Raw genomic sequence first — 72,089 nt, 5'->3', positions numbered from 1 at the left:
GGGTATCTTTACTTGCCAGAAATGAAGTTCACACAAAGAAAACTGAACAGTTTTGTAACTCACTAATAATTTGTTCACCCAACCTTTCCAAAATTCAAACAATGCATCTTTCATATAAATCATGTATTGTGTGACATTTTAGTGAAACAACACTATTTTCACAGTTAGTTGTGAAGACTGAGTAGCCTACAATATGGTAGAAGATATTTTTTTCACTCTCCTGTGTGATGAAATGTAAACGCATTATTCACCTTTAAGTTCAGGAGTCAGGGGGTTTGGAGATTGTCTATTTTGCATTAGTAGTAGTCCCATGCGGAGCGCAGAAGAAGCTGGTTCACATTTGTATGCATCTGAAAATATTCAGAAAAACTTAGAAGATAAACAGCATAACTGGTCTAATAATAATAATTTTTTATATCAAAATTACTGTTACAACAACCACTGTAATCATTTACCTTGCATGCTAGCTCTGTCAGCCTTCTAAATATAGTCTCTACTTTATGTATCAGTATGCCCATCTGTCCTGTCTACACTTTGATTTAATCTGTATCATACCTCATAATTAATAATACAAAAACAGTCCGCTTATAAAAATCCTTTAAATGATTTTGAGGGATCAGAGTTCTAACTAGTTAATAGTATTTTTAGCCTCTGAAGAAGATCCTGCTAGGATCGAAATGTCAGGCCAATTTACTGTTACACATTCTATTACACAGGCTCTCTAGTGGATAAACAGTTTGCTAACAGTTTTATTTTATTTTGATTTTAGTTAATAGTATGTCAGAGATCATGAAACGATGGTCATTGAAACCGCAAAGCATCACTGCAAAGTGAAGAGGGAGGGAGCTGGGGGGGGGGGTTTGTGGGTCAATTGGTTTGAGTAAGGCACATGCAACTAGACGTTTTGGATGATACTTTGAGTCAATCTCAAACCAATTAACAAACTTGCTTTGCCCTCAAAGGCTTCTTCCTAATCAAGGGAAGCATAGGCATATAAGGATGGCAGGATCTGGACTCCACCACAATTCCCAAATTAATTGGATATGACTCAAAAATGTTGGGAAATCTTGAATATTTTCAGTAGGTTCTTGAAGGAAGTTATTTGGAAATTAAAGTTGTTAAAGTTATACTTGGCTAATACTGTGCATCAATCTATTTATGCCCTCAAAGCATTTCATACATTACTGATATATCATGCCTTGGAATTTTTGTGACATTTTATTCTATACATGCTCTACTATATCTATACAGTTACTGCATGAGGCAGTCCTTAATTGTAAGTTTTTATATATTTTATATTGAAAATACCAAAGTATATATATTTTTTGAACACCACATCACTTATAAGTGAATTTGGATCAGTCTGAGGTAAATATTGGAGAACTGGCGCTCAAATGATTCATCCCCCTTGACTCTGCCAGCAGGTTGCCCTACCACAGGCCTATGGATCCCACATGACTTAAAGGTTTGCACAATACAGCAATCTGGTTTAAAGCTTGCCACCACCCATCACTGGCAATGCACCAATATGAAATTTGTCCCCCTTCCCCCTCCTGCTTGTTATTTCAATACATTTACATGCAAAATGCATGGTTCATGTAATTCTGATCATCTTGGTGTGTGTGCAAAATTTGGGCAAGATTTTTCAAGAATATGTTCTCCCCCAAAATTAAATTATCACATACAGTATGTATAAAGATAAGTGAACCATTTATGATGCCTGTGGGAGAGCAGTTTGGTATGATTTTTGTACCTTATTTTAGCTTGTAGTCTGTTTTTGTTTCCCGGCCAAGTTATTATCACCCCACTGTGGTATGTTGCACCAATTGGCCGGTTCATTTCATTTGATGTGATCCCTGAAAGCTGCACATGTTGACTTTGCATTTTTTGTCAGTCAGCAGTCAGAGGCTCACTACTTTATCTGGTAGAGGCACAAAATAATTTATTAAGAATATTGCTTTACAGTAGATTTAAGAGAAATTCGAATTTGGGCAGCAGCTATTGCAATTAAGCTTCCTATATGAGGTGGAGGGATTCTGCATCTTGTTGCTGTATGTTTGATAAAGAATTAACCATGTCATGTTAAAATAAAAGCCATTTTCAACATGACATGAGTGACTTTTTGGTAAAAATAATCATTTTTGGGGTCTTGTATACATTGGTTTGGTATAATACTGCATTTTCATGCAAAATTGGCCAGTCATCATGCTAAAACAGGATTAGTTTAAGTTATCAGTAAAGGTATAGGCCTTGCACTGTAGATATGCATTTTTCATGGAATGAAAAAGGACTGACTTTTAGTAAGAATATACCCCTCAAAATTTTCAATACTGACTCTTTACGTGTGGTCTTTGTTTAATCATTTTAATGTAGATTAAACATACTTGTTCCAAACCCCTGAACTTTAATTATATAACTTTTATTTAAATTTTTATTTGTCATATGTCATAGCTGAATGAGGCATGATGCAGTTCTTCTCGAACTTGAATATTGCTAATTCAATCAAGGCTAAAATTATTACCTTCTGGAAGTAAACAATTGAGGATCAGTGTATAAGCAAACATGGTAGATGTCAAAATATTTTCCCATTAAACCTGAAATGACTCTTTTTACCTCGAAAGTTTGGAAAAAAGTCAATACTTTTTTTCTAGCTGGCATTTCTCCCAACAGAACAGAACTTAAATTGTGATTGGAATTGCAATATAGTTTGCGACTGATTTTGTTGGGCCGGTGAGGGGGGCAGCTAGGAAATGTCTCTCTGTCAAAGCCTTCAGGCTGATTTTATAAAGACAACTAAATTAAGACAAATCCAAAAATAACATCTAAAATGTTCAGTTTCCAGTTTAGCTGCCTTTATCGATCGCTTTTAGACGAGCAGTCAATTCCAGTATATCAAATCCCTTATATATATGTTATATGCATGGGCAACAGAATCTTTAGATAACTCATCTCACGGCAGAAGGTCCCAGCTAGCCTTAGTGAAACATTTGTTCATAACCACTGACTCGCGGGCGAAAGAGGATCACATATAACTAACCACAACAGAGAGTGCTGGTAATCGTCACAATTACAAGTTAGTGGGCTAATAATGCCTCTTTACACCCGTCCCCTATCAATCACTCATACCAAAACCGTTGGGAATTTGCATCATGTCCACTTCGCTTTTCATTGTGTACTTTCCAGACCCAGACATTCTTCACTGTGACTGGTCAAGGGAATTATGAGCTTTAAAAATCTGCTCGTCTACTGGATACTCGCTTCACCATACAACGCAACCACAAACCTTTTTTTTTACTAATTATGGACAAAAATTAGATAGATAATACACATGATTCAGTGACTAATGCATGTCCTTAATGGTAAACTGGGGAACACAGAATAGCAAATAATAAGTGGGAGAAATTATGGAGAACATTATAAAAGATGCACATTATTCATGATAACTTTATCTGGGGTGGTCAGTTGCAAAGTTAAGCACCAAGGGATTCCAAGTGAAAAAATGTGTTTATTTCAAGTCATCTAATGGTGCTAATGAACACTTTGGCTTTACTGTACAAGATGTGCTCGACATCATCCATTGTTAGCTCAGCCATGCCAACGTGCTGTAATATTTGCATAGTTCACCAATATGCCAAATTTTGTAGTTTCTGATGAGAAATATATGCCTATGCGAGTAATAAAAATTTCTTTTCTGTTTAAACTTATGGGCCTACAGAGCAGGTCCACTTACTACAGACAATTCCATACACATGGCTTATGGTGGATAACCAGTTTGCTAAAAGCTGTTCTTCTCTTTATATATTAGTCATCTGTTCCAGTAGTTCAAAAGTATGAGATGGCACCTTCCAAACATGTTTCCTTTTCACATTTTTTGTTGTTTAGTCAGAAATTAGGTGCTGAGCTAACAACTAACTCATTTGGAGTCTTTCATTGGAACACAAGTGGATGGGCTATAATGAAGTCATGATTACTTTAAGATTACCCCTACCACTAACATTGCTGTGTAGAGTGATGGACACTAAAAAGCGAGATCATCACAGAGAAAATTCCTATGTAGACAATATGAGCAAGTTCAACGAACGCTTTGCCACTGAAAGCTCCTGTAATGCCTCTTGTTAAAAGTCTCATTATGGTGCTTTCTGAAACTGTTTGGCTGTATGATATCTGTTGATGGAATTGAACCACCTGCTGAATGAATTCTGCATCACCAGAACAGATTATATAATTGCCTAACAAATTTCCAAAAAGAAAGAAATCAATTTGGTCTGTTACTTAAACACTTGCAATTTTAAAACTGAAGTCCAATTTTGGAGTTGAATGTCAAAAACCAAATCATCCCTCAATACAATTACCACACATAGGGAATGAACCTTCGGAGAAACATCAGCAGTACGAATGTACGAATGTACGAATATGATAAATCAATCATGGATGTGGAGTAAATCTCCACTTTTTGGAATATACATTACAGCCCACAGAGTTTGAGAAGACTTCATTAGGGGAAGGATAATCTTGTGCAACCTGTAAAAATGTTTTTTTTTTGCAGACAATGTTATTCATGGCCAATCACAAATATGCAACGAATATTATAACATGTAGGCCTATTGAAGTTCAATGAGATTACACAGTTGGAGACCATTACATTTCAACATCTCAAACAGACCATTGTTTGTATTCAAGTCTACCGGATATTTCTGAAATATCCTGGGGAAATAAGAATAATTAATATCCTCATTTGAACAAACAGACTAGAGAAGAAACATTATACAGCCTAGACCTACCTGCCTGGAAGATCCACACGAATCTTCAACAGGTCCCGCATCATGTTTTTTTTTCCAGCTTATAAGGTCCAGGTGCCTAACGAGCTGTAAACGTTAACATTAAGTGTTAGACCTTTGCCTAATTTAGTACTCATGTACTATGCTTTCTGGTCACTTTGCCCAACAACCATTTAGCCTAACTGCCATTTCGCCCAACTAGCATGGTCATTTCGCCCAACCTTGTTGGTCATTTGGCCCAACCTTGTTGGTCATTTTGACCAACCATTTTTTACTCATATTCAGTCAGAATAATATCCCTTTTTCTATTTCACTAACTGTTCAGTTTGATTTATTTTGGGTTATATTACTTTGTGGTAGGTAAATAAAGTGATGTCCGTTCGTATACATAGTGTTAATCTAATGTTATACAAACAAAGAGGAATCGGTCTCCATACAAACCTATCAAACCTAACCCCGTAAACACTGATCCATCCTACTGACTGTAACCACGTCTTCAAGTTTCCTTAGACGGTGTGAAGACTCGCACATAAAGAATCGTCTAATGCCGGTAATCTGACCTAGTTTCGAAAGAGGTGTAACAGAAGTGTTAGACACCACCATCGATCCCAGAAAATACTGTACACACACAGCTTGCTACCGTCGGTAATTTTGTAGCGGCACGAACAAAACGTCACTTGCAAGCAATGGAAAGTTAACTTTTTCAGATGGCCGCGCGGTTCGTATTCCGAAACGTTAACAATGCCCTAACGTTTCCTTATTAAATTGACCAAACCCATAGAAGTATCCCCGTCCGTTATATTGAAGTATAATATTTAATCAATGTTGGTCGAATAACCAGCAAGGTTGGGAGAAATGACTAAATGGTAAGGTTGGTCGAAATGGCAGTTGGACGAAATGGTTGTTGGGCGAAGTGACCAGCTTCCGCTATTACTAACGTAATTTCTTGTACACCACTGAATCGGGGGTCGGAATAAGTTTACACAAGGGCGCAGACATGTTGTTTATCCAGAAAATACCTGTGATTGGCTGAAACCCTAAAGCTTTTCTGAGATCTATTTTGATTGGTGCTAACATTCTGTGACAACTTCATGTTGATTGCTGCCAAGCACACCTGCTTGAAGTAAGCAGACATTACGAGCGGACAATTAGAGCAGACAATAAGGTAGAATACACCCATTAAAAGCCCCATTGACTAACACAATAAATCACAAAGTAATGTGGTCTCTAAGTCTAGATAAAAGTTTCACTAGCTAAAGGCTAACCATTGACAAGTTGGCCTTTCATGGCACTATCAGTTTTCGGTATCATCACCATGTAGATTTTTTGCTATTCGAGCCGGAAGTTTTCGTCACTTGTAAACAAACCTTTTCACTCAGTGGTAAACAATTTTCCTACGCTGCTCCTGGGTGGCCTAAAGGGGTCTAAAATTCGCTCAATTGACCCAATTTTCTCACCATATGTACTTTCATTCATGTTCTTCAACATGCATGATGCAAGCCACAAAAAAACAAGATCATGATTAATAACAGGTCCTGCTGCTTTTTGGCACTTTTCCTGAAGGAGAACAATCGAGAGTATGGATATAGACTCGTAATAGGAGTATGCCACCTTAAGGAGAAAAGCTAAGACCGCCATCTAATTTCTAGCGGACAACAAGCAACGGTGAAGGTGTGTTGGTACTTATTAAATTGTTTGTAAATAAAATTTATGGTACAATTCATACCACTAATGCAATGTTTATAATTAATAATCTTTGTCATAGGAATAGCAAAGAAGTGCGAAAAATATCACAAGATAGAGAAATGTCCCTTCTGTCACTCTCATCATATTTAATATCGGTGATGTAACTTCTGGCTTCACCAAATTTTGATTACCAAAAAATTCTATTAATGATTGTAAATTAATTTCACTACAGCGTGTACAAACTGCAGTTAGAACTCAGTCACTAGCAAAATGTTTAAAATTAATTATCTTAAGTTCTAGCAATAGTTAGATAGTGCGACATCATGAAATAGAGCAATGTCTCTTCTATCACTCTGTTAATGTTCGATATCAGTGACATAACTTCTATCTTCGCCAAAATTTTGATAAAAAACAATTCTATTCATGATTGTAATAAATTCCACTACAGCGTGTAAAATCTGCCATTAGAACCCAGTCAGTAGCTAAATGTTTAAAATTAATTATCTTTAGTTATAGAAATAATTTCGTAGTACGACACACATCACGGACTGGAGCAATGTGTCATCTATCACTCTGTTCATGTTTGATCATGAGGACAAAACTTCTACAGTATCTTCGCCAAAATTTTGATTGAAAAAATTTATATAATTGATAAATTTTGTAATAAATTTCACTACAGTGTGTACAATCTGCCATTAGAACTCAGTCAGTTGCGAAATGTTTAAAATTAATTATCTTTAGTTATAGAAATAGTTAGGTAGTGCGACACTAAATACAGCAATGTCTTTTCTATTGCCCTATTAATATTTGATATCGGTGACATAACTTCCATCTTCACCAATTTGCAAAATATGATTCTATTTATGATTGCTTTAAATTCTATGACATCGTGTAAAAGGACGTGCAGATGGCATCTTATATACCAATATGCAAATGCACAGCTCAATAACAACAGGTGCAGATTCTATCATGTAGTGCAACGTTTGCACACATCTATGCATATTCAATAACATTCTATCCCCCATTCATTAATAAGTTGGGAGTCTTAGATAGGCTACAATTCAATTGAACTTTCTTAATAATTACAAGGGCTTTGTGTGAGTCGGGAAGTATTTTCAAATCAATACTACACAACTTATAAATTACAAATTATAAATCCAACATCAATCTCTTCTTCACTCTCCGACCAGACCTAGTAACATAAACATCTTCTTGTGGGTCTGGACTTTCTGTTTCTGGTGCCAGAATATTTTCTATTCTGAACTGGGCTCAGAGTTATGAGTTATAATGTTTCATATTTCTCCTCAGGATTCTGCCTGAGTTGGTTAGAAGTTAATACGATCGTGGTTCATGTCTTTCATGGCTTTGCTGTTTTATCATGATAGAATTTCTGTGCATTTTGCCTATCCTGCATACGCTCAAAAATTGAATGACGTTCAACATTCTTATTTTGTACTCTGACAGGAAGAGTATATTTCACTTTATGATTGAGCAGTAGTTCTGCTGGAGACGGTATTTTACTGTCTACAGGCGTTGCTCTAAGACATAATAAGACTAGATAAACATCTGCATTTGTTTGCTTTGCCTTGACCATCCTGTTTTTTATGATTTGAACTTGTCTCTCTATGAAACCATTAGACTGAGGATACCCAGGACTCAAGGTAATATGACTAAAGTTCCATTGTTTTGCAAAATCCTTAAAGCTTTGGCTTGAGTATTGACTTCCACTGTCAGATACTAGCTTTTCAGGTATACCATATTCTGAAAACACACTTTGGCACATATCAATTACTGTATTACTAGTAGATTTGCCTATAGGTATAGAATTGACAATAAAGAATTTGGTCTGTGTGCACACCTTGTGAGTTATAAATTGATCCAAAGAATTTAATACTTGGCTTCTTGATTCCCACTTCTCGTAATTGAACAAATGTCCCTTCTCTCTTGCCACTTTCATGAGCCTTTGGATCATGTTCTTCCTCTGTTTTGCCATACACACCTATGTCATCTGAAATTCCCATAGTACCTGGACATAACTCCAAAATTTGATCCATCTTTCCCTGAAATATGTCATGACTAACAGACAAGCTGAATGGCAGTCTTTTGAAATATATATTGTCCAAGTGGACTATTAAAAGTAGTTAGGAAATTGGATTCTTCGTCCAACATGATAGACCAATACCCATGTCTAGCACCTAATTTGGAGAGTATGATACTGTGTGAAAGCTTATGAGTAAACTTCCTCCAATGTTGGGGTTTTATGGTAAGTACATTTTATTGCAGAGTTTAAGTCTTAGGAGTCTAGGCATACACGCCATTTCCCATTGGCTTTGTTGGGAGTACACTACACTAAAGACCCAATCGGTTGGCTCTGTTACAGAATTCACCTAGTTTCTCCATCTCATCTAATTCTTTCTTTACATCATCTGTTATTTGTATTGGACATCTACAAGCAGCATGAACTACAGGTGGAACATCTGTGTTTATAGCAATATGTTTTTCCTTCTAATTTGCCAATCCCTTCAAATCTATCAGGGTATAATTTTCTTAAGTCATCTGCAGTGTCAATTTTATTGGTATCAACAGACACTCCACAATGCAAAGTAACTAACTCTAATATTAGGGATAGGTTTAATCCCAAAATAGTTAGACCTTTGACATCAGCAACATAAAATTTAGTTTCTATAGTTCTCATTCGAAACTCGCACTTTAAGGTATGAGTACCGAAATGATGTACAGTATGATGCTATCATTGCAATTTGCAAGCCATGACCATGGTTTCATGGCTGATCAGCTATATTCAGGGTGACAACAGCTTGATTATCAGCTAATTTTTGATGACCATTTATACTGTAAATATATGCGGAATCAATATTTTGTGTATTTCCAGGAGGGACTTTGGTATAACCTTTGTGCACATAGTCTACAGAAATAGAGGGTAAATTTAATGCTTCCATATGTATCCCTGTAGCCTCATATGTTCTTGCTACATCTAATGCATCATCTTACTTTAAGGTTTTATCTTTGCCTAACAGAATTTGTTGCACCATCTTGTGTGATGTGCCAATTAATAGCTGTTTAATCAGTCTACTTTCAAGCTCAGTTGTATTAAAGTTACATTTACTACCAGGGATTCGGCAGCAGGTTATGAATTTATCAACATTTTCAGAAGGCATATATATATGTCTGAATTTTTGAAGTTGGAACCTGCTTAGCCGATAATTTGTCTTCGGTTCATCTTTCTCAAACAAAGTGTTTCTCAAACAGAGTGTTTCTCAAACAAATTGAAAATTTCATCACAACTTTCACTTTGTGTGTATGTAAAATTCCATGTATCAAAAGTGTTAATACCCTGCTGGCCCATCCACAATCATAGGCGTACGGGACCATTTCGTTTTGGGGGGGCAGAAATTTGTGTGCCCGAAAGTTCCTGTGACACTATCTAAGCGGAGCGCCACCATCAGTTGGCGCGTAGCGTACAAGAATTTTTTTTGGCAAAATATGCCTCTCAGATTTCCGGAAATGGCACTTCTGAGGCCTTGCAAGTTACATCTAAACATTCTTTATTTTATAATCTCACGTTTAGAAATTTACACTTCCCAAAAAATTTGGTAAATTAGAAGAAGACAAAATGGTAAAATCACTTTGAAGGGGACAAATAGGACAATATATTTTTTAAGCTCCTATTTTATTTATTATTTTTACACAGTACTCAGCTACCTCCAGAAAATATACATTGTAGGCGGGAAAATGTCGCTGTGTCGTGTGAGACTGCAATTTGTCTCACAAAAAAAGGATAAAAATATCAAAGAATATGATAAACCTATACTTTTAGGCTTGTAAGCATTCCTCTCCCCCCCCCATTCATGAAAAAGAAAATGTTTCTTATTTACACTCATGTCGGGGATGTCCAGGTATACAGTTGATTAGTTAGAAAAAATTGTTTACTGCGGTTTTTTCACTTCAGAGACTGCTAATCTCCATGCATGCATGTCACCACTATTGTGAGCGGCGTTCCCTGTTAATATTTTGGGCGATAGTGCAAAAAGTGTGGTAGCCCAGATGAGCTGCGCTTACGGTGGTGTTACACGGAAATATTCGGGCATCATGATGCTAAATAAAGAAAATCATTAGGCCTATATTAATATTAATGATACAAAACAAATAACACAAACCACTCTCCATGGAATTGTCGGGCAAAAATATGAATAAGATTCGGGCAAGCTACTGGATATTTATATATTTTTTTCTCTTCTTAGGCTGCCCGAATTTTTCAGGACTTTTGCCCGAATTTGTTGTCCTCTGGAAAAAATTTTGGGGGGGCAGTCTGCCCCCCCTGCCCCCCCCCCCCCGCCTCGTAGGCCTATGTCCACAATATGTGACCTGTATCTTGCCTCATTTACCAGATTGTGCCATGGGACCATCAAACATTAGACAACAATCCTTTTTGAAATTTTGAAATGATGTCGTTAAGTCACTTGAATTCGAATCAAATGTTGGTGGAGATACAACATACGAGTCCCCCATTTTGGTAACAACGTAATTTGAATACTAACAACTAGTGTAACTTTTGCTATTTTCCCCAGGTTTGATTATACCTATGCTTTTACACCGTAGCTTATATAGGCCCATGTATGACTGTTATCACTAGTAGTAGTATAATAGTACACTAGCACTATACCAAATAGACAATACTACAACTTACAAGCTTAGGCTACTTTGTACGAACTTAGCTTAATGTTACGTAACACTCACCAGGTTTGTTCACCAGGTATGCAACAATGTACTAGTACTGTAGTACATGATTTTTTTTTTACGACAGTCATAACAAATTCGTCTTAGTTTATAAAGGGTATCTGTTAGGAACTCCGTTAGTTCAGGTCACACTCTGCACCAATGTACATTGAGGTTGTAATCCCACAGCCGGTGGACTGGACCAGAAACAGGTCTTGCACCCTGTACAGCACACGACATATGATGAATATCACTACACTTAGTTTCAACGTATGGAAGCTGACCGGTGTGAAGTTAGTTACTTATTCCGCGTTCCTCGTTCGACATTTGTAGTACAGTAGTAGCAGAGCCGTATATACGGCTCTGAGTAGTAGTAGTAGTAGTATGTTGAGTCTGGTCTATCTGGCATGCAACGAGTTTAATGAATCATTTACCTCGATGCTGACATGCTCAGTGATGGCCTCCGCCACGTATCACGATCTTGCGCAGGGTTTATTGCTTCCTCGAAATTGTTAATATTAACGTCTTTAAATTGCGACTTTATTTTTCCAAGCAAGGTAGTCACGAGCCTTCCTACTGGTTAAGCAGTATGTCTCAGTGCTTCTCTTAAAGCAACCTTTGCTGGAGCGTCCTTATGGCAAGCCGTTTTACTTTTTATTCGATATTTGATGATATCATCAAATATTTGGTGATATCAGCAAAAAATTAATGATATCAACAATTAATTGCTGATATCATCAAATGATTTGATGATATCATCAAATAATTGCTGATATCAACAATTATTTGCTGATATCACCAAATAATTGTTGACATCAGCAATTCATTTGCTGATATCAGCAATTCATTTGCTGATATCACCAATTCATTTGTTGATATCACCAAATAATTGCTGATATCAATAAATAATAGCTGATATCAACAAATATTTGATGATATCAGCAAATGAATTGGTGATATCAGCAATTGAATTGTTGATATCAGCAAATCATTTGCTGATATCAACAATTCCAACATATCACTAATTAATTAGTGATATGAGGAACCGAATTGCTGATATCATTAAATGATTTGGTGATATCATTAAATGATTTGCTGATGTCAGCAATTGAATTGGCGATATGTTGGAATTGCTGATATCACCAATTCATTTGCTGATATCAACAATTCATTTGCTGATATCAGTAACGATTGATCGGTACTGAACATTCTATTGATCGGTACCGAACATTCAATTGATCGGTACCGCACATTCGATTGATCAATACCGCACATTCGGTTGATCGGTACCGCACATTCGATTGATCGGTACCGCACATTCGATTGATCGGTAACGAACATTCGATTGATCGGTACCGCACATTCGATTGATCGGTACCGAACATTCGATTGATCAATACCGCACATTCGATTGATCGGTACCGCACATTCGATTCATCGGAACCGCACATTCGATTCATCGGTACGGTACCGAACATTCGATTGTTCGGTACCGCACATTCGATTGATCGGTACCGCACATTCGATTGATCGGTACCGCACATTCGATTGATCGGTACAGCACATTCGATTGATCGGTACCGAACATTCGATTGAACGGTACCGCACAATCGATTGATCGGTACCGAACATTCGATTGATCGGTACCGCACATTCGATTGATCAATACCGCACATTCGTTGATCGGTAACGCACATTCGATTGATCGGTACCGCACATTCGATTGTTCGGTATCGCACATTAGTTGATCCGTACCGCACATTCGATTGATCGGTACCGCACATTCGATTGATCGGTACCGCACATTCGATTGATCGGTACAGCACATTCGATTGATCGGTACCGCACATTCGATTGTTCGGTACCGCACATTCGATTGTTCGGTACCGCACATTCGATTGATCGGTACCGCACATTCGATTGATCGGTACCGCACATTCGATTGATCGGTACCGAACATTCGATTGAACGGTACCGCACAATCGATTGATCGGTACCGCACATTCGATTGATCAATACCGCACATTCGATTGATCGGTACCGCACATTCGATTGATCGGTACCGCACATTCGATCGATCGGTAACGAACATTCGATTGATCGGTACCGCACATTCGATTGATCGGTACCGAACATTCGATTGATCAATACCGCACATTCGATTGATCGGTACCGCACATTCGATTCATCGGAACCGAACATTCGATTGATCGGTAACGCACATTCGATTGATCGGTACAGAACATTCGATTGATCGGTACCGAACATTCGATTGATCGGTACCGAACATTCGATTGATCGGTACCGAACATTCGATTGATCGGTACCGAACATTCGATTGATCGGTACCGCACATTCGATTGATGTGTACCGCATATATGATTGATCGGTACCGCACATTCGATTGATCGGTACCGAACATTCTATTGATCGGTACCGAACATTCTATTGATCGGTACCGAACATTCGATTGATCGGTACCGAACATTCGATTGATCGGTACCGAACATTCGATTGATCAATACCGCACATTCGATTGATCGGTACCGCACATTCGATTGATCGGTACCGAACATTCGATTGAACGGTACCGCACATTCGATTGATCGGTACCGAACATTCGATTGATCGGTACCGCACATTCGATTGATCAATACCGCACATTCGATTGATCGGTAACGCACATTCGATTGATCGGTACCGCACATTCGATTGTTCGGTATCGCACATTAGTTGATCCGTACCGCACATTCGATTGATCGGTACCGCACATTCGATTGATCGGTACCGCACATTCGATTGATCGGTACAGCACATTCGATTGATCGGTACCGCACATTCGATTGCTCGGTACCGCACATTCGATTGTTCGGTACCGCACATTCGATTGATCGGTACCGCACATTCGATTGATCAATAACGCACATTCGATTGATCGGTACCGCACATTCGATTGATCGGTAGCGAACATTCGATTGATCGGTACCGCACATTCGATTGATCGGTACCGCACATTCGATTCATCGGTACGGTACCGAACATTCGATTGTTCGGTACCGCACATTAGTTGATCGGTACCGCACATTCGATTGATCGGTACCGCACATTCGATTGATCGGTACCGCATATTCGATTGTTCGGTACCGCACATTCGATTTTCCGGTACCGCACATTCGATTGATCGGTATCGAACATTCGATTGATCGGTACCGCACATTCTATTGATCGGTACCGCACATTCGATTAATCGGTACCGCACATTCGATTGATCGGTACCGAACATTCGATTGATGTGTACCGCATATATGATTGATTGGTACCGCACATTCGATTGATCGGTACCGAACATTCGATTGATCGGTACCGAACTTTCTATTGATCGGTACCGAACATTCGATTGATCGGTACCGAACATTCGATTGATCGGTACCGAACATTCGATTGATCGGTACCGAACATTCTATTGATCGGTACCGAACATTCGATTGATCGGTACCGAACATTCGATTGATCAGTACCGAACATTCGATTGATCGGTACCGAACATTCGATTAATCAATACCGCACATTCGATTGATCGGTACCGCACATTCGATTGATCGGTACCGCACATTCGATTGATCGGTACCGCACAATCGATTAATCGGTACCGAACATTCGATTGATCGGTACCGAACATTCGATTGATCAATACCGCACATTCGATTAATCGGTAACGAACATTCGATTGATCGGTACCGCACATTCGATTGATCGGTACGGCACATTCGATTGATCGGTACAGAACATTCGATTGATCGGTACCGAACATTCGATTGATCGGTACCGAACATTCGATTGATCGGTACCGAACATTCGATTGATCGGTACCGAACATTCGATTGATCGGTACCGAACATTCGATTGATCGGTACGGCACATTCGATTGATCGGTACAGAACATTCGATTGATCGGTACCGAACATTCGATTGATCGGTACCGAACATTCGATTGATCGGTACCGAACATTCGATTGATCGGTACCGCACATTCGATTGATCGGTACGGCACATTCGATTGATCGGTACAGAACATTCGATTGATCGGTACCGAACATTCGATTGATCGGTACCGAACATTCGATTGATCGGTACCGAACATTCGATTGATCGGTACCGAACATTCGATTGATCGGTACCGAACATTCGATTGATCGGTACCGCACATTCGATTGATGTGTACCGCATATATGATTGATCGGTACCGCACATTCGTTGATCGGTAACGCACATTCGATTGATCGGTACCGCACATTCGATTGTTCGGTATCGCACATTAGTTGATCCGTACCGCACATTCGATTGATCGGTACCGCACATTCGATTGATCGGTACCGCACATTCGATTGATCGGTACAGCACATTCGATTGATCGGTACCGCACATTCGATTGTTCGGTACCGCACATTCGATTGTTCGGTACCGCACATTCGATTGATCGGTACCGCACATTCGATTGATCGGTACCGCACATTCGATTGATCGGTACCGAACATTCGATTGAACGGTACCGCACAATCGATTGATCGGTACCGCACATTCGATTGATCAATACCGCACATTCGATTGATCGGTACCGCACATTCGATTGATCGGTACCGCACATTCGATCGATCGGTAACGAACATTCGATTGATCGGTACCGCACATTCGATTGATCGGTACCGAACATTCGATTGATCAATACCGCACATTCGATTGATCGGTACCGCACATTCGATTCATCGGAACCGAACATTCGATTGATCGGTAACGCACATTCGATTGATCGGTACAGAACATTCGATTGATCGGTACCGAACATTCGATTGATCGGTACCGAACATTCGATTGATCGGTACCGAACATTCGATTGATCGGTACCGAACATTCGATTGATCGGTACCGCACATTCGATTGATGTGTACCGCATATATGATTGATCGGTACCGCACATTCGATTGATCGGTACCGAACATTCTATTGATCGGTACCGAACATTCTATTGATCGGTACCGAACATTCGATTGATCGGTACCGAACATTCGATTGATCGGTACCGAACATTCGATTGATCAATACCGCACATTCGATTGATCGGTACCGCACATTCGATTGATCGGTACCGAACATTCGATTGAACGGTACCGCACATTCGATTGATCGGTACCGAACATTCGATTGATCGGTACCGCACATTCGATTGATCAATACCGCACATTCGATTGATCGGTAACGCACATTCGATTGATCGGTACCGCACATTCGATTGTTCGGTATCGCACATTAGTTGATCCGTACCGCACATTCGATTGATCGGTACCGCACATTCGATTGATCGGTACCGCACATTCGATTGATCGGTACAGCACATTCGATTGATCGGTACCGCACATTCGATTGCTCGGTACCGCACATTCGATTGTTCGGTACCGCACATTCGATTGATCGGTACCGCACATTCGATTGATCAATAACGCACATTCGATTGATCGGTACCGCACATTCGATTGATCGGTAGCGAACATTCGATTGATCGGTACCGCACATTCGATTGATCGGTACCGCACATTCGATTCATCGGTACGGTACCGAACATTCGATTGTTCGGTACCGCACATTAGTTGATCGGTACCGCACATTCGATTGATCGGTACCGCACATTCGATTGATCGGTACCGCATATTCGATTGTTCGGTACCGCACATTCGATTTTCCGGTACCGCACATTCGATTGATCGGTATCGAACATTCGATTGATCGGTACCGCACATTCTATTGATCGGTACCGCACATTCGATTAATCGGTACCGCACATTCGATTGATCGGTACCGAACATTCGATTGATGTGTACCGCATATATGATTGATTGGTACCGCACATTCGATTGATCGGTACCGAACATTCGATTGATCGGTACCGAACTTTCTATTGATCGGTACCGAACATTCGATTGATCGGTACCGAACATTCTATTGATCGGTACCGAACATTCGATTGATCGGTACCGAACATTCGATTGATCAGTACCGAACATTCGATTGATCGGTACCGAACATTCGATTAATCAATACCGCACATTCGATTGATCGGTACCGCACATTCGATTGATCGGTACCGCACATTCGATTGATCGGTACCGCACAATCGATTAATCGGTACCGAACATTCGATTGATCGGTACCGAACATTCGATTGATCAATACCGCACATTCGATTGATCGGTAACGAACATTCGATTGATCGGTACCGCACATTCGATTGATCGGTACGGCACATTCGATTGATCGGTACAGAACATTCGATTGATCGGTACCGAACATTCGATTGATCGGTACCGAACATTCGATTGATCGGTACCGAACATTCGATTGATCGGTACCGAACATTCGATTGATCGGTACCGAACATTCGATTGATCGGTACGGCACATTCGATTGATCGGTACAGAACATTCGATTGATCGGTACCGAACATTCGATTGATCGGTACCGAACATTCGATTGATCGGTACCGAACATTCGATTGATCGGTACCGCACATTCGATTGATCGGTACGGCACATTCGATTGATCGGTACAGAACATTCGATTGATCGGTACCGAACATTCGATTGATCGGTACCGAACATTCGATTGATCGGTACCGAACATTCGATTGATCAATACCGCACATTCGATTGATCGGTACCGCACATTCGATTGATGTGTACCGCATATATGATTGATCGGTACCGCACATTCGATTGATCGGTACCGAACATTCTATTGATCGGTACCGAACATTCTATTGATCGGTACCGAACATTCGATTGATCGGTACCGAACATTCGATTGATCGGTACCGAACATTCGATTGATCGGTACCGAACATTCGATTGATCGGTACCGCACATTCGATTGATCGGTACCGAACATTCGATTGAACGGTACCGCACATTCGATTGATCGGTACCGAACATTCGATTGATCGGTACCGCACATTCGATTGATCAATACCGAACATTCGATTGATCGGTAACGCACATTCGATTGATCGGTACCGCACATTCGATTGTTCGGTATCGCACATTAGTTGATCCGTACCGCACATTCGATTGATCGGTACCGCACATTCGATTGATCGGTACCGCACATTCGATTGATCGGTACAGCACATTCGATTGATCGGTACCGCACATTCGATTGCTCGGTACCGCACATTCGATTAATCGGTACCGCACATTCGATTGATCGGTACCGCACATTCGATTGATCAATAACGCACATTCGATTGATCGGTACCGCACATTCGATTGATGTGTACCGCATATATGATTGATCGGTACCGCACATTCGATTGATCGGTACCGAACATTCTATTGATCGGTACCGAACATTCTATTGATCGGTACCGAACATTCGATTGATCGGTACCGAACATTCGATTGATCGGTACCGAACATTCGATTGATCAATACCGCACATTCGATTGATCGGTACCGCACATTCGATTGATCGGTACCGAACATTCGATTGAACGGTACCGCACATTCGATTGATCGGTACCGAACATTCGATTGATCGGTACCGCACATTCGATTGATCAATACCGCACATTCGATTGATCGGTAACGCACATTCGATTGATCGGTACCGCACATTCGATTGTTCGGTATCGCACATTAGTTGATCCGTACCGCACATTCGATTGATCGGTACCGCACATTCGATTGATCGGTACCGCACATTCGATTGATCGGTACAGCACATTCGATTGATCGGTACCGCACATTCGATTGCTCGGTACCGCACATTCGATTGTTCGGTACCGCACATTCGATTGATCGGTACCGCACATTCGATTGATCAATAACGCACATTCGATTGATCGGTACCGAACATTCTATTGATCGGTAGCGAACATTCGATTGATCGGTACCGAACATTCGATTGATCAGTACCGCACATTCGATTGATCGGTACCGAACATTCGATTAATCAATACCGCACATTCGATTGATCGGTACCGCACATTCGATTGATCGGTACCGCACATTCGATTGATCGGTACCGCACAATCGATTAATCGGTACCGAACATTCGATTGATCGGTACCGAACATTCGATTGATCAATACCGCACATTCGATTGATCGGTAACGAACATTCGATTGATCGGTACCGCACATTCGATTGATCGGTACGGCACATTCGATTGATCGGTACGGAACATTCGATTGATCGGTACCGAACATTCGATTGACCGGTACCGAACATTCGATTGATCGGTACCGAACATTCGATTGATCGGTACCGAACATTCGATTGATCGGTACGGCACATTCGATTGATCGGTACAGAACATTCGATTGATCGGTACCGAACATTCGATTGATCGGTACCGAACATTCGATTGATCGGTACCGAACATTCGATTGATCGGTACCGCACATTCGATTGATCGGTACGGCATATATGATTGATTGGTACCGCACATTCGATTGATCGGTACCGAACATTCGATTGATCGGTACCGAACATTCTATTGATCGGTACCGAACATTCGATTGATCGGTACCGAACATTCTATTGATCGGTACCGAACATTCGATTGATCGGTACCGAACATTCGATTGATCGGTACCGAACATTCGATTGATCGGTACCGAACATTCGATTGATCAATACCGCACATTCGATTGATCGGTACCGAACATTCGATTGATCGGTACCGAACATTCGATTGATCGGTACCGCACATTCGATTGATGTGTACCGCATATATGATTGATCGGTACCGCACATTCGATTGATCGGTACCGAACATTCTATTGATCGGTACCGAACATTCTATTGATCGGTACCGAACATTCGATTGATCGGTACCGCACATTCGATTGATCGGTACCGCACATTCGATTGATCGGTACAGCACATTCGATTGATCGGTACCGAACATTCGATTGCTCGGTACCGCACATTCGATTAATCGGTACCGCACATTCGATTGATCGGTACCGCACATTCGATTGATCAATAACGCACATTCGATTGATCGGTACCGCACATTCGATTGATGTGTACCGCATATATGATTGATCGGTACCGCACATTCGATTGATCGGTACCGAACATTCTATTGATCGGTACCGAACATTCTATTGATCGGTACCGAACATTCGATTGATCGGTACCGAACATTCGATTGATCGGTACCGAACATTCGATTGATCAATACCGCACATTCGATTGATCGGTACCGCACATTCGATTGATCGGTACCGAACATTCGATTGAACGGTACCGCACATTCGATTGATCGGTACCGAACATTCGATTGATCGGTACCGCACATTCGATTGATCAATACCGCACATTCGATTGATCGGTAACGCACATTCGATTGATCGGTACCGCACATTCGATTGTTCGGTATCGCACATTAGTTGATCCGTACCGCACATTCGATTGATCGGTACCGCACATTCGATTGATCGGTACCGCACATTCGATTGATCGGTACAGCACATTCGATTGATCGGTACCGCACATTCGATTGCTCGGTACCGCACATTCGATTGTTCGGTACCGCACATTCGATTGATCGGTACCGCACATTCGATTGATCAATAACGCACATTCGATTGATCGGTACCGAACATTCTATTGATCGGTAGCGAACATTCGATTGATCGGTACCGAACATTCGATTGATCGGTACCGCACATTCTATTGATCGGTACCGCACATTCGATTAATCGGTACCGCACATTCGATTGATCGGTACCGAACATTCGATTGCTCGGTACCGCATATATGATTGATTGGTACCGCACATTCGATTGATCGGTACCGAACATTCGATTGATCGGTACCGAACATTCTATTGATCGGTACCGAACATTCGATTGATCGGTACCGAACATTCTATTGATCGGTACCGAACATTCGATTGATCGGTACCGAACATTCGATTGATCAGTACCGAACATTCGATTGATCGGTACCGAACATTCGATTAATCAATACCGCACATTCGATTGATCGGTACCGCACATTCTATTGATCGGTACCGAACATTCGATTGATCGGTACCGCACAATCGATTGATCGGTACCGAACATTCGATTGATCGGTACCGAACATTCGATTGATCAATACCGCACATTCGATTGATCGGTAACGAACATTCGATTGATCGGTACCGCACATTCGATTGATCGGTAACGAACATTCGATTGATCGGTACCGCACATTCGATTGATCGGTACCGAACATTCGATTGATCAATACCGCACATTCGATTGATCGGTACCGCACATGCGATTAATCGGTACCGAACATTCTATTGATCGGTACCGCACATTCGATTCATCGGTACCGCACATTCGATTCATCGGTACGGTACCGAACATTCGATTGTTCGGTATCGCACATTAGTTGATCGGTACCGCACATTCGATTCATCGGTACGGTACCGAACATTCGATTGATCGGTTCCGCACATTCGATTGATCGGTACCGCACATTCGATTCATCGGTACCGCATATTCGATTGTTCGGTACCGCATTTTCGATTGTCCGGTACCGCACATTCGATTGATCAATACCGCACATTCGATTGATCGGTACCGCACATGCGATTAATCGGTACCGAACATTCGATTGATCGGTACCGCACATTCGATTCATCGGTACCGCACATTCGATTCATCGGTACGGTACCGAACATTCGATTGTTCGGTATCGCACATTAGTTGATCGGTACCGCACATTCGATTCATCGGTACCGCACATTCGATTCATCGGTACGGTACCGAACATTCGATTGATCGGTTCCGCACATTCGATTGATCGGTACCGCACATTCGATTCATCGGTACCGCATATTCGATTGTTCGGTACCGCATTTTCGATTGTCCGGTACCGCACATTCGATTGATCGGTATCGAACATTCGATTGATCGGTACCGCACATTCGATTGATCGGTACCGCACATTCGATTAATAGGTACCGCACATTCGATTGATCGGTACCGAACATTCGATTGATGTGTACCGCATATATGATTGATCGGTACCGCACATTCGATTGATCGGTACCGAACATTCGATTGATCGGTACCGAACATTCGATTGATCGGTACCGAACATTCTATAGATCGGTACCGAACATTCGATTGATCGGTACCGAACATTCGATTGATCGATACCGAACATTCGATTGATCGGTACCGAACATTCGATTGATCAATACCGCACATTCGATTGATCGGTACCGAACATTCGATTGATCGGTACCGCACATTCGATTGATCGGTACCGAACATTCGATTGATCAATACCGCACATTCGATTGATCGGTACCGCACATGCGATTGATCGGTACCGAACATTCGATTGATCGGTACCGCACATTCGATTCATCAGTACCGCACATTCGATTCATCGGTACGGTACCGAACATTCGATTGTTCGGTATCGCACATTAGTTGATCGGTACCGCACATTCGATTCATCGGTACCGCACATTCGATTCATCGGTACGGTACCGAACATTCGATTGATCGGTTCCGCACATTCGATTGATCGGTACCGCACATTCGATTCATCGGTACCGCATATTCGATTGTTCGGTACCGCATTTTCGATTGTCCGGTACCGCACATTCGATTGATCAATACCGCACATTCGATTGATCGGTACCGCACATGCGATTAATCGGTACCGAACATTCGATTGATCGGTACCGCACATTCGATTCATCGGTACCGCACATTCGATTCATCGGTACGGTACCGAACATTCGATTGTTCGGTATCGCACATTAGTTGATCGGTACCGCACATTCGATTCATCGGTACCGCACATTCGATTCATCGGTACGGTACCGAACATTCGATTGATCGGTTCCGCACATTCGATTGATCGGTACCGCACATTCGATTCATCGGTACCGCATATTCGATTGTTCGGTACCGCATTTTCGATTGTCCGGTACCGCACATTCGATTGATCGGTATCGAACATTCGATTGATCGGTACCGCACATTCGATTGATCGGTACCGCACATTCGATTAATAGGTACCGCACATTCGATTGATCGGTACCGCACATTCGATTGATCGATACCGAACATTCGATTGATCGGTACCGAACATTCGATTGATCAATACCGCACATTCGATTGATCGGTACCGAACATTCGATTGATCGGTACCGAACATTCTATTGATCGGTACCGAACATTCGATTGATCGGTACCGAACATTCGATTGATCAGTACCGAACATTCGATTGATCGGTACCGAACATTCGATTAATCAATACCGCACATTCGATTGATCGGTACCGCACATTCTATTGATCGGTACCGAACATTCGATTGATCGGTACCGCACAATCGATTGATCGGTACCGAACATTCGATTGATCGGTACCGAACATTCGATTGATCAATACCGCACATTCGATTGATCGGTAACGAACATTCGATTGATCGGTACCGCACATTCGATTGATCGGTAACGAACATTCGATTGATCGGTACCGCACATTCGATTGATCGGTACCGAACATTCGATTGATCAATACCGCACATTCGATTGATCGGTACCGCACATGCGATTAATCGGTACCGAACATTCTATTGATCGGTACCGCACATTCGATTCATCGGTACCGCACATTCGATTCATCGGTACGGTACCGAACATTCGATTGTTCGGTATCGCACATTAGTTGATCGGTACCGCACATTCGATTCATCGGTACGGTACCGAACATTCGATTGATCGGTTCCGCACATTCGATTGATCGGTACCGCACATTCGATTCATCGGTACCGCATATTCGATTGTTCGGTACCGCATTTTCGATTGTCCGGTACCGCACATTCGATTGATCAATACCGCACATTCGATTGATCGGTACCGCACATGCGATTAATCGGTACCGAACATTCGATTGATCGGTACCGCACATTCGATTCATCGGTACCGCACATTCGATTCATCGGTACGGTACCGAACATTCGATTGTTCGGTATCGCACATTAGTTGATCGGTACCGCACATTCGATTCATCGGTACCGCACATTCGATTCATCGGTACGGTACCGAACATTCGATTGATCGGTTCCGCACATTCGATTGATCGGTACCGCACATTCGATTCATCGGTACCGCATATTCGATTGTTCGGTACCGCATTTTCGATTGTCCGGTACCGCACATTCGATTGATCGGTATCGAACATTCGATTGATCGGTACCGCACATTCGATTGATCGGTACCGCACATTCGATTAATAGGTACCGCACATTCGATTGATCGGTACCGAACATTCGATTGATGTGTACCGCATATATGATTGATCGGTACCGCACATTCGATTGATCGGTACCGAACATTCGATTGATCGGTACCGAACATTCGATTGATCGGTACCGAACATTCTATAGATCGGTACCGAACATTCGATTGATCGGTACCGAACATTCGATTGATCGATACCGAACATTCGATTGATCGGTACCGAACATTCGATTGATCAATACCGCACATTCGATTGATCGGTACCGAACATTCGATTGATCGGTACCGCACATTCGATTGATCGGTACCGAACATTCGATTGATCAATACCGCACATTCGATTGATCGGTACCGCACATGCGATTGATCGGTACCGAACATTCGATTGATCGGTACCGCACATTCGATTCATCAGTACCGCACATTCGATTCATCGGTACGGTACCGAACATTCGATTGTTCGGTATCGCACATTAGTTGATCGGTACCGCACATTCGATTCATCGGTACCGCACATTCGATTCATCGGTACGGTACCGAACATTCGATTGATCGGTTCCGCACATTCGATTGATCGGTACCGCACATTCGATTCATCGGTACCGCATATTCGATTGTTCGGTACCGCATTTTCGATTGTCCGGTACCGCACATTCGATTGATCAATACCGCACATTCGATTGATCGGTACCGCACATGCGATTAATCGGTACCGAACATTCGATTGATCGGTACCGCACATTCGATTCATCGGTACCGCACATTCGATTCATCGGTACGGTACCGAACATTCGATTGTTCGGTATCGCACATTAGTTGATCGGTACCGCACATTCGATTCATCGGTACCGCACATTCGATTCATCGGTACGGTACCGAACATTCGATTGATCGGTTCCGCACATTCGATTGATCGGTACCGCACATTCGATTCATCGGTACCGCATATTCGATTGTTCGGTACCGCATTTTCGATTGTCCGGTACCGCACATTCGATTGATCGGTATCGAACATTCGATTGATCGGTACCGCACATTCGATTGATCGGTACCGCACATTCGATTAATAGGTACCGCACATTCGATTGATCGGTACCGAACATTCGATTGATGTGTACCGCATATATGATTGATCGGTACCGCACATTCGATTGATCGGTACCGAACATTCGATTGATCGGTACCGAACATTCGATTGATCGGTACCGAACATTCTATAGATCGGTACCGAACATTCGATTGATCGGTACCGAACATTCGATTGATCGATACCGAACATTCGATTGATCGGTACCGAACATTCGATTGATCAATACCGCACATTCGATTGATCGGTACCGAACATTCGATTGATCGGTACCGAACATTCTATTGATCGGTACCGAACATTCGATTGATCGGTACCGAACATTCGATTGATCAGTACCGAACATTCGATTGATCGGTACCGAACATTCGATTAATCAATACCGCACATTCGATTGATCGGTACCGCACATTCTATTGATCGGTACCGAACATTCGATTGATCGGTACCGCACAATCGATTGATCGGTACCGAACATTCGATTGATCGGTACCGAACATTCGATTGATCAATACCGCACATTCGATTGATCGGTAACGAACATTCGATTGATCGGTACCGCACATTCGATTGATCGGTAACGAACATTCGATTGATCGGTACCGCACATTCGATTGATCGGTACCGAACATTCGATTGATCAATACCGCACATTCGATTGATCGGTACCGCACATGCGATTAATCGGTACCGAACATTCTATTGATCGGTACCGCACATTCGATTCATCGGTACCGCACATTCGATTCATCGGTACGGTACCGAACATTCGATTGTTCGGTATCGCACATTAGTTGATCGGTACCGCACATTCGATTCATCGGTACGGTACCGAACATTCGATTGATCGGTTCCGCACATTCGATTGATCGGTACCGCACATTCGATTCATCGGTACCGCATATTCGATTGTTCGGTACCGCATTTTCGATTGTCCGGTACCGCACATTCGATTGATCAATACCGCACATTCGATTGATCGGTACCGCACATGCGATTAATCGGTACCGAACATTCGATTGATCGGTACCGCACATTCGATTCATCGGTACCGCACATTCGATTCATCGGTACGGTACCGAACATTCGATTGTTCGGTATCGCACATTAGTTGATCGGTACCGCACATTCGATTCATCGGTACCGCACATTCGATTCATCGGTACGGTACCGAACATTCGATTGATCGGTTCCGCACATTCGATTGATCGGTACCGCACATTCGATTCATCGGTACCGCATATTCGATTGTTCGGTACCGCATTTTCGATTGTCCGGTACCGCACATTCGATTGATCGGTATCGAACATTCGATTGATCGGTACCGCACATTCGATTGATCGGTACCGCACATTCGATTAATAGGTACCGCACATTCGATTGATCGGTACCGAACATTCGATTGATGTGTACCGCATATATGATTGATCGGTACCGCACATTCGATTGATCGGTACCGAACATTCGATTGATCGGTACCGAACATTCGATTGATCGGTACCGAACATTCTATAGATCGGTACCGAACATTCGATTGATCGGTACCGAACATTCGATTGATCGATACCGAACATTCGATTGATCGGTACCGAACATTCGATTGATCAATACCGCACATTCGATTGATCGGTACCGAACATTCGATTGATCGGTACCGCACATTCGATTGATCGGTACCGAACATTCGATTGATCAATACCGCACATTCGATTGATCGGTACCGCACATGCGATTGATCGGTACCGAACATTCGATTGATCGGTACCGCACATTCGATTCATCAGTACCGCACATTCGATTCATCGGTACGGTACCGAACATTCGATTGTTCGGTATCGCACATTAGTTGATCGGTACCGCACATTCGATTCATCGGTACCGCACATTCGATTCATCGGTACGGTACCGAACATTCGATTGATCGGTTCCGCACATTCGATTGATCGGTACCGCACATTCGATTCATCGGTACCGCATATTCGATTGTTCGGTACCGCATTTTCGATTGTCCGGTACCGCACATTCGATTGATCAATACCGCACATTCGATTGATCGGTACCGCACATGCGATTAATCGGTACCGAACATTCGATTGATCGGTACCGCACATTCGATTCATCGGTACCGCACATTCGATTCATCGGTACGGTACCGAACATTCGATTGTTCGGTATCGCACATTAGTTGATCGGTACCGCACATTCGATTCATCGGTACCGCACATTCGATTCATCGGTACGGTACCGAACATTCGATTGATCGGTTCCGCACATTCGATTGATCGGTACCGCATATTCGATTCATCGGTACCGCATATTCGATTGTTCGGTACCGCATTTTCGATTGTCCGGTACCGCACATTCGATTGATCGGTATCGAACATTCGATTGATCGGTACCGCACATTCGATTGATCGGTACCGCACATTCGATTAATAGGTACCGCACATTCGATTGATCGGTACCGAACATTCGATTGATGTGTACCGCATATATGATTGATCGGTACCGCACATTCGATTGATCGGTACCGAACATTCGATTGATCGGTACCGAACATTCGATTGATCGGTACCGAACATTCTATAGATCGGTACCGAACATTCGATTGATCGGTACCGAACATTCGATTGATCGATACCGAACATTCGATTGATCGGTACCGAACATTCGATTGATCAATACCGCACATTCGATTGATCGGTACCGAACATTCGATTGATCGGTACCGCACATTCGATTGATCGGTACCGCACATTCGATTGATCAATACCGCACATTCGATTGATCGGTACCGAACATGCGATTGATCGGTACCGAACATTCGATTGATCGGTACCGCACATTCGATTGATCGGTACCGCATATTCGATTGTTCGGTACGGTACCGAACATTCGATTGTTCGGTATCGCACATTAGTTGATCGGTACCGCACATTTGATTGATCGGTACCGCATATTCGATTGTTCGGTACCGCACATTCGATTGTTCGGTACCGCACATTCGATTGTTCGGTATCGCACATTAGTTGATCGGTACCGCACATTCGATTGATCGGTACCGCACATTCGATTCATCGGTACGGTACCGAACATTCGATTGATCGGTTCCGCACATTCGATTGATCGGTACCGCACATTCGATTGATCGGTACCGAACATTCGATTGATCAATACCGCACATTCGATTGATCGGTACCGCACATTCGATTGATCGGTACCGCACATTCGATTGATGTGTACCGCATATATGATTGATCGGTACCGAACATTCGATTGATCGGTACCGAACATTCGATTGATCGGTACCGAACATTCGATTGATCAATACCGCACATTCGATTGATCGGTACCGCACATTCGATTGATCGGTACCGAACATTCGATTGAACGGTACCGCACATTCGATTGATCGGTACCGAACATTCGATTGATCGGTACCGCACATTCGATTGATCAATACCGCACATTCGATTGATCGGTAACGCACATTCGATTGATCGGTACCGCACATTCGATTGTTCGGTATCGCACATTAGTTGATCCGTACCGCACATTCGATTGATCGGTACCGCACATTCGATTGATCGGTACCGCACATTCGATTGATCGGTACAGCACATTCGATTGATCGGTACCGCACATTCGATTGCTCGGTACCGCACATTCGATTGTTCGGTACCGCACATTCGATTGATCGGTACCGCACATTCGATTGATCAATAACGCACATTCGATTGATCGGTACCGCACATTCGATTGATCGGTAGCGAACATTCGATTGATCGGTACCGCACATTCGATTGATCGGTACCGCACATTCGATTCATCGGTACGGTACCGAACATTCGATTGTTCGGTACCGCACATTAGTTGATCGGTACCGCACATTCGATTGATCGGTACCGCACATTCGATTGATCGGTACCGCATATTCGATTGTTCGGTACCGCACATTCGATTGATCGGTATCGAACATTCGATTGATCGGTACCGCACATTCTATTGATCGGTACCGCACATTCGATTAATCGGTACCGCACATTCGATTGATCGGTACCGAACATTCGATTGATGTGTACCGCATATATGATTGATTGGTACCGCACATTCGATTGATCGGTACCGAACATTCGATTGATCGGTACCGAACATTCTATTGATTGGTACCGAACATTCGATTGATCGGTACCGAACATTCTATTGATCGGTACCGAACATTCGATTGATCGGTACCGAACATTCGATTGATCAGTACCGAACATTCGATTGATCGGTACCGAACATTCGATTAATCAATACCGCACATTCGATTGATCGGTACCGCACATTCGATTGATCGGTACCGAACATTCGATTGATCGGTACCGCACAATCGATTGATCGGTACCGAACATTCGATTGATCGGTACCGAACATTCGATTGATCAATACCGCACATTCGATTGATCGGTAACGAACATTCGATTGATCGGTACCGCACATTCGATTGATCGGAAACGAACATTCGATTGATCGGTACCGCACATTCGATTGATCGGTACCGAACATTCGATTGATCAATACCGCACATTCGATTGATCGGTACCGCACATGCGATTAATCGGTACCGAACATTCGATTGATCGGTACCGCACATTTGATTCATCGGTACCGCACATTCGATTCATCGGTACGGTACCGAACATTCGATTGTTCGGTATCGCACATTAGTTGATCGGTACCGCACATTCGATTCATCGGTACCGCACATTCGATTCATCGGTACGGTACCGAACATTCGATTGATCGGTTCCGCACATTCGATTGATCGGTACCGCACATTCGATTGATCGGTACCGCATATTCGATTGTTCGGTACCGCATTTTCGATTGTCCGGTACCGCACATTCGATTGATCAATACCGCACATTCGATTGATCGGTACCGCACATGCGATTAATCGGTACCGAACATTCGATTGATCGGTACCGCACATTCGATTCATCGGTACCGCACATTTGATTCATCGGTACGGTACCGAACATTCGATTGTTCGGTATCGCACATTAGTTGATCGGTACCGCACATTCGATTCATCGGTACCGCACATTCGATTCATCGGTACGGTACCGAACATTCGATTGATCGGTTCCGCACATTCGATTGATCGGTACCGCACATTCGATTCATCGGTACCGCATATTCGATTGTTCGGTACCGCATTTTCGATTGTCCGGTACCGCACATTCGATTGATCGGTATCGAACATTCGATTGATCGGTACCGCACATTCGATTGATCGGTACCGCACATTCGATTAATAGGTACCGAACATTCGATTGATCGGTACCGAACATTCGATTGATGTGTACCGCATATATGATTGATCGTTACCGCACATTCGATTGATCGGTACCGAACATTCGATTGATCGGTACCGAACATTCGATTGATCGGTACCGAACATTCTATAGATCGGTACCGAACATTCGATTGATCGGTACCGAACATTCGATTGATCGATACCGAACATTCGATTGATCGGTACCGAACATTCGATTGATCGGTACCGAACATTCGATTAATCAATACTGAACATTCGATTGATCGGTACCGCACATTCGATTGATCGGTACCGAACATTCGATTGATCAATACCGCACATTCGATTGATCGGTAACGAACATTCGATTGATCGGTACCGAACATTCGATTGATCAATACCGCACATTCGATTGATCGGTAACGAACATTCGATTGATCGGTACCGAACATTCGATTGATCGGTAACGAACATTCGATTGATCGGTACCGCACATTCGATTTATCGGTACCGAACATTCGATTGATCAATACCGCACATTCGATTGATCGGTACCGCACATGCGATTAATCGGTACCGAACATTCGATTGATCGGTACCGCACATTCGATTCATCGGTACTGCACATTCGATTCATCGGTACGGTACCGCACATTCGATTGTTCGGTATCGCACATTAGTTGATCGGTACCGCACATTTGATTGATCGGTACCGCATATTCGATTGTTCGGTACCGCACATTCGATTGTTCGGTACCGCACATTCGATTGTTCGGTATCGCACATTAGTTGATCGGTACCGCACATTCGATTGATCGGTACCGCACATTCGATTCATCGGTACGGTACCGAACATTCGATTGATCGGTACCGAACATTCGATTGATCAATACCGCACATTCGATTGATCGGTACCGCACATTCGATTGATCGGTACCGAACATTCGATTGAACGGTACCGCACATTCGATTGATCGGTACCGAACATTCGATTGATCGGTACCGCACATTCGATTGATCAATACCGCACATTCGATTGATCGGTAACGCACATTCGATTGATCGGTACCGAACATTCGATTGAACGGTACCGTACATTCGATTGATCGGTACCGAACATTCGATTGATCGGTACCGCACATTCGATTGATCAATACCGCACATTCGATTGATCGGTAACGCACATTCGATTGATCGGTACCGCACATTCGATTGATCGGTATCGAACATTCGATTGATCGGTACCGCACATTCTATTGATCGGTACCGCACATTCGATTAATCGGTACCGCACATTCGATTGATCGGTACCGAACATTCGATTGATGTGTACCGCATATATGATTGATTGGTACCGCACATTCGATTGATCGGTACCGAACATTCGATTGATCGGTACCGAACATTCTATTGATCGGTACCGAACATTCGATTGATCGGTACCGAACATTCTATTGATCGGTACCGAACATTCGATTGATCGGTACCGAACATTCGATTGATCAGTACCGAACATTCGATTGATCGGTACCGAACATTCGATTAATCAATACCGCACATTCGATTGATCGGTACCGCACATTCGATTGATCGGTACCGAACATTCGATTGATCGGTACCGCACAATCGATTGATCGGTATCGAACATTCGATTGATCGGTACCGAACATTCGATTGATCAATACCGCACATTCGATTGATCGGTAACGAACATTCGATTGATCGGTACCGCACATTCGATTGATCGGTAACGAACATTCGATTGATCGGTACCGCACATTCGATTGATCGGTACCGAACATTCGATTGATCAATACCGCACATTCGATTGATCGGTACCGCACATGCGATTAATCGGTACCGAACATTCGATTGATCGGTACCGCACATTCGATTCATCGGTACCGCACATTCGATTCATCGGTACGGTACCGCACATTCGATTGTTCGGTATCGCACATTAGGAGATCGGTACCGCACATTCGATTCATCGGTACCGCACAATCGATTGATCGGTATCGAACATTCGATTGATCGGTACCGAACATTCGATTGATCAATACCGCACATTCGATTGATCGGTAACGAACATTCGATTGATCGGTACCGCACATTCGATTGATCGGTAACGAACATTCGATTGATCGGTACCGCACATTCGATTGATCGGTACCGAACATTCGATTGATCAATACCGCACATTCGATTGATCGGTACCGCACATGCGATTAATCGGTACCGAACATTCGATTGATCGGTACCGCACATTCGATTCATCGGTACCGCACATTCGATTCATCGGTACGGTACCGCACATTCGATTGTTCGGTATCGCACATTAGGAGATCGGTACCGCACATTCGATTCATAGGTACCGCACATTCGATTCATCGGTACGGTACCGAACATTCGATTGATCGGTTCCGCACATTCGATTGATCGGTACCGCACATTCGATTCATCGGTACCGCATATTCGATTGTTCGGTACCGCATTTTCGATTGTCCGGTACCGCACATTCGATTGATCGGTATCGAACATTCGATTGATCGGTACCGCACATTCGATTGATCGGTACCGCACATTCGATTAATAGGTACCGCACATTCGATTGATCGGTACCGAACATTCGATTGATGTGTACCGCATATATGATTGATCGGTACCGCACATTCGATTGATCGGTACCGAACATTCGATTGATCGGTACCGAACATTCGATTGATCGGTACCGAACATTCTATTGATCGGTACCGAACATTCGATTGATCGGTACCGAACATTCGATTGATCGATACCGAACATTCGATTGATCGGTACCGAACATTCGATTGATCAATACCGCACATTCGATTGATCGGTACCGAACATTCGATTGATCGGTACCGCACATTCGATTGATCGGTACCGAACATTCGATTGATCAATACCGCACATTCGATTGATCGGTACCGCACATGCGATTGATCGGTACCGAACATTCGATTGATCGGTACCGCATATTCGATTGTTCGGTACGGTACCGAACATTCGATTGTTCGGTATCGCACATTAGTTGATCGGTACCGCACATTTGATTGATCGGTACCGCATATTCGATTGTTCGGTACCGCACATTCGATTGTTCGGTACCGCACATTCGATTGTTCGGTATCGCACATTAGTTGATCGGTACCGCACATTCGATTGATCGGTACCGCACATTCGATTCATCGGTACGGTACCGAACATTCGATTGATCGGTACCGAATATTCGATTGATCGGTACGGCACATTCGATTGATCGGTACAGAACATTCGATTGATCGGTAACGAACATTCGATTGATCGGTACCGAACATTCGATTGATCGGTACCGAACATTCGATTGATCGGTACGGCACATTCGATTGATCGGTACAGAACATTCGATTGATCGGTACCGAACATTCGATTGATCGGTACCGAACGTTCGATTGATCGGTACCGAACATTCGATTGATCGGTACCGCACATTCGATTGATCGGTACGGCATATATGATTGATTGGTACCGCACATTCGATTGATCGGTACCGAACATTCGATTGATCGGTACCGAACATTCTATTGATCGGTACCGAACATTCGATTGATCGGTACCGAACATTCTATTGATCGGTACCGAACATTCGATTGATCGGTACCGAACATTCGATTGATCAGTACCGAACATTCGATTGATCGGTACCGAACATTCGATTGATCAATACCGCACATTCGATTGATCGGTACCGAACATTCGATTGATCGGTACCGAACATTCGATTGATCGGTACCGCACATTCGATTGATGTGTACCGCATATATGATTGATCGGTACCGCACATTCGATTGATCGGTACCGAACATTCTATTGATCGGTACCGAACATTCTATTGATCGGTACCGAACATTCGATTGATCGGTACCGAACATTCGATTGATCGGTACCGAACATTCGATTGATCAATACCGCACATTCGATTGATCGGTACCGCACATTCGATTGATCGGTACCGAACATTCGATTGAACGGTACCGCACATTCGATTGATCGGTACCGAACATTCGATTGATCGGTACCGCACATTCGATTGATCAATACCGCACATTCGATTGATCGGTAACGCACATTCGATTGATCGGTACCGCACATTCGATTGTTCGGTATCGCACATTAGTTGATCCGTACCGCACATTCGATTGATCGGTACCGCACATTCGATTGATCGGTACCGCACATTCGATTGATCGGTACAGCACATTTGATTGATCGGTACCGCACATTCGATTGCTCGGTACCGCACATTCGATTGTTCGGTACCGCACATTCGATTGATCGGTACCGCACATTCGATTGATCAATAACGCACATTCGATTGATCGGTACCGCACATTCGATTGATCGGTAGCGAACATTCGATTGATCGGTACCGCACATTCGATTGATCGGTACCGCACATTCGATTGATCGGTACCGCATATTCGATTGTTCGGTACCGCACATTCGATTGATCGGTATCGAACATTCGATTGATCGGTACCGCACATTCTATTGATCGGTACCGCACATTCGATTAATCGGTACCGCACATTCGATTGATCGGTACCGAACATTCGATTGCTCGGTACCGCATATATGATTGATTGGTACCGCACATTCGATTGATCGGTACCGAACATTCGATTGATCGGTACCGAACATTCTATTGATCGGTACCGAACATTCGATTGATCGGTACCGAACATTCTATTGATCGGTACCGAACATTCGATTGATCGGTACCGAACATTCGATTGATCAGTACCGAACATTCGATTGATCGGTACCGAACATTCGATTAATCAATACCGCACATTCGATTGATCGGTACCGCACATTCGATTGATCGGTACCGAACATTCGATTGATCGGTACCGCACAATCGATTGATCGGTACCGAACATTCGATTGATCGGTACCGAACATTCGATTGATCAATACCGCACATTCGATTGATCGGTAACGAACATTCGATTGATCGGTACCGCACATTCGATTGATCGGTAACGAACATTCGATTGATCGGTACCGCACATTCGATTGATCGGTACCGAACATTCGATTGATCAATACCGCACATTCGATTGATCGGTACCGCACATGCGATTAATCGGTACCGAACATTCTATTGATCGGTACCGCACATTCGATTCATCGGTACCGCACATTCGATTCATCGGTACGGTACCGAACATTCGATTGTTTCGTATCGCACATTAGTTGATCGGTACCGCACATTCGATTCATCGGTACGGTACCGAACATTCGATTGATCGGTTCCGCACATTCGATTGATCGGTACCGCACATTCGATTCATCGGTACCGCATATTCGATTGTTCGGTACCGCATTTTCGATTGTCCGGTACCGCACATTCGATTGATCAATACCGCACATTCGATTGATCGGTACCGCACATGCGATTAATCGGTACCGAACATTCGATTGATCGGTACCGCACATTCGATTCATCGGTACCGCACATTCGATTCATCGGTACGGTACCGAACATTCGATTGTTCGGTATCGCACATTAGTTGATCGGTACCGCACATTCGATTCATCGGTACCGCACATTCGATTCATCGGTACGGTACCGAACATTCGATTGATCGGTTCCGCACATTCGATTGATCGGTACCGCACATTCGATTCATCGGTACCGCATATTCGATTGTTCGGTACCGCATTTTCGATTGTCCGGTACCGCACATTCGATTGATCGGTATCGAACATTCGATTGATCGGTACCGCACATTCGATTGATCGGTACCGCACATTCGATTAATAGGTACCGCACATTCGATTGATCGGTACCGAACATTCGATTGATGTGTACCGCATATATGATTGATCGGTACCGCACATTCGATTGATCGGTACCGAACATTCGATTGATCGGTACCGAACATTCGATTGATCGGTACCGAACATTCTATAGATCGGTACCGAACATTCGATTGATCGGTACCGAACATTCGATTGATCGATACCGAACATTCGATTGATCGGTACCGAACATTCGATTGATCAATACCGCACATTCGATTGATCGGTACCGAACATTCGATTGATCGGTACCGCACATTCGATTGATCGGTACCGAACATTCGATTGATCAATACCGCACATTCGATTGATCGGTACCGCACATGCGATTGATCGGTACCGAACATTCGATTGATCGGTACCGCACATTCGATTCATCAGTACCGCACATTCGATTCATCGGTACGGTACCGAACATTCGATTGTTCGGTATCGCACATTAGTTGATCGGTACCGCACATTCGATTCATCGGTACCGCACATTCGATTCATCGGTACGGTACCGAACATTCGATTGATCGGTTCCGCACATTCGATTGATCGGTACCGCACATTCGATTCATCGGTACCGCATATTCGATTGTTCGGTACCGCATTTTCGATTGTCCGGTACCGCACATTCGATTGATCAATACCGCACATTCGATTGATCGGTACCGCACATGCGATTAATCGGTACCGAACATTCGATTGATCGGTACCGCACATTCGATTCATCGGTACCGCACATTCGATTCATCGGTACGGTACCGAACATTCGATTGTTCGGTATCGCACATTAGTTGATCGGTACCGCACATTCGATTCATCGGTACTGCACATTCGATTCATCGGTACGGTACCGAACATTCGATTGATCGGTTCCGCACATTCGATTGATCGGTACCGCACATTCGATTCATCGGTACCGCATATTCGATTGTTCGGTACCGCATTTTCGATTGTTCGGTACCGCACATTCGATTGTTCGGTATCGCACATTAGTTGATCGGTACCGCACATTCGATTGATCGGTACCGCACATTCGATTCATCGGTACGGTACCGAACATTCGATTGATCGGTTCCGCACATTCGATTGATCGGTACCGCACATTCGATTGATCGGTACCGAACATTCGATTGATCAATACCGCACATTCGATTGATCGGTACCGCACATTCGATTGATCGGTACCGCACATTCGATTGATGTGTACCGCATATATGATTGATCGGTACCGAACATTCGATTGATCGGTACCGAACATTCGATTGATCGGTACCGAACATTCGATTGATCAATACCGCACATTCGATTGATCGGTACCGCACATTCGATTGATCGGTACCGAACATTCGATTGAACGGTACCGCACATTCGATTGATCGGTACCGAACATTCGATTGATCGGTACCGCACATTCGATTGATCAATACCGCACATTCGATTGATCGGTAACGCACATTCGATTGATCGGTACCGCACATTCGATTGTTCGGTATCGCACATTAGTTGATCCGTACCGCACATTCGATTGATCGGTACCGCACATTCGATTGATCGGTACCGCACATTCGATTGATCGGTACAGCACATTCGATTGCTCGGTACCGCACATTCGATTGTTCGGTACCGCACATTCGATTGATCGGTACCGCACATTCGATTGATCAATAACGCACATTCGATTGATCGGTACCGCACATTCGATTGATCGGTAGCGAACATTCGATTGATCGGTACCGCACATTCGATTGATCGGTACCGCACATTCGATTCATCGGTACGGTACCGAACATTCGATTGTTCGGTACCGCACATTAGTTGATCGGTACCGCACATTCGATTGATCGGTACCGCACATTCGATTGATCGGTACCGCATATTCGATTGTTCGGTACCGCACATTCGATTGATCGGTATCGAACATTCGATTGATCGGTACCGCACATTCTATTGATCGGTACCGCACATTCGATTAATCGGTACCGCACATTCGATTGATCGGTACCGAACATTCGATTGATGTGTACCGCATATATGATTAATTGGTACCGCACATTCGATTGATCGGTACCGAACATTCGATTGATCGGTACCGAACATTCTATTGATCGGTACCGAACATTCGATTGATCGGTACCGAACATTCTATTGATCGGTACCGAACATTCGATTGATCGGTACCGAACATTCGATTGATCAGTACCGAACATTCGATTGATCGGTACCGAACATTCGATTAATCAATACCGCACATTCGATTGATCGGTACCGCACATTCGATTGATCGGTACCGAACATTCGATTGATCGGTACCGCACAATCGATTGATCGGTACCGAACATTCGATTGATCGGTACCGAACATTCGATTGATCAATACCGCACATTCGATTGATCGGTAACGAACATTCGATTGATCGGTACCGCACATTCGATTGATCGGAAACGAACATTCGATTGATCGGTACCGCACATTCGATTGATCGGTACCGAACATTCGATTGATCAATACCGCACATTCGATTGATCGGTACCGCACATGCGATTAATCGGTACCGAACATTCGATTGATCGGTACCGCACATTTGATTCATCGGTACCGCACATTCGATTCATCGGTACGGTACCGAACATTCGATTGTTCGGTATCGCACATTAGTTGATCGGTACCGCACATTCGATTCATCGGTACCGCACATTCGATTCATCGGTACGGTACCGAACATTCGATTGATCGGTTCCGCACATTCGATTGATCGGTACCGCACATTCGATTGATCGGTACCGCATATTCGATTGTTCGGTACCGCATTTTCGATTGTCCGGTACCGCACATTCGATTGATCAATACCGCACATTCGATTGATCGGTACCGCACATGCGATTAATCGGTACCGAACATTCGATTGATCGGTACCGCACATTCGATTCATCGGTAACGCACATTTGATTCATCGGTACGGTACCGAACATTCGATTGTTCGGTATCGCACATTAGTTGATCGGTACCGCACATTCGATTCATCGGTACCGCACATTCGATTCATCGGTACGGTACCGAACATTCGATTGATCGGTTCCGCACATTCGATTGATCGGTACCGCACATTCGATTCATCGGTACCGCATATTCGAATGTTCGGTACCGCATTTTCGATTGTCCGGTACCGCACATTCGATTGATCGGTATCGAACATTCGATTGATCGGTACCGCACATTCGATTGATCGGTACCGCACATTCGATTAATAGGTACCGCACATTCGATTGATCGGTACCGAACATTCGATTGATGTGTACCGCATATATGATTGATCGGTACCGCACATTCGATTGATCGGTACCGAACATTCGATTGATCGGTACCGAACATTCGATTGATCGGTACCGAACATTCTATAGATCGGTACCGAACATTCGATTGATCGGTACCGAATATTCGATTGATCGATACCGAACATTCGATTGATCGGTACCGAACATTCGATTGATCGGTACCGAACATTCGATTGATCGGTACCGAACATTCGATTAATCAATACTGAACATTCGATTGATCGGTACCGCACATTCGATTGATCGGTACCGAACATTCGATTGATCAATACCGCACATTCGATTGATCGGTACCGAACATTCGATTGATCGGTACCGAACATTCGATTGATCAATACCGCACATTCGATTGATCGGTACCGAACATTCGATTGATCAATACCGCACATTCGATTGATCGGTACCGCACATTCGATTGATCGGTACCGAACATTCGATTGAACGGTACCGCACATTCGATTGATCGGTACCGAACATTCGATTGATCGGTACCGCACATTCGATTGATCAATACCGCACATTCGATTGATCGGTAACGCACATTCGATTGATCGGTACCGAACATTCGATTGAACGGTACCGTACATTCGATTGATCGGTACCGAACATTCGATTGATCGGTACCGCACATTCGATTGATCAATACCGCACATTCGATTGATCGGTAACGCACATTCGATTGATCGGTACCGCACATTCGATTGATCGGTATCGAACATTCGATTGATCGGTACCGCACATTCTATTGATCGGTACCGCACATTCGATTAATCGGTACCGCACATTCGATTGATCGGTACCGAACATTCGATTGATGTGTACCGCATATATGATTGATTGGTACCGCACATTCGATTGATCGGTACCGAACATTCGATTGATCGGTACCGAACATTCTATTGATCGGTACCGAACATTCGATTGATCGGTACCGAACATTCTATTGATCGGTACCGAACATTCGATTGATCGGTACCGAACATTCGATTGATCAGTACCGAACATTCGATTGATCGGTACCGAACATTCGATTAATCAATACCGCACATTCGATTGATCGGTACCGCACATTCGATTGATCGGTACCGAACATTCGATTGATCGGTACCGCACAATCGATTGATCGGTATCGAACATTCGATTGATCGGTACCGAACATTCGATTGATCAATACCGCACATTCGATTGATCGGTAACGAACATTCGATTGATCGGTACCGCACATTCGATTGATCGGTACCGAACATTCGATTGATCGGTACCGCACATTCGATTGATCGGTACCGAACATTCGATTGATCAATACCGCACATTCGATTGATCGGTACCGCACATGCGATTAATCGGTACCGAACATTCGATTGATCGGTACCGCACATTCGATTCATCGGTACCGCACATTCGATTCATCGGTACGGTACCGCACATTCGATTGTTCGGTATCGCACATTAGGAGATCGGTACCGCACATTCGATTCATCGGTACCGTACAATCGATTGATCGGTATCGAACATTCGATTGATCGGTACCGAACATTCGATTGATCAATACCGCACATTCGATTGATCGGTAACGAACATTCGATTGATCGGTACCGCACATTCGATTGATCGGTAACGAACATTCGATTGATCGGTACCGCACATTCGATTGATCGGTACCGAACATTCGATTGATCAATACCGCACATTCGATTGATCGGTACCGCACATGCGATTAATCGGTACCGAACATTCGATTGATCGGTACCGCACATTCGATTCATCGGTACCGCACATTCGATTCATCGGTACGGTACCGCACATTCGATTGTTCGGTATCGCACATTAGGAGATCGGTACCGCACATTCGATTCATAGGTACCGCACATTCGATTCATCGGTACGGTACCGAACATTTGATTGATCGGTTCCGCACATTCGATTGATCGGTACCGCACATTCGATTCATCGGTACCGCATATTCGATTGTTCGGTACCGCATTTTCGATTGTCCGGTACCGCACATTCGATTGATCGGTATCGAACATTCGATTGATCGGTACCGCACATTCGATTGATCGGTACCGCACATTCGATTAATAGGTACCGCACATTCGATTGATCGGTACCGAACATTCGATTGATGTGTACCGCATATATGATTGATCGGTACCGCACATTCGATTGATCGGTACCGAACATTCGATTGATCGGTACCGAACATTCGATTGATCGGTACCGAACATTCGATTGATCAATACCGCACATTCGATTGATCGGTACCGAACATTCGATTGATCGATACCGAACATTCGATTGATCGGTACCGAACATTCGATTGATCAATACCGCACATTCGATTGATCGGTACCGAACATTCGATTGATCGGTACCGCACATTCGATTGATCGGTACCGAACATTCGATTGATCAATACCGCACATTCGATTGATCGGTACCGCACATGCGATTGATCGGTACCGAACATTCGATTGATCGGTACCGCACATTCGATTGATCGGTACCGCATATTCGATTGTTCGGTACGGTACCGAACATTCGATTGTTCGGTATCGCACATTAGTTGATCGGTACCGCACATTTGATTGATCGGTACCGCATATTCGATTGTTCGGTACCGCACATTCGATTGTTCGGTACCGCACATTCGATTGTTCGGTATCGCACATTAGTTGATCGGTACCGCACATTCGATTGATCGGTACCGCACATTCGATTCATCGGTACGGTACCGAACATTCGATTGATCGGTTCCGCACATTCGATTGATCGGTACCGCACATTCGATTGATCGGTACCGAACATTCGATTGATCAATACCGCACATTCGATTGATCGGTACCGCACATTCGATTGATCGGTACCGAACATTCGATTGAACGGTACCGCACATTCGATTGATCGGTACCGAACATTCGATTGATCGGTACCGCACATTCGATTGATCAATACCGCACATTCGATTGATCGGTAACGCATATTCGATTGATCGGTACCGAACATTCGATTGAACGGTACCGCACATTCGATTGATCGGTACCGAACATTCGATTGATCGGTACCGCACATTCGAGTGATCAATACCGCACATTCGATTGATCGGTGACGCACATTCGATTGATCGGTACCGCACATTCGATTGTTCGGTATCGCACATTAGTTGATCCGTACCGAACATTCGATTGATCAATACCGCACATTCGATTGATCGGTACCGCACATGCGATTGATCGGTACCGAACATTCGATTGATCGGTACCGCACATTCGATTGATCGGTACCGCATATTCGATTGTTCGGTACGGTACCGAACATTCGATTGATCGGTACCGCACATTCGATTGATCAATACCGCACATTCGATTGATCGGTAACGCACATTCGATTGATCGGTACCGAACATTCGATTGAACGGTACCGCACATTCGATTGATCGGTACCGAACATTCGATTGATCGGTACCGCACATTCGATTGATCAATACCGCACATTCGATTGATCGGTAACGCACATTCGATTGATCGGTACCGCACATTCGATTGTTCGGTATCGCACATTAGTTGATCCGTACCGCACATTCGATTGATCGGCACCGCACATTCGATTGATCGGTACCGCACATTCGATTGATCGGTACAGCACATTCGATTGATCGGTACCGCACATTCGATTGCTCGGTACCGCACATTCGATTGTTCGGTACCGCACATTCGATTGATCGGTACCGCACATTCGATTGATCAATAACGCACATTCGATTGATCGGTACCGCACATTCGATTGATCGGTAGCGAACATTCGATTGATCGGTACCGCACATTCGATTGATCGGTACCGCACATTCGATTCATCGGTACGGTACCGAACATTCGATTGTTCGGTACCGCACATTAGTTGATCGGTACCGCACATTCGATTGATCGGTACCGCACATTCGATTGATCGGTACCGCATATTTGATTGTTCGGTACCGCACATTCGATTGTCCGGTACCGCACATTCGATTGATCGGTATCGAACATTCGATTGATCGGTACCGCACATTCTATTGATCGGTACCGAACATTCGATTGATCGGTACCGAACATTCGATTGATCAATACCGCACATTCGATTGATCGGTAACGAACATTCGATTGATCGGTACCGCACATTCGATTGATCGGTAACGAACATTCGATTGATCGGTACCGCACATTCGATTGATCGGTACCGAACATTCGATTGATCAATACCGCACATTCGATTGATCGGTACCGTACATGCGATTAATCGGTACCGAACATTCGATTGATCGGTACCGCACATTCGATTCATCGGTACCGCACATTCGATTCATCGGTACGGTACCGCACATTCGATTGTTCGGTATCGCACATTAGGAGATCGGTACCGCACATTCGATTCATCGGTACCGTACAATCGATTGATCGGTATCGAACATTCGATTGATCGGTACCGAACATTCGATTGATCAATACCGCACATTCGATTGATCGGTAACGAACATTCGATTGATCGGTACCGCACATTCGATTGATCGGTAACGAACATTCGATTGATCGGTACCGCACATTCGATTGATCGGTACCGAACATTCGATTGATCAATACCGCACATTCGATTGATCGGTACCGCACATGCGATTAATCGGTACCGAACATTCGATTGATCGGTACCGCACATTCGATTCATCGGTACCGCACATTCGATTCATCGGTACGGTACCGCACATTCGATTGTTCGGTATCGCACATTAGGAGATCGGTACCGCACATTCGATTCATAGGTACCGCACATTCGATTCATCGGTACGGTACCGAACATTCGATTGATCGGTTCCGCACATTCGATTGATCGGTACCGCACATTCGATTCATCGGTACCGCATATTCGATTGTTCGGTACCGCATTTTCGATTGTCCGGTACCGCACATTCGATTGATCGGTATCGAACATTCGATTGATCGGTACCGCACATTCGATTGATCGGTACCGCACATTCGATTAATAGGTACCGCACATTCGATTGATCGGTACCGAACATTCGATTGATGTGTACCGCATATATGATTGATCGGTACCGCACATTCGATTGATCGGTACCGAACATTCGATTGATCGGTACCGAACATTCGATTGATCGGTACCGAACATTCTATTGATCGGTACCGAACATTCGATTGATCGGTACCGAACATTCGATTGATCGATACCGAACATTCGATTGATCGGTACCGAACATTCGATTGATCAATACCGCACATTCGATTGATCGGTACCGAACATTCGATTGATCGATACCGAACATTCGATTGATCGGTGCCGAACATTCGATTGATCAATACCGCACATTCGATTGATCGGTACCGAACATTCGATTGATCGGTACCGCACATTCGATTGATCGGTACCGAACATTCGATTGATCAATACCGCACATTCGATTGATCGGTACCGCACATGCGATTGATCGGTACCGAACATTCGATTGATCGGTACCGCACATTCGATTGATCGGTACCGCATATTCGATTGTTCGGTACGGTACCGAACATTCGATTGTTCGGTATCGCACATTAGTTGATCGGTACCGCACATTTGATTGATCGGTACCGCATATTCGATTGTTCGGTACCGCACATTCGATTGTTCGGTACCGCACATTCGATTGTTCGGTATCGCACATTAGTTGATCGGTACCGCACATTCGATTGATCGGTACCGCACATTCGATTCATCGGTACGGTACCGAACATTCGATTGATCGGTTCCGCACATTCGATTCATCGGTACCGCACATTCGATTGATCGGTACCGAACATTCGATTGATCAATACCGCACATTCGATTGATCGGTACCGCACATTCGATTGATCGGTACCGAACATTCGATTGAACGGTACCGCACATTCGATTGATCGGTACCGAACATTCGATTGATCGGTACCGCACATTCGATTGATCAATACCGCACATTCGATTGATCGGTAACGCATATTCGATTGATCGGTACCGAACATTCGATTGAACGGTACCGCACATTCGATTGATCGGTACCGAACATTCGATTGATCGGTACCGCACATTCGAGTGATCAATACCGCACATTCGATTGATCGGTGACGCACATTCGATTGATCGGTACCGCACATTCGATTGTTCGGTATCGCACATTAGTTGATCCGTACCGAACATTCGATTGATCAATACCGCACATTCGATTGATCGGTACCGCACATGCGATTGATCGGTACCGAACATTCGATTGATCGGTACCGCACATTCGATTGATCGGTACCGCATATTCGATTGTTCGGTACGGTACCGAACATTCGATTGATCGGTACCGCACATTCGATTGATCAATACCGCACATTCGATTGATCGGTAACGCACATTCGATTGATCGGTACCGAACATTCGATTGAACGGTACCGCACATTCGATTGATCGGTACCGAACATTCGATTGATCGGTACCGCACATTCGATTGATCAATACCGCACATTCGATTGATCGGTAACGCACATTCGATTGATCGGTACCGCACATTCGATTGTTCGGTATCGCACATTAGTTGATCCGTACCGCACATTCGATTGATCGGCACCGCACATTCGATTGATCGGTACCGCACATTCGATTGATCGGTACAGCACATTCGATTGATCGGTACCGCACATTCGATTGCTCGGTACCGCACATTCGATTGTTCGGTACCGCACATTCGATTGATCGGTACCGCACATTCGATTGATCAATAACGCACATTCGATTGATCGGTACCGCACATTCGATTGATCGGTAGCGAACATTCGATTGATCGGTACCGCACATTCGATTGATCGGTACCGCACATTCGATTCATCGGTACGGTACCGAACATTCGATTGTTCGGTACCGCACATTAGTTGATCGGTACCGCACATTCGATTGATCGGTACCGCACATTCGATTGATCGGTACCGCATATTTGATTGTTCGGTACCGCACATTCGATTGTCCGGTACCGCACATTCGATTGATCGGTATCGAACATTCGATTGATCGGTACCGCACATTCTATTGATCGGTACCGAACATTCGATTGATCGGTACCGAACATTCGATTGATCAATTCCGCACATTCGATTGATCGGTAACGAACATTCGATTGATCGGTACCGCACATTCGATTGATCGGTAACGAACATTCGATTGATCGGTACCGCACATTCGATTGATCGGTACCGAACATTCGATTGATCAATACCGCACATTCGATTGATCGGTACCGTACATGCGATTAATCGGTACCGAACATTCGATTGATCGGTACCGCACATTCGATTCATCGGTACCGCACATTCGATTCATCGGTACGGTACCGAACATTCGATTGTTCGGTATCGCACATTAGTTGATCGGTACCGCACATTCGATTGATCGGTACCGCACATTCGATTCATCGGTACGGTACCGAACATTCGATTGATCGGTTCCGCACATTCGATTGATCGGTACCGCACATTCGATTCATCGGTACCGCATATTCGATTGTTCGGTACCGCATTTTCGATTGTCCGGTACCGCACATTCGATTGATCGGTACCGCACATTCGATTGATCGGTACAGCACATTCGATTGATCGGTACCGCACATTCGATTGCTCGGTACTGCACATTCGATTGTTCGGTACCGCACATTCGATTGATCGGTACCGCACATTCGATTGATCAAAAACGCACATTCGATTGATCGGTACCGAACATTCTATTGATCGGTACCGAACATTCGATTCATCGGTACCGAACATTCGATTGATCGGTACCGCACATTCGATTGATCGGTACCGCATATTCGATTGTTCGGTACGGTACCGAACATTCGATTGTTCGGTATCGCACATTAGTTGATCGGTACCGCACATTTGATTGATCGGTACCGCATATTCGATTGTTCGGTACCGCACATTCGATTGTTCGGTACCGCACATTCGATTGTTCGGTATCGCACATTAGTTGATCGGTACCGCACATTCGATTGATCGGTACCGCACATTCGATTGATCGGTACGGTACCGAACATTCGATTGATCGGTTCCGCACATTCGATTGATCGGTACCGCACATTCGATTGATCGGTACCGAACATTCGATTGATCAATACCGCACATTCGATTGATCGGTACCGCACATTCGATTGATCGGTACCGAACATTCGATTGAACGGTACCGCACATTCGATTGATCGGTACCGATTATTCGATTGATCGGTACCGAACATTCGATTGATCGGTAACGCACATTCGATTGATCGGTACAGAACATTCGATTGATCGGTACCGAACATGCGATTGATCGGTACCGAACATTCGATTGATCGGTACCGAACATTCGATTGATCGGTACCGAACATTCGATTGATCGGTACCGCACATTCGATTGATGTGTACCGCATATGTGATTGATCGGTACCGCACATTCGATTGATCGGGACCGAACATTCTATTGATCGGTACCGAACATTCTATTGATCGGTACCGAACATTCGATTGATCGGTACCGAACATTCGATTGATCGGTACCGAACATTCGATTGATCAATACCGCACATTCGATTGATCGGTACCGCACATTCGATTGATCGGTACCGAACATTCGATTGAACGGTACCGCACATTCAATTGATCGGTACCGAACATTCGATTGATCGGTACCGCACATTCGATTGATCAATACCGCACATTCGATTGATCGGTACCGCACATTCGATTGTTCGGTATCGCACATTAGTTGATCCGTACCGCACATTCGATTGATCCGTACCGCACATTCGATTGATCGGTACCGCACATTCGATTGATCGGTACAGCACATTCGATTGATCGGTACCGCACATTCGATTGCTCGGTACCGCACATTCGATTGTTCGGTACCGCACATTCGATTGATCGGTACCGCACATTCGATTGATCAATAACGCACATTCGATTGATCGGTACCGCACATTCGATTGATCGGTAGCGAACATTCGATTGATCGGTACCGCACATTCGATTGATCGGTACCGCACATTCGATTCATCGATACGGTACCGAACATTCGATTGTTCGGTACCGCACATTAGTTGATCGGTACCGCACATTCGATTGATCGGTACCGCACATTCGATTGATCGGTACCGCATATTCGATTGTTCGGTACCGCACATTCGATTGTCCGGTACCGCACATTCGATTGATCGGTATCGAACATTCGATTGATCGGTACCGAACATTCGATTAATCAATACCGCACATTCGATTGATCGGTACCGCACATTCGATTGATCGGTACCGAACATTCGATTGATCGGTACCGCACAATCGATTGATCGGTACCGAACATTCGATTGATCGGTACCGAACATTCGATTGATCAATACCGCACATTCGATTGATCGGTACCGAACATTCGATTGATCGGTACCGCACATTCGATTGATCGGTACCGCACATTCGATTGATCAATACCGCACATTCGATTGATCGGTACCGCACATGCGATTGATCGGTACCGAACATTCGATTGATCGGTACCGCACATTCGATTGATCGGTACCGCATATTCGATTGTTCGGTACGGTACCGAACATTCGATTGTTCGGTATCGCACATTAGTTGATCGGTACCGCACATTTGATTGATCGGTACCGCATATTCGATTGTTCGGTACCGCACATTCGATTGTTCGGTACCGCACATTCGATTGTTCGGTATCGCACATTAGTTGATCGGTACCGCACATTCGATTGATCGGTACCGCACATTCGATTCATCGGTACGGTACCGAACATTCGATTGATCGGTTCCGCACATTCGATTGATCGGTACCGCACATTCGATTGATCGGTACCGAACATTCGACTGATCAATACCGCACATTCGATTGATCGGTACCGAACATTCGATTGATCGGTACCGCACATTCGATTGATCAATACCGCACATTCGATTGATCGGTAACGCACATTCGATTGATCGGTACCGCACATTCGATTGTTCGGTATCGCACATTAGTTGATCCGTACCGCACATTCGATTGATCGGCACCGCACATTCGATTGATCGGTACCGCACATTCGATTGATCGGTACAGCACATTCGATTGATCGGTACCGCACATTCGATTGCTCGGTACCGCACATTCGATTGTTCGGTACCGCACATTCGATTGATCGGTACCGCACATTCGATTGATCAATAACGCACATTCGATTGATCGGTACCGCACATTCGATTGATCGGTACCGAACATTCGATTGATCGGTACGGTACCGAACATTCGATTGTTCGGTACCGCACATTAGTTGATCGGTACCGCACATTCGATTGATCGGTACCGCACATTCGATTGAACGGTACCGCATATTCGATTGTTCGGTACCGCACATTCGATTGTCCGGTACCGCACATTCGATTGATCGGTATCGAACATTCGATTGATCGGCACCGCACATTCGATTGATCGGTACCGCACATTCGATTGATCGGTACAGCACATTCGATTGATCGGTACCGCACATTCGATTGCTCGGTACCGCACATTCGATTGTTCGGTACCGCACATTCGATTGATCGGTACCGCACATTCGATTGATCAATAACGCACATTCGATTGATCGGTACCGCACATTCGATTGATCGGTAGCGAACATTCGATTGATCGGTACGGTACCGAACATTCGATTGTTCGGTACCGCACATTAGTTGATCGGTATCGCACATTCGATTGATCGGTACCGCACATTCGATTGATCGGTACCGCATATTCGATTGTTCGGTACCGCACATTCGATTGTCCGGTACCGCACATTCGATTGATCGGTATCGAACATTCGATTGATCGGTACCGCACATTCTATTGATCGGTACCGAACATTCGATTGATCGGTACCGAACATTCGATTGATCAATACCGCACATTCGATTGATCGGTAACGAACATTCGATTGTTCGGTACCGCACATTCGATTGATCGGTAACGAACATTCGATTGATCGGTACCGCACATTCGATTGATCGGTACCGAACATTCGATTGATCAATACCGCACATTCGATTGATCGGTACCGCACATGCGATTAATCGGTACCGAACATTCGATTGATCGGTACCGCACATTCGATTCATCGGTACCGCACATTCGATTCATCGGTACGGTACCGAACATTCGATTGATCGGTTCCGCACATTCGATTGATCGGTACCGCACATTCGATTCATCGGTACCGCATATTCGATTGTTCGGTACCGCATTTTCGATTGTCCGGTACCGCACATTCGATTGATCGGTATCGAACATTCGATTGATCGGTACCGCACATTCGATTGATCGGTACCGCACATTCGATTAATAGGTACCGCACATTCGATTGATCGGTACCGAACATTCGATTGATGTGTACCGCATATATGATTGATCGGTACCGCACATTCGATTGATCGGTACCGAACATTCGATTGATCGGTACCGAACATTCGATTGATCGGTACCGAACATTCTATTGATCGGTACCGAACATTCGATTGATCGGTACCGAACATTCGATTGATCGATACCGAACATTCGATTGATCGGTACCGAACATTCGATTGATCAATACCGCACATTCGATTGATCGGTACCGAACATTCGATTGATCGGTACCGCACATTCGATTGATCGGTACCGAACATTCGATTGATCAATACCGCACATTCGATTGATCGGTACCGCACATGCGATTGATCGGTACCGAACATTCGATTGATCGGTACCGCACATTCGATTGATCGGTACCGCATATTCGATTGTTCGGTACGGTACCGAACATTCGATTGTTCGGTATCGCACATTAGTTGATCGGTACCGCACATTTGATTGATCGGTACCGCATATTCGATTGTTCGGTAACGCACATTCGATTGTTCGGTACCGCACATTCGATTGTTCGGTATCGCACATTAGTTGATCGGTACCGCACATTCGATTGATCGGTACCGCACATTCGATTCATCGGTACGGTACTGAACATTCGATTGATCGGTTCCGCACATTCGATTGATCGGTACCGCACATTCGATTGATCGGTACCGAACATTCGATTGATCAATACCGCACATTCGATTGATCGGTACCGCACATTCGATTGATCGGTACCGAACATTCGATTGAACGGTACCGCACATTCGATTGATCGGTACCGAACATTCGATTGATCGGTACCGAACATTCGATTGATCGGTAACGCACATTCGATTGATCGGTACAGAACATTCGATTGATCGGTACCGAACATTCGATTGATCGGTACCGAACATTCGATTGATCGGTACCGAACATTCGATTGATCGGTACCGAACATTCGATTGATCGGTACCGCACATTCGATTGATGTGTACCGCATATATGATTGATCGGTACCGCACATTCGATTGCACGGTACCGAACATTCTATTGATCGGTACCGAACATTCTATTGATCGGTACCGAACATTCGATTGATCGGTACCGAACATTCGATTGATCGGTACCGAACATTCGATTGATCAATACCGCACATTCGATTGATCGGTACCGCACATTCGATTGATCGGTACCGAACATTCGATTGAACGGTACCGCACATTCGATTGATCGGTACCGAACATTCGATTGATCGGTACCGCACATTCGATTGATCAATACCGCACATTCGATTGATCGGTAACGCACATTCGATTGATCGGTACCGCACATTCGATTGTTCGGTATCGCACATTAGTTGATCCGTACCGCACATTCGATTGATCGGTACCGCACATTCGATTGATCGGTACCGCACATTCGATTGATCGGTACAGCACATTCGATTGATCGGTACCGCACATTCGATTGCTCGGTACCGCACATTCGATTGTTCGGTACCGCACATTCGATTGATCGGTACCGCACATTCGATTGATCAATAACGCACATTCGATTGATCGGTACCGCACATTCGATTGATCGGTAGCGAACATTCGATTGATCGGTACCGCACATTCGATTGATCGGTACCGCACATTCGATTTATCGGTACGGTACCGAACATTCGATTGTTCGGTACCGCACATTAGTTGATCGGTACCGCACATTCGATTGATCGGTACCGCACATTCGATTGATCGGTACCGCATATTCGATTGTTCGTTACCGCACATTCGATTGTCCGGTACCGCACATTCGATTGATCGGTATCGAACATTCGATTGATCGGTACCGCACATTCTATTGATCGGTACCGCACATTCGATTAATCGGTACCGCACATTCGATTGATCGGTACCGAACATTCGATTGATGTGTACCGCATATATGATTGATTGGTACCGCACATTCGATTGATCGGTACCGAACATTCGATTGATAGGTACCGAACATTCGATTGATCGGTACCGCACATTCGATTTATCGGTACGGTACCGAACATTCGATTGTTCGGTACCGCACATTAGTTGATCGGTACCGCACATTCGATTGATCGGTACCGCACATTCGATTCATCGGTACCGCATATTCGATTGTTCGTTACCGCACATTCGATTGTCCGGTACCGCACATTCGATTGATCGGTATCGAACATTCGATTGATCGGTACCGCACATTCTATTGATCGGTACCGCACATTCGATTAATCGGTACCGCACAATCGATTGATCGGTACCGAACATTCGATTGATGTGTACCGCATATATGATTGATTGGTACCGCACATTCGATTGATCGGTACCGAACATTCGATTGATAGGTACCGAACATTCGATTGATCGGTACCGCACATTCGATTGATCGGTACCGAACATTCTATTGATCGGTACCGAACATTCGATTGATCGGTACCGAACATTCGATTGTCAGTACCGAACATTCGATTGATCGGTACCGAACATTCGATTGATAGGTACCGAACATTCTATTGATCGGTACCGCACATTCGATTGATCGGTAACATTCGATTGTCAGTACCGAACATTCGATTGATCGGTACCGAACATTCGATTGATAGGTACCGAACATTCTATTGATCGGTACCGCACATTCGATTGATCGGTACCGAACATTCGATTGATCGGTACCGCACAATCGATTGATCGGTACCGAACATTCGATTGATCGGTACCGAACATTCGATTGATCAATACCGCACATTCGATTGATCGGTAACGAACATTCGATTGATCGGTACCGCACATTCGATTGATCGGTACGGCACATTCGATTGATCGGTACAGAACATTCGATTGATCGGTACCGAACATTCGATTGATCGGTACCGAACATTCGATTGATCGGTACCGAACATTCGATTGATCGGTATCGAACATTCGATTGATCGGTACCGCACATTCGATTGATGTGTACCGAATATATAATTGATCAATACCGCACATTCGATTGATCGGTACCGAACATTCTATTGATCGGTACCGAACATTCTATTGATCGGTACCGAACATTCGATTGATCGGTACCGAACATTCGATTGATCGGTACCGAACATTCGATTGATCAATACCGCACATTCGATTGATCGGTACCGCACATTCGATTGATCGGTACCGAACATTCGATTGAACGGTACCGCACATTCGATTGATCGGTACCGAACATTCGATTGATCGGTACCGGACATTCGATTGATCAATACCGCACATTCGATTGATCGGTAACGCACATTCGATTGATCGGTACCGCACATTCGATTGTTCGGTATCGCACATTAGTTGATCCGTACCGCACATTCGATTGATCGGTACCGCACATTCGATTGATCGGTACCGCACATTCGATTGATCGGTACAGCACATTCGATTGATCGGTACCGCACATTCGATTGCTCGGTACCGCACATTCGATTGTTCGGTACCGCACATTCGATTGATCGGTACCGCACATTCGATTGATCAATAACGCACATTCGATTGATCGGTACCGCACATTCGATTGATCGGTAGCGAACATTCGATTGATCGGTACCGCACATTCGATTGATCGGTACCGCACATTCGATTCATCGGTACGGTACCGAACATTCGATTGTTCGGTACCGCACATTAGTTGATCGGTACCGCACATTCGATTGATCGGTACCGCACATTCGATTGATCGGTACCGCATATTCGATTGTTCGGTACCGCACATTCGATTGTCCGGTATAGCACATTCGATTGATCGGTATCGAACATTCGATTGATCGGTACCGCACATTCTATTGATCGGTACCGAACATTCGATTGATCGGTACCGAACATTCTATTGATCGGTACCGAACATTCGATTGATCGGTACCGAACATTCGATTGATCGGTACCGAACATTCGATTGATCGGTACCGAACATTCGATTGATCGGTACCGAACATTCGATTGATCGGTACCGAACATTCGATTAATCAATACCGCACATTCGATTGATCGGTACCGCACATTCGATTGATCGGTACCGAACAATCGATTGATCGGTACCGCACAATCGATTGATCGGTACCGAACATTCGATTGATCGGTACCGAACATTCGATTGATCAATACCGCACATTCGATTGATCGGTAACGAACATTCGATTGATCGGTACCGCACATTCGATTGATCGGTAACGAACATAAGATTGATCGGTACCGAACATTCGATTGATCAATACCGCACATTCGATTGATCGGTACCGCACATGCGATTAATCGGTACCGAACATTCGATTGATCGGTACCGCACATTCGATTCATCGGTACCGCACATTCGATTCATCGGTACGGTACCGAACATTCGATTGTTCGGTATCGCACATTAGTTGATCGGTACCGCACATTCGATTCATCGGTACCGCACATTCGATTCATCGGTACGGTACCGAACATTCGATTGATCGGTTCCGCACATTCGATTGATCGGTACCGCACATTCGATTCATCGGTACCGCATATTCGATTGTTCGGTACCGCATTTTCGATTGTCCGGTACCGCACATTCGATTGATCGGTATCGAACATTCGATTGATCGGTACCGCACATTCGATTAATAGGTACCGCACATTCGATTGATCGGTACCGAACATTCGATTGATGTGTACCGCATATATGATTGATCGGTACCGCACATTCGATTGATCGGTACCGCACATTCGATTGATCGGTACCGAACATTCTATTGATCGGTACCGAACATTCGATTGATCGGTACCGAACATTCTATTGATCGATACCGAACATTCGATTGATCGGTACCGAACATTCGATTGATCAATACCGCACATTCGATTGATCGGTACCGAACATTCGATTGATCGGTACCGCACATTCGATTGATCGGTACCGAACATTCCATTGATCAATACCGCACATTCGATTGATCGGTACCGCACATGCGATTGATCGGTACCGAACATTCGATTGATCGGTACCGCACATTAGTTGATCGGTACCGCACATTCGATTGATCGGTACCGCACATTCGATTGAACGGTACCGCATATTCGATTGTTCGGTACCGCACATTCGATTGTCCGGTACCGCACATTCGATTGATCGGTATCGAACATTCAATTGATCGGCACCGCACATTCGATTGATCGGTACCGCACATTCGATTGATCGGTACAGCACATTCGATTGATCGGTACCGCACATTCGATTGCTCGGTACCGCACATTCGATTGTTCGGTACCGCACATTCGATTGATCGGTACCGAACATTCGATTGATCGGTACCGCACATTCGATTGATCGGTACCGAACATTCGATTGATCAATACCGCACATTCGATTGATCGGTACCGCACATGCGATTGATCGGTACCGAACATTCGATTGATCGGTACCGCACATTAGTTGATCGGTACCGCACATTCGATTGATCGGTACCGCACATTCGATTGAACGGTACCGCATATTCGATTGTTCGGTACCGCACATTCGATTGTCCGGTACCGCACATTCGATTGATCGGTATCGAACATTCGATTGATCGGCACCGCACATTCGATTGATCGGTACCGCACATTCGATTGATCGGTACAGCACATTCGATTGATCGGTACCGCACATTCGATTGCTCGGTACCGCACATTCGATTGTTCGGTACCGAACATTCGATTGATCGGTACCGCACATTCGATTGATCGGTACCGAACATTCGATTGATCAATACCGCACATTCGATTGATCGGTACCGCACATTCGATTGATCGGTACCGCACATTCGATTGAACGGTACCGCATATTCGATTGTTCGGTACCGCACATTCGATTGTCCGGTACCGCACATTCGATTGATCGGTATCGAACATTCGATTGATCGGCACCGCACATTCGATTGATCGGTACCGCACATTCGATTGATCGGTACAGCACATTCGATTGATCGGTACCGCACATTCGATTGCTCGGTACCGCACATTCGATTGTTCGGTACCGCACATTCGATTGATCGGTACCGCACATTCGATTGATCGGTACCGAACATTCGATTGATCGGTACCGCACATTAGTTGATCGGTACCGCACATTCGATTGATCGGTACCGCACATTCGATTGAACGGTACCGCACATTCGATTGATCGGTACCGCACATTCGATTGATCGGTAGCGAACATTCGATTGATCGGTACGGTACCGAACATTCGATTGTTCGGTACCGCACATTAGTTGATCGGTATCGCACATTCGATTGATCGGTACCGCACATTCGATTGATCGGTACCGCATATTCGATTGTTCGGTACCGCACATTCGATTGTCCGGTACCGCACATTCGATTGATCGGTATCGAACATTCGATTGATCGGTACCGCACATTCTATTGATCGGTACCGAACATTCGATTGATCGGTACCGAACATTCGATTGATCAATACCGCACATTCGATTGATCGGTAACGAACATTCGATTGATCGGTACCGCACATTCGATTGATCGGTAACGAACATTCGATTGATCGGTACCGCACATTCGATTGATCGGTACCGAACATTCGATTGATCAATACCGCACATTCGATTGATCGGTACCGCACATGCGATTAATCGGTACCGAACATTCGATTGATCGGTACCGCACATTCGATTCATCGGTACCGCACATTCGATTCATCGGTACGGTACCGAACATTCGATTGTTCGGTATCGCACATTAGTTGATCGGTACCGCACATTAGTTGATCGGTACCGCACATTCGATTGATCGGTACCGCACATTCGATTCATCGGTACGGTACCGAACATTCGATTGATCGGTTCCGCACATTCGATTGATCGGTACCGCACATTCGCTTCATCGGTACCGCATATTCGATTGTTCGGTACCGCATTTTCGATTGTCCGGTACCGCACATTCGATTGATCGGTATCGAACATTCGATTGATCGGTACCGCACATTCGATTGATGTGTACCGCATATATGATTGATCGGTACCGCACATTCGATTGATCGGTACCGAACATTCGATTGATCGGTACCGAACATTCGATTGATCGGTACCGAACATTCTATTGATCGGTACCGAACATTCGATTGATCGGTACCGAACATTCGATTGATCGATACCGAACATTCGATTGATCGGTACCGAACATTCGATTGATCAATACCGCACATTCGATTGATCGGTACCGAACATTCGATTGATCGGTACCGCACATTCGATTGATCGGTACCGAACATTCGATTGATCAATACCGCACATTCGATTGATCGGTACCGCACATGCGATTGATCGGTACCGAACATTCGATTGATCGGTACCGCACATTCGATTGATCGGTACCGCATATTCGATTGTTCGGTACGGTACCGAACATTCGATTGTTCGGTATCGCACATTAGTTGATCGGTACCGCACATTTGATTGATCGGTACCGCATATTCGATTGTTCGGTACCGCACATTCGATTGTTCGGTACCGCACATTCGATTGTTCGGTATCGCACATTAGTTGATCGGTACCGCACATTCGATTGATCGGTACCGCACATTCGATTCATCGGTACGGTACCGAACATTCGATTGATCGGTTCCGCACATTCGATTGATCGGTACCGCACATTCGATTGATCGGTACCGAACATTCGATTGATCAATACCGCACATTCGATTGATCGGTACCGCACATTCGATTGATCGGTACCGAACATTCGATTGAACGGTACCGCACATTCGATTGATCGGTACCGAACATTCGATTGATCGGTACCGAACATTCGATTGATCGGTAACGCACATTCGATTGATCGGTACAGAACATTCGATTGATCGGTACCGAACATTCGATTGATCGGTACCGAACATTCGATTGATCGGTACCGAACATTCGATTGATCGGTACCGAACATTCGATTGATCGGTACCGCACATTCGATTGATGTGTACCGCATATATGATTGATCGGTACCGCACATTCGATTGCACGGTACCGAACATTCTATTGATCGGTACCGAACATTCTATTGATCGGTACCGAACATTCGATTGATCGGTACCGAACATTCGATTGATCGGTACCGAACATTCGATTGATCAATACCGCACATTCGATTGATCGGTACCGAACATTCGATTGAACGGTACCGCACATTCGATTGATCGGTACCGAACATTCGATTGATCGGTACCGCACATTCGATTGATCAATACCGCACATTCGATTGATCGGTAACGCACATTCGATTGATCGGTACCGCACATTCGATTGTTCGGTATCGCACATTAGTTGATCCGTACCGCACATTCGATTGATCGGTACCGCACATTCGATTGATCGGTACCGCACATTCGATTGATCGGTACAGCACATTCGATTGATCGGTACCGCACATTCGATTGCTCGGTACCGCACATTCGATTGTTCGGTACCGCACATTCGATTGATCGGTACCGCACATTCGATTGATCAATAACGCACATTCGATTGATCGGTACCGCACATTCGATTGATCGGTAGCGAACATTCGATTGATCGGTACCGCACATTCGATTGATCGGTACCGCACATTCGATTTATCGGTTTGGTACCGAACATTCGATTGTTCGGTACCGCACATTAGTTGATCGGTACCGCACATTCGATTGATCGGTACCGCACATTCGATTGATCGGTACCGCATATTCGATTGTTCGTTACCGCACATTCGATTGATCGGTATCGAACATTCGATTGATCGGTACCGCACATTCTATTGATCGGTACCGCACATTCGATTAATCGGTACCGCACATTCGATTGATCGGTACCGAACATTCGATTGATGTGTACCGCATATATGATTGATTGGTACCGCACATTCGATTGATCGGTACCGAACATTCGATTGATAGGTACCGAACATTCTATTGATCGGTACCGAACATTCGATTGATCGGTACCGAACATTCTATTGATCGGTACCGAACATTCGATTGATCGGTACCGAACATTCGATTGATCGGTACCGAACATTCGATTGATCGGTACCGAACATTCGATTGATCTGTACCGAACATTCGATTGATCGGTACCGAACATTCGATTAATCAATACCGCACATTCGATTGATCGGTACCGCACATTCGATTGATCGGTACCGAACATTCGATTGATCGGTACCGCACAATCGATTGATCGGTACCGAACATTCGATTGATCGGTACCGAACATTCGATTGATCAATACCGCACATTCGATTGATCGGTAACGAACATTCGATTGATCGGTACCGCACATTCGATTGATCGGTACGGCACATTCGATTGATCGGTACAGAACATTCGATTGATCGGTACCGAACATTCGATTGATCGGTACCGAACATTCGATTGATCGGTACCGAACATTCGATTGATCGGTATCGAACATTCGATTGATCGGTACCGCACATTCGATTGATGTGTACCGCATATATAATTGATCGGTACCGCACATTCGATTGATCGGTACCGAACATTCTATTTATCGGTACCGAACATTCGAATGATCGGTACCGAACATTCGATTGATCGGTACCGAACATTCGATTGATCAATACCGCACATTCGATTGATCGGTACCGCACATTCGATTGATCGGTACCGAACATTCGATTGAACGGTACCGCACATTCGATTGATCGGTACCGAACATTCGATTGATCGGTACCGCACATTCGATTGATCAATACCGCACATTCGATTGATCGGTAACGCACATTCGATTGATCGGTACCGCACATTCGATTGTTCGGTATCGCACATTAGTTGATCCGTACCGCACATTCGATTGATCGGTACCGCACATTCGATTGATCGGTACCGCACATTCGATTGATCGGTACAGCACATTCGATTGATCGGTACCGCACATTCGATTGCTCGGTACCGCACATTCGATTGTTCGGTACCGCACATTCGATTGATCGGTACCGCACATTCGATTGATCAATAACGCACATTCGATTGATCGGTACCGCACATTCGATTGATCGGTAGCGAACATTCGATTGATCGGTACCGCACATTCGATTGATCGGTACCGCACATTCGATTCATCGGTACGGTACCGAACATTCGATTGTTCGGTACCGCACATTAGTTGATCGTTACCGCACATTCGATTGATCGGTACCGCACATTCGATTGATCGGTACCGCACATTCGATTCATCGGTACCGCACATTCGATTCATCGGTACGGTACCGAACATTCGATTGTTCGGTATCGCACATTAGTTGATCGGTACCGCATTTTCGATTGTCCGGTACCGCACATTCGATTGATCAGTATCGAACATTCGATTGATCGGTACCGCACATTCGATTCATCGGTACCGCATATTCGATTGTTCGGTACCGCATTTTCGATTGTCCGGTACCGCACATTCGATTGATCAGTATCGAACATTCGATTGATCGGTACCGCACATTCGATTGATCGGTACCGCACATTCGATTAATAGGTACCGCACATTCGATTGATCGGTACCGAACATTCGATTGATGTGTACCGCATATATGATTGATCGGTACCGCACATTCGATTGATCGGTACCGAACATTCGATTGATCGGTACCGAACATTCGATTGATCGGTACCGAACATTCTATTGATCGGTACCGAACATTCGATTGATCGGTACCGAACATTCGATTGATCGATACCGAACATTCGATTGATCGGTACCGAACATTCGATTGATCAATACCGCACATTCGATTGATCGGTACCGAACATTCGATTGATCGGTACCGCACATTCGATTGATCGGTACCGAACATTCGATTGATCAATACCGCACATTCGATTGATCGGTACCGCACATGCGATTGATCGGTACCGAACATTCGATTGATCGGTACCGCACATTCGATTGATCGGTACCGCATATTCGATTGTTCGGTACGGTACCGAACATTCGATTGTTCGGTATCGCACATTAGTTGATCGGTACCGCACATTTGATTGATCGGTACCGCACATTTGATTGATCGGTACCGCATATTCGATTGTTCGGTACCGCACATTCGATTGTTCGGTACCGCACATTCGATTGTTCGGTTTCGCACATTAGTTGATCGGTACCGCACATTCGATTCATCGGTACCGCACATTCGATTCATCGGTACGGTACCGAACATTCGATTGATCGGTTCCGCACATTCGATTGATCGGTACCGCACATTCGATTGATCGGTACCGAACATTCGATTGATCAATACCGCACATTCGATTGATCGGTACCGCACATTCGATTGATCGGTACCGAACATTCGATTGAACGGTACCGCACATTCGATTGATCGGTACCGAACATTCGATTGAACGGTACCGCACATTCGATTGATCGGTACCGAACATTCGATTGATCGGTACCGAACATTCGATTGATCGGTAACGGAAATTCGATTGATCGGTACAGAACATTCGATTGATCGGTACCGAACATTCGATTGATCGGTACCGAACATTCGATTGATCGGTACCGAACATTCGATTGATCGGTACCGAACATTCGATTGATCGGTACCGCACATTCGATTGATGTGTACCGCATATATGATTGATCGGTACCGCACATTCGATTGCACGGTACCGAACATTCTATTGATCGGTACCGAACATTCTATTGATCGGTACCGAACATTCGATTGATCGGTACCGAACATTCGATTGATCGGTACCGAACATTCGATTGATCAATACCGCACATTCGATTGATCGGTACCGAACATTCGATTGATCGGTACCGCACATTCGATTGTTCGGTATCGCACATTAGTTGATCCGTACCGCACATTCGATTGATCGGTACCGCACATTCGATTGATCGGTACCGCACATTCGATTGATCGGTACAGCACATTCGATTGATCGGTACCGCACATTCGATTGCTCGGTACCGCACATTCGATTGTTCGGTACCGCACATTCGATTGATCGGTACCGCACATTCGATTGATCAATAACGCACATTCGATTGATCGGTACCGCACATTCGATTGATCGGTACCGCACATTCGATTGTTCGGTATCGCACATTCGATTGATCGGTACCGCACATTCGATTGATCGGTTCCGCACATTCGATTGATCGGTACCGCACATTCGATTGATCGGTACCGAACATTCGATTGATCAATACCGCACATTCGATTGATCGGTACCGCACATTCGATTGATCAATACCGCACATTCGATTGATCGGTACCGCACATTCGATTGATCGGTTCCGCACATTCGATTGATCGGTACCGCACATTCGATTGATCGGTACCGAACATTCGATTGATCAATACCGCACATTCGATTGATCGGTACCGCACATTCGATTGATCGGTACCGAACATTCGATTGAACGGTACCGCACATTCGATTGATCGGTACCGAACATTCGATTGATCGGTACCGAACATTCGATTGATCGGTAACGCAAATTCGATTGATCGGTACAGAACATTCGATTGATCGGTACCGAACATTCGATTGATCGGTACCGAACATTCGATTGATCGGTACCGAACATTCGATTGATCGGTACCGAACATTCGATTGATCGGTACCGCACATTCGATTGATGTGTACCGCATATATGATTGATCGGTACCGCACATTCGATTGCACGGTACCGAACATTCTATTGATCGGTACCGAACATTCTATTGATCGGTACCGAACATTCGATTGATCGGTACCGAACATTCGATTGATCGGTACCGAACATTCGTGTGATCAATACCGCACATTCGATTGATCGGTACCGCACATTCGATTGATCGGTACCGAACATTCGATTGAACGGTACCGCACATTCGATTGATCGGTACCGAACATTCGATTGATCGGTACCGCACATTCGATTGATCAATACCGCACATTCGATTGATCGGTAACGCACATTCGATTGATCGGTACCGCACATTCGATTGTTCGGTATCGCACATTAGTTGATCCGTACCGCACATTCGATTGATCGGTACCGCACATTCGATTGATCGGTACCGCACATTAGATTGATCGGTACAGCACATTCGATTGATCGGTACCGCACATTCGATTGCTCGGTACCGCACATTCGATTGTTCGGTACCGCACATTCGATTGATCGGTACCGCACATTCGATTGATCAATAACGCACATTCGATTGATCGGTACCGCACATTCGATTGATCGGTAGCGAACATTCGATTGATCGGTACCGCACATTCGATTGATCGGTACCGCACATTCGATTTATCGGTACGGTACCGAACATTCGATTGTTCGGTACCGCACATTAGTTGATCGGTACCGCACATTCGATTGATCGGTACCGCACATTCGATTGATCGGTACCGCATATTCGATTGTTCGTTACCGCACATTCGATTGTCCGGTACCGCACATTCGATTGATCGGTATCGAACATTCGATTGATCGGTACCGCACATTCTATTGATCGGTACCGCACATTCGATTAATCGGTACCGCACATTCGATTGATCGGTACCGAACATTCGATTGATGTGTACCGCATATATGATTGAATGGTACCGCACATTCGATTGATCGGTACCGAACATTCGATTGATAGGTACCGAACATTCTATTGATCGGTACCGAACATTCGATTGATCGGTACCGAACATTCTATTGATCGGTACCGAACATTCGATTGATCGGTACCGAACATTCGATTGATCAGTACCGAACATTCGATTGATCGGTACCGAACATTCGATTAATCAATACCGCACATTCGATTGATCGGTACCGCACATTCGATTGATCGGTACCGAACATTCGATTGATCGGTACCGCACAATCGATTGATCGGTACCGAACATTCGATTGATCGGTACCGAACATTCGATTGATCAATACCGCACATTCGATTGATCGGTAACGAACATTCGATTGATCGGTACCGCACATTCGATTGATCGGTACGGCACATTCGATTGATCGGTACAGAACATTCGATTGATCGGTACCGAACATTCGATTGATCGGTACCGAACATTCGATTGATCGGTACCGAACATTCGATTGATCGGTATCGAACATTCGATTGATCGGTACCGCACATTCGATTGATGTGTACCGCATATATAATTGATCGGTACCGCACATTCGATTGATCGGTACCGAACATTCTATTGATCGGTACCGAACATTCTATTGATCGGTACCGAACATTCGATTGATCGGTACCGAACATTCGATTGATCGGTACCGAACATTCGATTGATCAATACCGCACATTCGATTGATCGGTACCGCACATTCGATTGATCGGTACCGAACATTCGATTGAACGGTACCGCACATTCGATTGATCGGTACCGAACATTCGATTGATCGGTACCGCACATTCGATTGATCAATACCGCACATTCGATTGATCGGTAACGCACATTCGATTGATCGGTACCGCACATTCGATTGTTCGGTATCGCACATTAGTTGATCCGTACCGCACATTCGATTGATCGGTACCGCACATTCGATTGATCGGTACCGCACATTCGATTGATCGGTACAGCACATTCGATTGATCGGTACCGCACATTCGATTGCTCGGTACCGCACATTCGATTGTTCGGTACCGCACATTCGATTGATCGGTACCGCACATTCGATTGATCAATAACGCACATTCGATTGATCGGTACCGCACATTCGATTGATCGGTAGCGAACATTCGATTGATCGGTACCGCACATTCGATTGATCGGTACCGCACATTCGATTCATCGGTACGGTACCGAACATTCGATTGTTCGGTACCGCACTTTAGTTGATCGTTACCGCACATTCGATTGATCGGTACGGCACATTCGATTGATCGGTACCGCATATTCGATTGTTCGGTACCGCACATTCGATTGTCCGGTACCGCACATTCGATTGATCGGTATCGAACATTCGATTGATCGGTACCGCACATTCTATTGATCGGTACCGAACATTCGATTGATCGGTACCGAACATTCTATTGATCGGTACCGAACATTCGATTGATCGGTACCGAACATTCTATTGATCGGTACCGAACATTCGATTGATCGGTACCGAACATTCGATTGATCAGTACCGAACATTCGATTGATCGGTACCGAACATTCGATTAATCAATACCGCACATTCGATTGATCGGTACCGCACATTCGATTGATCGGTACCGAACATTCGATTGATCGGTACCGCACAATCGATTGATCGGTACCGAACATTCGATTGATCGGTACCGAACATTCGATTGATCAATACCGCACATTCGATTGATCGGTAACGAACATTCGATTGATCGGTACCGCACATTCGATTGATCGGTAACGAACATAAGATTGATCGGTACCGCACATTCGATTGATCGGTACCGAACATTCGATTGATCAATACCGCACATTCGATTGATCGGTACCGCACATGCGATTAATCGGTACCGAACATTCGATTGATCGGTACCGCACATTCGATTCATCGGTACCGCACATTCGATTCATCGGTACGGTACCGAACATTCGATTGTTCGGTATCGCACATTAGTTGATCGGTACCGCACATTCGATTCATCGGTACCGCACATTCGATTCATCGGTACGGTACCGAACATTCGATTGATCGGTTCCGCACATTCGATTGATCGGTACCGCACATTCGATTCATCGGTACCGCATATTCGATTGTTCGGTACCGCATTTTCGATTGATCGGTACAGAACATTCGATTGATCGGTACCGAACATTCGATTGATCGGTACCGAACATTCGATTGATCGGTACCGAACATTCGATTGATCGGTACCGAACATTCGATTGATCGGTACCGCACATTCGATTGATGTGTACCGCATATATGATTGATCGGTACCGCACATTCGATTGCACGGTACCGAACATTCTATTGATCGGTACCGAACATTCTATTGATCGGTACCGAACATTCGATTGATCGGTACCGAACATTCGATTGATCGGTACCGAACATTCGATTGATCAATACCGCACATTCGATTGATCGGTACCGAACATTCGATTGATCGGTACCGCACATTCGATTGTTCGGTATCGCACATTAGTTGATCCGTACCGCACATTCGATTGATCGGTACCGCACATTCGATTGATCGGTACCGCACATTCGATTGATCGGTACAGCACATTCGATTGATCGGTACCGCACATTCGATTGCTCGGTACCGCACATTCGATTGTTCGGTACCGCACATTCGATTGATCGGTATCGAACATTCGATTGATCGGTACCGCACATTCGATTGATGTGTACCGCATATATAATTGATCGGTACCGCACATTCGATTGATCGGTACCGCACATTCGATTGATCGGTACCGCACATTCGATTGCTCGGTACCCTACATTCGATTGTTCGGTACAGCACATTCGATTGATCGGTATCGAACATTCGATTGATCGGTACCGCACATTCGATTGATGTGTACCGCATATATAATTGATCGGTACCGCACATTCGATTGATCGGTACCGAACATTCTATTGATCGGTACCGAACATTCTATTGATCGGTACCGAACATTCGATTGATCGGTACCGAACATTCGATTGATCGGTACCGAACATTCGATTGATCAATACCGCACATTCGATTGATCGGTACCGCACATTCGATTGATCGGTACCGAACATTCGATTGAACGGTACCGCACATTCGATTGATCGGTACCGAACATTCGATTGATCGGTACCGCACATTCGATTGATCAATACCGCACATTCGATTGATCGGTAACGCACATTCGATTGATCGGTACCGCACATTCGATTGTTCGGTATCGCACATTAGTTGATCCGTACCGCACATTCGATTGATCGGTACCGCACATTCGATTGATCGGTACCGCACATTCGATTGATCGGTACAGCACATTCGATTGATCGGTACCGCACATTCGATTGCTCGGTACCGCACATTCGATTGTTCGGTACCGCACATTCGATTGATCGGTACCGCACATTCGATTGATCAATAACGCACATTCGATTGATCGGTACCGCACATTCGATTGATCGGTAGCGAACATTCGATTGATCGGTACCGCACATTCGATTGATCGGTACCGCACATTCGATTCATCGGTACGGTACCGAACATTCGATTGTTCGGTACCGCACTTTAGTTGATCGTTACCGCACATTCGATTGATCGGTACGGCACATTCGATTGATCGGTACCGCATATTCGATTGTTCGGTACCGCACATTCGATTGTCCGGTACCGCACATTCGATTGATCGGTATCGAACATTCGATTGATCGGTACCGCACATTCTATTGATCGGTACCGAACATTCGATTGATCGGTACCGAACATTCTATTGATCGGTACCGAACATTCGATTGATCGGTACCGAACATTCTATTGATCGGTACCGAACATTCGATTGATCGGTACCGAACATTCGATTGATCAGTACCGAACATTCGATTGATCGGTACCGAACATTCGATTAATCAATACCGCACATTCGATTGATCGGTACCGCACATTCGATTGATCGGTACCGAACATTCGATTGATCGGTACCGCACAATCGATTGATCGGTACCGAACATTCGATTGATCGGTACCGAACATTCGATTGATCAATACCGCACATTCGATTGATCGGTAACGAACATTCGATTGATCGGTACCGCACATTCGATTGATCGGTAACGAACATAAGATTGATCGGTACCGCACATTCGATTGATCGGTACCGAACATTCGATTGATCAATACCGCACATTCGATTGATCGGTACCGCACATGCGATTAATCGGTACCGAACATTCGATTGATCGGTACCGCACATTCGATTCATCGGTACCGCACATTCGATTCATCGGTACGGTACCGAACATTCGATTGTTCGGTATCGCACATTAGTTGATCGGTACCGCACATTCGATTCATCGGTACCGCACATTCGATTCATCGGTACGGTACCGAACATTCGATTGATCGGTTCCGCACATTCGATTGATCGGTACCGCACATTCGATTCATCGGTACCGCATATTCGATTGTTCGGTACCGCATTTTCGATTGATCGGTACAGAACATTCGATTGATCGGTACCGAACATTCGATTGATCGGTACCGAACATTCGATTGATCGGTACCGAACATTCGATTGATCGGTACCGAACATTCGATTGATCGGTACCGCACATTCGATTGATGTGTACCGCATATATGATTGATCGGTACCGCACATTCGATTGCACGGTACCGAACATTCTATTGATCGGTACCGAACATTCTATTGATCGGTACCGAACATTCGATTGATCGGTACCGAACATTCGATTGATCGGTACCGAACATTCGATTGATCAATACCGCACATTCGATTGATCGGTACCGAACATTCGATTGATCGGTACCGCACATTCGATTGTTCGGTATCGCACATTAGTTGATCCGTACCGCACATTCGATTGATCGGTACCGCACATTCGATTGATCGGTACCGCACATTCGATTGATCGGTACAGCACATTCGATTGATCGGTACCGCACATTCGATTGCTCGGTACCGCACATTCGATTGTTCGGTACCGCACATTCGATTGATCGGTACCGCACATTCGATTGATCAATAACGCACATTCGATTGATCGGTACCGCACATTCGATTGATCGGTACCGCACATTCGATTGTTCGGTATCGCACATTCGATTGATCGGTACCGCACATTCGATTGATCGGTTCCGCACATTCGATTGATCGGTACCGCACATTCGATTGATCGGTACCGAACATTCGATTGATCAATACCGCACATTCGATTGATCGGTACCGCACATTCGATTGATCGGTACCGAACATTCGATTGAACGGTACCGCACATTCGATTGATCGGTACCGAACATTCGATTGATCGGTACCGAACATTCGATTGATCGGTAACGCAAATTCGATTGATCGGTACAGAACATTCGATTGATCGGTACCGAACATTCGATTGATCGGTACCGAACATTCGATTGATCGGTACCGAACATTCGATTGATCGGTACCGAACATTCGATTGATCGGTACCGCACATTCGATTGATGTGTACCGCATATATGATTGATCGGTACCGCACATTCGATTGCACGGTACCGAACATTCTATTGATCGGTACCGAACATTCTATTGATCGGTACCGAACATTCGATTGATCGGTACCGAACATTCGATTGATCGGTACCGAACATTCGTGTGATCAATACCGCACATTCGATTGATCGGTACCGCACATTCGATTGATCGGTACCGAACATTCGATTGAACGGTACCGCACATTCGATTGATCGGTACCGAACATTCGATTGATCGGTACCGCACATTCGATTGATCAATACCGCACATTCGATTGATCGGTAACGCACATTCGATTGATCGGTACCGCACATTCGATTGTTCGGTATCGCACATTAGTTGATCCGTACCGCACATTCGATTGATCGGTACCGCACATTCGATTGATCGGTACCGCACATTAGATTGATCGGTACAGCACATTCGATTGATCGGTACCGCACATTCGATTGCTCGGTACCGCACATTCGATTGTTCGGTACCGCACATTCGATTGATCGGTACCGCACATTCGATTGATCAATAACGCACATTCGATTGATCGGTACCGCACATTCGATTGATCGGTAGCGAACATTCGATTGATCGGTACCGCACATTCGATTGATCGGTACCGCACATTCGATTTATCGGTACGGTACCGAACATTCGATTGTTCGGTACCGCACATTAGTTGATCGGTACCGCACATTCGATTGATCGGTACCGCACATTCTATTGATCGGTACCGCACATTCGATTAATCGGTACCGCACATTCGATTGATCGGTACCGAACATTCGATTGATGTGTACCGCATATATGATTGAATGGTACCGCACATTCGATTGATCGGTACCGAACATTCGATTGATAGGTACCGAACATTCTATTGATCGGTACCGAACATTCGATTGATCGGTACCGAACATTCTATTGATCGGTACCGAACATTCGATTGATCGGTACCGAACATTCGATTGATCAGTACCGAACATTCGATTGATCGGTACCGAACATTCGATTAATCAATACCGCACATTCGATTGATCGGTACCGCACATTCGATTGATCGGTACCGAACATTCGATTGATCGGTACCGCACAATCGATTGATCGGTACCGAACATTCGATTGATCGGTACCGAACATTCGATTGATCAATACCGCACATTCGATTGATCGGTAACGAACATTCGATTGATCGGTACCGCACATTCGATTGATCGGTACGGCACATTCGATTGATCGGTACAGAACATTCGATTGATCGGTACCGAACATTCGATTGATCGGTACCGAACATTCGATTGATCGGTACCGAACATTCGATTGATCGGTATCGAACATTCGATTGATCGGTACCGCACATTCGATTGATGTGTACCGCATATATAATTGATCGGTACCGCACATTCGATTGATCGGTACCGAACATTCTAT

The sequence above is a fragment of the Apostichopus japonicus genome, chromosome 11, assembly GCF_037975245.1.
Source record: "Apostichopus japonicus isolate 1M-3 chromosome 11, ASM3797524v1, whole genome shotgun sequence".
NCBI lineage: Eukaryota > Metazoa > Echinodermata > Holothuroidea > Aspidochirotida > Stichopodidae > Apostichopus > Apostichopus japonicus.
Note: the sequence above shows the minus strand (reverse complement) of the source record.